The 72089-nt window shown below is 31.2% G+C and overlaps 1 long non-coding RNA gene across 1 annotated transcript; it reads left to right on the forward strand.

The window, feature by feature from the left end:
- The first annotated feature begins 25223 nt into the window (after positions 1 to 25223).
- Positions 25224 to 50785, forward strand: LOC147816076 (uncharacterized). Its single transcript, XR_015431664.1, has 4 exons — positions 25224 to 25591; positions 29453 to 29514; positions 43562 to 43621; positions 49182 to 50785. It is a non-coding gene; the product is annotated as an uncharacterized LOC147816076 (long non-coding RNA).
- Positions 50786 to 72089: the final 21304 nt, after the last annotated feature.

The raw sequence follows: 72089 nt of genomic DNA on the forward strand, positions 1-72089 counted from the left end.
ATGATCAGTTGAAAGAAAATACAGGCATGAATTATTTAAAATACCCATATTCTTGGAAAGTATAAGTAATATTCTAAGATTCGAAAAATATTTTTTTGGAAGTACAATCCTACAATTTCAAGCTATTGTCTTTCTCATCTCTTCCTTATTACTTCTCTTAATCTTTTCATCCATTAACAACTTGTCTTTTATTTTAATACTTTTTTAACTATGAACTTTAAATTTAAAATAGCATTAACATGCGCGCGTTAAGGTCAATTTATATTGAATTTATATTGTCTAAATATTTTTTTTAAAAGTAGTTGTTTCGATCGAGTAACTCCATCTCGTCATTTAAGGGGAAATGGAATTTTTCGGGGAAAGAATTAAAACAATATTCTTAACCCCTTCTGATTAGATAATTAATGTAGTGATGGATAAAGCGATGCGTACTTAACTAAAACGAACAACAAAAAAAATAATAATGAAATAATTTTACGAAACACATTTAAATGCTGTATGACTTAAATATTTTTGTCTTTGTGTTTTCTTTCAAGGTGTTAAAACTGTTTTAAAAAGCCCTTTCTTAACAAGTTTTATAGTAGGTACTACTTGCAAGTATTTTTTTTAATGAGAACAGAGTTAGTTGTACTACCAGAATTGTAGGGTTTTTTCTAAGATAAAAATAACTATTTTCCTGCATTTAAAACCATCGTGAATTCCTAATTTTTATGAAAATATTCCTTTTTTTTATGAAATTCTTTTTTTTATGAAAATATAACAGGAGACTTATTACTTATGATTGTTTTAAAGAAGGGTTCTAAAAATTAATTATAAGCGGTCTAGAGCAAAATTTTTTTTAAAAACCTTTTTCGAGCATCAAGTTAAGCTTAAAACAGGGTATCTGCGCATCTGGAAAGGCATGAAAAATCATGGAAAGTCTTGGATTTAGGTCTCCGAAAAATCTAATTTTTAAAATGGAATCCCCCGCCCCCCAATTTCCCGGTGTTCCGAATATCTGATTAATTTGTAACAAAAACACCACTCACAATCATATTTAATTAAAATATAAGATGTTTTTATGCTGTTCTTTAAAAATTTTGGCGTTCTTTCAAAAAATGAAAGAAAAAACATTTCTAGAACGAATTATCTCTTAGACTTCTGTGATTTAAGATTTTTTATTTTATCAATTTAAATTCTAGCTGAGGCAAACCAGTCATTGGCGAATTTTTTAAATTCCGAAATGAGAACATAAAAATCGGGAGTATTTTTCTTTCCGATAAACAAGAAAAGTATCTTAACACTTTACCGACCGGCCGTCGATTAATCGACGTTTTGTTCTCAGCGCTTACCGACCGGTCGTCGATTAATCGACGTTTTGTTCTCATCGTATACCGACCGGCCGTCGATTATTCGACGTTTGCTCCCCAGCGCTTACCGACCGGTCGTCGATTAATCGACGTTTTGTTCTCATCGTATACCGACCGGCCGTAGATTATTCAGCGTTTGCTCCCCAGCGCTTACCGACCGGTCGTCGATTAATCGACTTTTGACCGATCTGTGGTGACTACGTTTTCCACCAATTCAGCATGCTCTGAAAAAAATTCAGCTGTCGTTTTCTCGAGTGCAGCTGGGTGCGACCAGATTTTCCTGCGAAAAGAGTCGGGATTTTTCATCGTGCAGCTGGGTGCGACTAGATTTTCCTGCGAGGAAAGTCGGGATTTTTTCATCGATATGAAGGCAGGGATGCCAACTGCTCCGCTTTCTGGAAAAGTTCTAATAAAGTGGTAGCAAAATATTTTGTAAGATTAGTTAAAGAAAGATAGTTACGCCTACTTTTTAATACAGTAACCAGTATATTGATGATTTAACGTTGCATTTTATATCATATTTGTAATTTTTGATATTTAGTGGTGAAGTTCGCGCGTCAGTCTAGGCCGAAACCGAGCCGGTGTCTCGGACGATCTGCAGCTGAACGGGCGGTGAAAGGGCATAGTATGTTCGAACCGCAACCGGTCGGTAAAGTGTTAAGAATATAATTCTGCAGAAAAAAAAGAAAAATTGTTTTTGCTTTTGTATTTTTTTCAGCTATTTTATTGTTTCAACTCTTTCTTTACTCTGTTTTTTAAATTTAAAATCTATAAATATGAAGATGCAGAGTATAACAGTTTTGGTTATACCTATCATTTCAATTAATGTTATTATAATGCTTTTTTTAATTTATTGTTGTGTTTTTGTCGAAGAAAATAGCAACTTCGTTAAGTCATGAAAAATTCTTAGTATTAGTCATGGAAAGTCATAGATTTGAAAATATAAAATGTAGCAGATACCCTGTTAAAACCAGAGTCTATACTTCCTAAAATAGGTGTTAATTTATTAAATATTAATTATTTACGTTCATCTTCGAAAAAGACAGTTAATACTCTTAAAATATCTTTTTTCCTCTTGGTGTCTCATATAATTTTACATTTTAATTATTTGAGGCGAACATGCCTGCAGGTTTTCCGTATTTTCAAAAAATTCAATCGAGATTTTTGAAAGCTATTATCATATTGATTTCACGACTTTTAATGAAAGAAACATTGTTGAAAAAAGTTGTGAATGAGTAAATAATACGCATAGCTTTATGCAATAAACATAAAAAAATTCAAATCTGATCATATTTTTTGCTAATGAATGGGATTCAGTATTCTAATAATGAAATATTAAATTGAATAAATATGAAGTCAATGCAGCCTTCATTTAAGAGTGCTTGATTATTTGTTCACATTTTCATTTTTTTTTTTAAACTTAACTGTATTTATTTTCCAATTTCCGATCCCAACACTTTTCATTTTACACCTTAATGTCTCAAGATCTAAGAAATTTTGTATTTCCATAATAAGTGCGGTTTCAAAAACAAACTCCTTTATGAAAGGTGCTAAAATGGTAACTGATTTTTGGAAGCAAGGAAGGGATAAAAAGGAAGATAGGGGTTAAGAATCATTTGTTAGAAACCCTAAGAATGTAAGGGGTTATTGTTAAAGACAAGCCACAAAGAAAAAGTTAGAGAAAATATAAAAGAAACTATATACCGAAAAAAGAAAGATAAAAAACTTACTTAGAATTTCCAATCACAGGGATGAGATTCTTCCGCGGATTCGCGAATTTCCGCTTTTTTTCAGATTTTTCCATTTTTCCCGCTAATTTCCGCTGAAATTTTTTTTTGCCCAAGTTAAAATGTTTTATGAGGAATTTAATTTTCCGCGGAGGGAAATTGTTGAAGTCCCTTTTCCTCCCTCTAAAGTTTCTCTAAAAATCATTTCCTTGGGATAAAACTGGTTGACCTTTATACAGGGATGAGATTTTTTTTGTCTCTCGAATTTCAGCCTTTTTATCAAAAACTCCGATTCTCTAAAAGTTTCGTTTTTTTAAATAAATATCCCGTTTTTTTTAAATTCAGTCATTGAAGTAAAATAATTATATTTATTTACGATTTTCAAAGATAAACAGAAAATTCAATCTACGCCCTAGCTGCTAACCCTTCCGCATTTTTACTTATTTTAGCTATTTTCTCCGATTTCACACACAGAAAATAAGATTTTCCGTATTTGTATTTTTTATCCATCGGCTGGATAGCTCGTATTTTCGTAATTCAGATCTCGATTTTTATTCACGCGATTTTAATATCAATCATCGATTTTCGTATTTACCTGATTTAAAAGTTGCACATTGCGATTCTTATTTACGCTATTTAAATATCGTATATTATGATTCTTATTTACGACATTTAAAAATCCAATATCGTGTTTTGTATTTATGCATTTTTAAAATCTCGATTTTATTATCAAATCTCGATTTTCGTATTTACCTGATTTAAAAGTTGAACGTTGCGATTCTTATTCAGGCGATTTAAATATTGCACAGTGCGATTCTTACTTACGAGATTTAAAAAATCAATATCGTGATTTGTATTTACGAGCTTTTAAAGCCCCATGTAGCAATTCGTATTCACGTGAGCTTAAAATCCAATATCGTGATTCGTTTTTGTGGTTGTAATATCGCGCGAATTAAAAATTATGCATCGTGATCAAAAAATTAAAAAATCATGATTTCTATTTTCGCATTTTTTAAATTCGATGTAGAGTTTCATATTTACGTGATTTAAAAGTCTCATATCGGGATTTATATTCACATGGTTTACAAGTTTAAAAACCGCACTTTTTTGTCAAATTTTTGTTTATATATATATATATATATATATATATATTTATTTTTTTTTACTTATTTTTTTTTTTTTTTTTTTGGATTTCCTCTTTTTTACTTTCTGACTACTCTCATCCCTGTAATATGTAACTGATACGTTATTTGTTCTTTCCTTTCTCACCTTTTTTTAATCTTTATTTTTAATGTTTTTTTTTCTTTCTTTTTACTAATAACCACCTTGTTGCCTGCAATGCTGTTGTCTGGGGAAGACACTGGAATGTGCACTGGGCGTTGTAGGATGATGATGTCCCACCTCGTTGGAGGTAGGGAGGCCCAGTAACACTTTCAAAGTATCAGGCAGTACAAAACTCTCTTTTGTTATTATTTAAGCTCTAACGTTTCTTCATATTTTTTAAATATTTTTTTTCTAATATGTAACTGATACGTTATTTGTTCTTTCCTTTCTCACCTCTTTTTTAATCTTTATTTTCAATGTTTTTTTCCCTTCCTTTTTACTAATAACCACCTCGTTGCCTGCAATGCTGTTGTCTGGGAAAGACACTGGAATGTGCACTGGGCGATGTAGGATGATGATGTCCCACCTCGTTAGAAGTAGGGAGGCCCAGTAACACTTTCAAAGTGTCAGGCAGTACAAAACTTTCTTCTGTTATTATTTAAGCTCTAACGTTTCCTCATATTTTTTAAATATTTTTTTTCTAATATGTAACTGATACGTTATTTGTTCTTTCCTTTCTCACCTTTTTTTAATCTTTATTTTTAATGTTTTTCTTCCTTCCTTTTTACTAATAACCACCTCGTTGCCTGCAATGCTGTTGTCTGGGGAAGACACTGGAATGTGCACTGGGCGTTGTAGGATGATGATGTCCCACCTCGTTGGAGGTAGGGAGGCCCAGTAACACTTTCAAAGTATCAGGCAGTACAAAACTCTCTTTTGTTATTATTTAAGCTCTAACGTTTCCTCATATTTTTTAAATATTTTTTTTCTAATATGTAACTGATACGTTATTTGTTCTTTCCTTTCTCACCTCTTTTTTAATCTTTATTTTCAATGTTTTTTTCCCTTCCTTTTTACTAATAACCACCTCGTTGCCTGCAATGCTGTTGTCTGGGAAAGACACTGGAATGTGCACTGGGCGATGTAGGATGATGATGTCCCACCTCGTTAGAAGTAGGGAGGCCCAGTAACACTTTCAAAGTGTCAGGCAGTACAAAACTTTCTTCTGTTATTATTTAAGCTCTAACGTTTCCTCATATTTTTTAAATATTTTTTTTCTAATATGTAACTGATACGTTATTTGTTCTTTCCTTTCTCACCTTTTTTTAATCTTTATTTTTAATGTTTTTCTTCCTTCCTTTTTACTAATAACCACCTCGTTGCCTGCAATGCTGTTGTCTGGGGAAGACACTGGAATGTGCACTGGGCGTTGTAGGATGATGATGTCCCACCTCGTTGGAGGTAGGGAGGCCCAGTAACACTTTCAAAGTATCAGGCAGTACAAAACTCTTTTCTGTTATTATTTAAGCTCTAACGTTTCCTCATATTTTTTAAATATTTTTTTTCTAATATGTAACTGATACGTTATTTGTTCTTTCCTTTCTCACCTTTTTTTAATCTTTATTTTTAATGTTTTTTTTTTCTTTCTTTTTACTAATAACCACCTTGTTGCCTGCAATGCTGTTGTCTGGGGAAGACACTGGAATGTGCACTGGGCGTTGTAGGATGATGATGTCCCACCTCGTTGGAGGTAGGGAGGCCCAGTAACACTTTCAAAGTATCAGGCAGTACAAAACTCTCTTCTGTTATTATTTAAGCTCTAACGTTTCCTCATATTTTTTAAATATTTTTTTTCTAATATGTAACTGATACGTTATTTGTTCTTTCCTTTCTCACCTTTTTTTAATCTTTATTTTTAATGTTTTTCTTCCTTCCTTTTTACTAATAACCACCTCGTTGCCTGCAATGCTGTTGTCTGGGGAAGACACTGGAATGTGCACTGGGCGTTGTAGGATGATGATGTCCCACCTCGTTGGAGGTAGGGAGGCCCAGTAACACTTTCAAAGTATCAGGCAGTACAAAACTCTCTTTTGTTATTATTTAAGCTCTAACGTTTCCTCATATTTTTTAAATATTTTTTTTCTAATATGTAACTGATACGTTATTTGTTCTTTCCTTTCTCACCTCTTTTTTAATCTTTATTTTCAATGTTTTTTTCCCTTCCTTTTTACTAATAACCACCTCGTTGCCTGCAATGCTGTTGTCTGGGAAAGACACTGGAATGTGCACTGGGCGATGTAGGATGATGATGTCCCACCTCGTTAGAAGTAGGGAGGCCCAGTAACACTTTCAAAGTGTCAGGCAGTACAAAACTTTCTTCTGTTATTATTTAAGCTCTAACGTTTCCTCATATTTTTTAAATATTTTTTTTCTAATATGTAACTGATACGTTATTTGTTCTTTCCTTTCTCACCTTTTTTTAATCTTTATTTTTAATGTTTTTCTTCCTTCCTTTTTACTAATAACCACCTCGTTGCCTGCAATGCTGTTGTCTGGGGAAGACACTGGAATGTGCACTGGGCGTTGTAGGATGATGATGTCCCACCTCGTTGGAGGTAGGGAGGCCCAGTAACACTTTCAAAGTATCAGGCAGTACAAAACTCTTTTCTGTTATTATTTAAGCTCTAACGTTTCCTCATATTTTTTAAATATTTTTTTTCTAATATGTAACTGATACGTTATTTGTTCTTTCCTTTCTCACCTTTTTTTAATCTTTATTTTTAATGTTTTTCTTCCTTCCTTTTTACTAATAACCACCTCGTTGCCTGCAATGCTGTTGTCTGGGGAAGACACTGGAATGTGCACTGGGCGTTGTAGGATGATGATGTCCCACCTCGTTGGAGGTAGGGAGGCCCAGTAACACTTTCAAAGTATCAGGCAGTACAAAACTCTCTTTTGTTATTATTTAAGCTCTAACGTTTCCTCATATTTTTTAAATATTTTTTTTCTAATATGTAACTGATACGTTATTTGTTCTTTCCTTTCTCACCTTTTTTTAATCTTTATTTTTAATGTTTTTTTTTCTTCCTTTTTACTAATAACCACCTCGTTGCCTGCAATGCTGTTGTCTGGGGAAGACACTGGAATGTGCACTGGGCGTTGTAGGATGATGATGTCCCACCTCGTTGGAGGTAGGGAGACCCAGTAACACTTTCAAAGTATCAGGCAGTACAAAACTCTCTTTTATTATTATTTAAGCTCTAACGTTTCCTCATATTTTTTAAATATTTTTTTTCTAATATGTAACTGATACGTTATTTGCTCTTTCCTTTCTCACCTTTTTTTAATCTTTATTTTCAATGTTTTTTTTTCCTTCCTTTTTACTAATAACCACCTCGTTGCCGGCAATGCTGTTGTCTGGGAAAGACACTGGAATGTGCACTGGGCGTTGTAGGATGATGATGTTCCACCTCGTTGGAAGTAGGGAGGCCCAGTAACACTTTCAAAGTGTCAGGCAGTACAAAACTTTCTTCTGTTATTATTTAAGCTCTAACGTTTCCTCATATTTTTTAAATATTTTTTTTCTAATATGTAACTGATACGTTATTTGTTCTTTCCTTTCTCACCTTTTTTTAATCTTTATTTTTAATGTTTTTCTTCCTTCCTTTTTACTAATAACCACCTCGTTGCCTGCAATGCTGTTGTCTGGGGAAGACACTGGAATGTGCACTGGGCGTTGTAGGATGATGATGTCCCACCTCGTTGGAGGTAGGGAGGCCCAGTAACACTTTCAAAGTATCAGGCAGTACAAAACTCTCTTCTGTTATTATTTAAGCTCTAACGTTTCCTCATATTTTTTAAATATTTTTTTTCTAATATGTAACTGATACGTTATTTGTTCTTTCCTTTCTCACCTTTTTTTAATCTTTATTTTTAATGTTTTTCTTCCTTCCTTTTTACTAATAACCACCTCGTTGCCTGCAATGCTGTTGTCTGGGGAAGACACTGGAATGTGCACTGGGCGTTGTAGGATGATGATGTCCCACCTCGTTGGAGGTAGGGAGGCCCAGTAACACTTTCAAAGTATCAGGCAGTACAAAACTCTCTTTTGTTATTATTTAAGCTCTAACGTTTCCTCATATTTTTTAAATATTTTTTTTCTAATATGTAACTGATACGTTATTTGTTCTTTCCTTTCTCACCTCTTTTTTAATCTTTATTTTCAATGTTTTTTTCCCTTCCTTTTTACTAATAACCACCTCGTTGCCTGCAATGCTGTTGTCTGGGAAATACACTGGAATGTGCACTGGGCGATGTAGGATGATGATGTCCCACCTCGTTAGAAGTAGGGAGGCCCAGTAACACTTTCAAAGTGTCAGGCAGTACAAAACTTTCTTCTGTTATTATTTAAGCTCTAACGTTTCCTCATATTTTTTAAATATTTTTTTTCTAATATGTAACTGATACGTTATTTGTTCTTTCCTTTCTCACCTTTTTTTAATCTTTATTTTTAATGTTTTTCTTCCTTCCTTTTTACTAATAACCACCTCGTTGCCTGCAATGCTGTTGTCTGGGGAAGACACTGGAATGTGCACTGGGCGTTGTAGGATGATGATGTCCCACCTCGTTGGAGGTAGGGAGGCCCAGTAACACTTTCAAAGTATCAGGCAGTACAAAACTCTCTTTTGTTATTATTTAAGCTCTAACGTTTCCTCATATTTTTTAAATATTTTTTTTCTAATATGTAACTGATACGTTATTTGTTCTTTCCTTTCTCACCTCTTTTTTAATCTTTATTTTCAATGTTTTTTTCCCTTCCTTTTTACTAATAACCACCTCGTTGCCTGCAATGCTGTTGTCTGGGAAAGACACTGGAATGTGCACTGGGCGATGTAGGATGATGATGTCCCACCTCGTTAGAAGTAGGGAGGCCCAGTAACACTTTCAAAGTGTCAGGCAGTACAAAACTTTCTTCTGTTATTATTTAAGCTCTAACGTTTCCTCATATTTTTTAAATATTTTTTTTCTAATATGTAACTGATACGTTATTTGTTCTTTCCTTTCTCACCTTTTTTTAATCTTTATTTTTAATGTTTTTCTTCCTTCCTTTTTACTAATAACCACCTCGTTGCCTGCAATGCTGTTGTCTGGGGAAGACACTGGAATGTGCACTGGGCGTTGTAGGATGATGATGTCCCACCTCGTTGGAGGTAGGGAGGCCCAGTAACACTTTCAAAGTATCAGGCAGTACAAAACTCTTTTCTGTTATTATTTAAGCTCTAACGTTTCCTCATATTTTTTAAATATTTTTTTTCTAATATGTAACTGATACGTTATTTGTTCTTTCCTTTCTCACCTTTTTTTAATCTTTATTTTTAATGTTTTTCTTCCTTCCTTTTTACTAATAACCACCTCGTTGCCTGCAATGCTGTTGTCTGGGGAAGACACTGGAATGTGCACTGGGCGTTGTAGGATGATGATGTCCCACCTCGTTGGAGGTAGGGAGGCCCAGTAACACTTTCAAAGTATCAGGCAGTACAAAACTCTCTTTTGTTATTATTTAAGCTCTAACGTTTCCTCATATTTTTTAAATATTTTTTTTCTAATATGTAACTGATACGTTATTTGTTCTTTCCTTTCTCACCTTTTTTTAATCTTTATTTTTAATGTTTTTTTTTCTTCCTTTTTACTAATAACCACCTCGTTGCCTGCAATGCTGTTGTCTGGGGAAGACACTGGAATGTGCACTGGGCGTTGTAGGATGATGATGTCCCACCTCGTTGGAGGTAGGGAGACCCAGTAACACTTTCAAAGTATCAGGCAGTACAAAACTCTCTTTTATTATTATTTAAGCTCTAACGTTTCCTCATATTTTTTAAATATTTTTTTTCTAATATGTAACTGATACGTTATTTGTTCTTTCCTTTCTCACCTTTTTTTAATCTTTATTTTCAATGTTTTTTTTTCCTTCCTTTTTACTAATAACCACCTCGTTGCCGGCAATGCTGTTGTCTGGGAAAGACACTGGAATGTGCACTGGGCGTTGTAGGATGATGATGTTCCACCTCGTTGGAAGTAGGGAGGCCCAGTAACACTTTCAAAGTGTCAGGCAGTACAAAACTTTCTTCTGTTATTATTTAAGCTCTAACGTTTCCTCATATTTTTTAAATATTTTTTTTCTAATATGTAACTGATACGTTATTTGTTCTTTCCTTTCTCACCTTTTTTTAATCTTTATTTTTAATGTTTTTCTTCCTTCCTTTTTACTAATAACCACCTCGTTGCCTGCAATGCTGTTGTCTGGGGAAGACACTGGAATGTGCACTGGGCGTTGTAGGATGATGATGTCCCACCTCGTTGGAGGTAGGGAGGCCCAGTAACACTTTCAAAGTATCAGGCAGTACAAAACTCTCTTCTGTTATTATTTAAGCTCTAACGTTTCCTCATATTTTTTAAATATTTTTTTTCTAATATGTAACTGATACGTTATTTGTTCTTTCCTTTCTCACCTTTTTTTAATCTTTATTTTTAATGTTTTTCTTCCTTCCTTTTTACTAATAACCACCTCGTTGCCTGCAATGCTGTTGTCTGGGGAAGACACTGGAATGTGCACTGGGCGTTGTAGGATGATGATGTCCCACCTCGTTGGAGGTAGGGAGGCCCAGTAACACTTTCAAAGTATCAGGCAGTACAAAACTCTCTTTTGTTATTATTTAAGCTCTAACGTTTCCTCATATTTTTTAAATATTTTTTTTCTAATATGTAACTGATACGTTATTTGTTCTTTCCTTTCTCACCTCTTTTTTAATCTTTATTTTCAATGTTTTTTTCCCTTCCTTTTTACTAATAACCACCTCGTTGCCTGCAATGCTGTTGTCTGGGAAATACACTGGAATGTGCACTGGGCGATGTAGGATGATGATGTCCCACCTCGTTAGAAGTAGGGAGGCCCAGTAACACTTTCAAAGTGTCAGGCAGTACAAAACTTTCTTCTGTTATTATTTAAGCTCTAACGTTTCCTCATATTTTTTAAATATTTTTTTTCTAATATGTAACTGATACGTTATTTGTTCTTTCCTTTCTCACCTTTTTTTAATCTTTATTTTTAATGTTTTTCTTCCTTCCTTTTTACTAATAACCACCTCGTTGCCTGCAATGCTGTTGTCTGGGGAAGACACTGGAATGTGCACTGGGCGTTGTAGGATGATGATGTCCCACCTCGTTGGAGGTAGGGAGGCCCAGTAACACTTTCAAAGTATCAGGCAGTACAAAACTCTTTTCTGTTATTATTTAAGCTCTAACGTTTCCTCATATTTTTTAAATATTTTTTTTCTAATATGTAACTGATACGTTATTTGTTCTTTCCTTTCTCACCTTTTTTTAATCTTTATTTTTAATGTTTTTCTTCCTTCCTTTTTACTAATAACCACCTCGTTGCCTGCAATGCTGTTGTCTGGGGAAGACACTGGAATGTGCACTGGGCGTTGTAGGATGATGATGTCCCACCTCGTTGGAGGTAGGGAGGCCCAGTAACACTTTCAAAGTATCAGGCAGTACAAAACTCTCTTTTGTTATTATTTAAGCTCTAACGTTTCCTCATATTTTTTAAATATTTTTTTTCTAATATGTAACTGATACGTTATTTGTTCTTTCCTTTCTCACCTTTTTTTAATCTTTATTTTTAATGTTTTTTTTTCTTCCTTTTTACTAATAACCACCTCGTTGCCTGCAATGCTGTTGTCTGGGGAAGACACTGGAATGTGCACTGGGCGTTGTAGGATGATGATGTCCCACCTCGTTGGAGGTAGGGAGGCCCAGTAACACTTTCAAAGTATCAGGCAGTACAAAACTCTCTTCTGTTATTATTTAAGCTCTAACGTTTCCTCATATTTTTTAAATATTTTTTTCTAATATGTAACTGATACATTATTTGTACTTTCCTTTCTCACCTTTTTTTAATCTTTATTTTTAATGTTTTTCTTCCTTCCTTTTTACTAATAACCACCTCGTTGCCTGCAATGCTGTTGTCTGGGGAAGACACTGGAATGTGCACTGGGCGTTGTAGGATGATGATGTCCCACCTCGTTGGAGGTAGGGAGGCCCAGTAACACTTTCAAAGTATCAGGCAGTACAAAACTTTCTTCTGTTATTATTTAAGCTCTAACGTTTCCTCATATTTTTTAAATATTTTTTTTCTAATATGTAACTGATACGTTATTTGTTCTTTCCTTTCTCACCTTTTTTTAATCTTTATTTTTAATGTTTTTTTTCATCCTTTTTACTAATAACCACCTCGTTGCCTGCAATGCTGTTGTCTGGGGAAGACACTGGATTGTGCACTGGGCGTTGTAGGATGATGATGTCCCACCTCGTTGGAGATAGGGAGGCCCAGTAACACTTTCAAAGTATCAGGCAGAACAAAACTCTCTTCTGTTATTATTGAAGCTCTAACGTTTCCTCATATTTTTTAAATATTTTTTTTCTAATATGTAACTGATACGTTATTTGTTCTTTCCTTTCTCAGCTTTTTTTAATCTTTATTTTTAATGTTTTTTTTTCTTCCTTTTTACTAATAACCACCTCGTTGCCTACAATGCTGTTGTCTGGGGAAGACACTGGAATGTGCACTGGGCGTTGTAGGATGATGATGTCCCACCTCGTTGGAGGTAGGGAGGCCCAGTAACACTTTCAAAGTATCAGGCAGTACAAAACTCTCTTCTGTTATTATTTAAGCTCTAACGTTTCCTCATATTTTTTAAATATTTTTTTCTAATATGTAACTGATACGTTATTTGTACTTTCCTTTCTCACCTTTTTTTAATCTTTATTTTTAATGTTTTTCTTCCTTCCTTTTTACTAATAACCACCTCGTTGCCTGCAATGCTGTTGTCTGGGGAAGACACTGGAATGTGCACTGGGCGTTGTAGGATGATGATGTCCCACCTCGTTGGAGGTAGGGAGGCCCAGTAACACTTTCAAAGTATCAGGCAGTACAAAACTTTCTTCTGTTATTATTTAAGCTCTAACGTTTCCTCATATTTTTTAAATATTTTTTTTCTAATATGTAACTGATACGTTATTTGTTCTTTCCTTTCTCACCTTTTTTTAGTCTTTATTTTTAATGTTTTTTTTTCTTCCTTTTTACTAATAACCACCTCGTTGCCTGCAATGCTGTTGTCTGGGGAAGACACTGGAATGTGCACTGGGCGTTGTAGGATGATGATGTCCCACCTCGTTGGAGGTAGGGAGGCCCAGTAACACTTTCAAAGTATCAGGCAGTACAAAACTCTCTTCTGTTATTATTTAAGCTCTAACGTTTCCTCATATTTTTTAAATATTTTTTTCTAATATGTAACTGATACGTTATTTGTACTTTCCTTTCTCACCTTTTTTTAATCTTTATTTTTAATGTTTTTCTTCCTTCCTTTTTACTAATAACCACCTCGTTGCCTGCAATGCTGTTGTCTGGGGAAGACACTGGAATGTGCACTGGGCGTTGTAGGATGATGATGTCCCACCTCGTTGGAGGTAGGGAGGCCCAGTAACACTTTCAAAGTATCAGGCAGTACAAAACTTTCTTCTGTTATTATTTAAGCTCTAACGTTTCCTCATATTTTTTAAATATTTTTTTTCTAATATGTAACTGATACGTTATTTGTTCTTTCCTTTCTCACCTTTTTTTAATCTTTATTTTCAATGTTTTTTTTTCCTTCCTTTTTACTAATAACCACCTCGTTGCCGGCAATGCTGTTGTCTGGGAAAGACACTGGAATGTGCACTGGGCGTTGTAGGATGATGATGTTCCACCTCGTTGGAAGTAGGGAGGCCCAGTAACACTTTCAAAGTGTCAGGCAGTACAAAACTTTCTTCTGTTATTATTTAAGCTCTAACGTTTCCTCATATTTTTTAAATATTTTTTTTCTAATATGTAACTGATACGTTATTTGTTCTTTCCTTTCTCACCTTTTTTTAATCTTTATTTTTAATGTTTTTCTTCCTTCCTTTTTACTAATAACCACCTCGTTGCCTGCAATGCTGTTGTCTGGGGAAGACACTGGAATGTGCACTGGGCGTTGTAGGATGATGATGTCCCACCTCGTTGGAGGTAGGGAGGCCCAGTAACACTTTCAAAGTATCAGGCAGTACAAAACTCTCTTCTGTTATTATTTAAGCTCTAACGTTTCCTCATATTTTTTAAATATTTTTTTTCTAATATGTAACTGATACGTTATTTGTTCTTTCCTTTCTCACCTTTTTTTAATCTTTATTTTTAATGTTTTTCTTCCTTCCTTTTTACTAATAACCACCTCGTTGCCTGCAATGCTGTTGTCTGGGGAAGACACTGGAATGTGCACTGGGCGTTGTAGGATGATGATGTCCCACCTCGTTGGAGGTAGGGAGGCCCAGTAACACTTTCAAAGTATCAGGCAGTACAAAACTCTCTTTTGTTATTATTTAAGCTCTAACGTTTCCTCATATTTTTTAAATATTTTTTTTCTAATATGTAACTGATACGTTATTTGTTCTTTCCTTTCTCACCTCTTTTTTAATCTTTATTTTCAATGTTTTTTTCCCTTCCTTTTTACTAATAACCACCTCGTTGCCTGCAATGCTGTTGTCTGGGAAATACACTGGAATGTGCACTGGGCGATGTAGGATGATGATGTCCCACCTCGTTAGAAGTAGGGAGGCCCAGTAACACTTTCAAAGTGTCAGGCAGTACAAAACTTTCTTCTGTTATTATTTAAGCTCTAACGTTTCCTCATATTTTTTAAATATTTTTTTTCTAATATGTAACTGATACGTTATTTGTTCTTTCCTTTCTCACCTTTTTTTAATCTTTATTTTTAATGTTTTTCTTCCTTCCTTTTTACTAATAACCACCTCGTTGCCTGCAATGCTGTTGTCTGGGGAAGACACTGGAATGTGCACTGGGCGTTGTAGGATGATGATGTCCCACCTCGTTGGAGGTAGGGAGGCCCAGTAACACTTTCAAAGTATCAGGCAGTACAAAACTCTTTTCTGTTATTATTTAAGCTCTAACGTTTCCTCATATTTTTTAAATATTTTTTTTCTAATATGTAACTGATACGTTATTTGTTCTTTCCTTTCTCACCTTTTTTTAATCTTTATTTTTAATGTTTTTCTTCCTTCCTTTTTACTAATAACCACCTCGTTGCCTGCAATGCTGTTGTCTGGGGAAGACACTGGAATGTGCACTGGGCGTTGTAGGATGATGATGTCCCACCTCGTTGGAGGTAGGGAGGCCCAGTAACACTTTCAAAGTATCAGGCAGTACAAAACTCTCTTCTGTTATTATTTAAGCTCTAACGTTTCCTCATATTTTTTAAATATTTTTTTCTAATATGTAACTGATACATTATTTGTACTTTCCTTTCTCACCTTTTTTTAATCTTTATTTTTAATGTTTTTCTTCCTTCCTTTTTACTAATAACCACCTCGTTGCCTGCAATGCTGTTGTCTGGGGAAGACACTGGAATGTGCACTGGGCGTTGTAGGATGATGATGTCCCACCTCGTTGGAGGTAGGGAGGCCCAGTAACACTTTCAAAGTATCAGGCAGTACAAAACTTTCTTCTGTTATTATTTAAGCTCTAACGTTTCCTCATATTTTTTAAATATTTTTTTTCTAATATGTAACTGATACGTTATTTGTTCTTTCCTTTCTCACCTTTTTTTAATCTTTATTTTTAATGTTTTTTTTCATCCTTTTTACTAATAACCACCTCGTTGCCTGCAATGCTGTTGTCTGGGGAAGACACTGGATTGTGCACTGGGCGTTGTAGGATGATGATGTCCCACCTCGTTGGAGATAGGGAGGCCCAGTAACACTTTCAAAGTATCAGGCAGAACAAAACTCTCTTCTGTTATTATTGAAGCTCTAACGTTTCCTCATATTTTTTAAATATTTTTTTTCTAATATGTAACTGATACGTTATTTGTTCTTTCCTTTCTCAGCTTTTTTTAATCTTTATTTTTAATGTTTTTTTTTCTTCCTTTTTACTAATAACCACCTCGTTGCCTACAATGCTGTTGTCTGGGGAAGACACTGGAATGTGCACTGGGCGTTGTAGGATGATGATGTCCCACCTCGTTGGAGGTAGGGAGGCCCAGTAACACTTTCAAAGTATCAGGCAGTACAAAACTCTCTTCTGTTATTATTTAAGCTCTAACGTTTCCTCATATTTTTTAAATATTTTTTTCTAATATGTAACTGATACGTTATTTGTACTTTCCTTTCTCACCTTTTTTTAATCTTTATTTTTAATGTTTTTCTTCCTTCCTTTTTACTAATAACCACCTCGTTGCCTGCAATGCTGTTGTCTGGGGAAGACACTGGAATGTGCACTGGGCGTTGTAGGATGATGATGTCCCACCTCGTTGGAGGTAGGGAGGCCCAGTAACACTTTCAAAGTATCAGGCAGTACAAAACTTTCTTCTGTTATTATTTAAGCTCTAACGTTTCCTCATATTTTTTAAATATTTTTTTTCTAATATGTAACTGATACGTTATTTGTTCTTTCCTTTCTCACCTTTTTTTAGTCTTTATTTTTAATGTTTTTTTTTCTTCCTTTTTACTAATAACCACCTCGTTGCCTGCAATGCTGTTGTCTGGGGAAGACACTGGAATGTGCACTGGGCGTTGTAGGATGATGATGTCCCACCTCGTTGGAGGTAGGGAGGCCCAGTAACACTTTCAAAGTATCAGGCAGTACAAAACTCTCTTCTGTTATTATTTAAGCTCTAACGTTTCCTCATATTTTTTAAATATTTTTTTCTAATATGTAACTGATACGTTATTTGTACTTTCCTTTCTCACCTTTTTTTAATCTTTATTTTTAATGTTTTTCTTCCTTCCTTTTTACTAATAACCACCTCGTTGCCTGCAATGCTGTTGTCTGGGGAAGACACTGGAATGTGCACTGGGCGTTGTAGGATGATGATGTCCCACCTCGTTGGAGGTAGGGAGGCCCAGTAACACTTTCAAAGTATCAGGCAGTACAAAACTTTCTTCTGTTATTATTTAAGCTCTAACGTTTCCTCATATTTTTTAAATATTTTTTTTCTAATATGTAACTGATACGTTATTTGTTCTTTCCTTTCTCACCTTTTTTTAATCTTTATTTTTAATGTTTTTTTTCTTCCTTTTTACTAATAACCACCTCGTTGCCTGCAATGCTGTTGTCTGGGGAAGACACTGGAATGTGCACTGGGCGTTGTAGGATGATGATGTCCCACCTCGTTGGAGGTAGGGAGGCCCAGTAACACTTTCAAAGTATCAGGCAGTACAAAACTCTCTTCTGTTATTATTTAAGCTCTAACGTTTCCTCATATTTTTTAAATATTTTTTTCTAATATGTAACTGATACGTTATTTGTACTTTCCTTTCTCACCTTTTTTTAATCTTTATTTTTAATGTTTTTCTTCCTTCCTTTTTACTAATAACCACCTCGTTGCCTGCTATGCTGTTGTCTGGGGAAGACACTGGAATGTGCACTGGGCGTTGTAGGATGATGATGTCCCACCTCGTTGGAGGTAGGGAGGCCCAGTAACACTTTCAAAGTATCAGGCAGTACAAAACTTTCTTCTGTTATTATTTAAGCTCTAACGTTTCCTCATATTTTTTAAATATTTTTTTTCTAATATGTAACTGATACGTTATTTGTTTTTTCCTTTCTCACCTTTTTTTAATCTTTATTTTTAATGTTTTTTTTCTTCCTTTTTACTAATAACCACCTCGTTGCCTGCAATGCTGTTGTCTGGGGAAGACACTGGAATGTGCACTGGGCGTTGTAGGATGATGATGTCCCACCTCGTTGGAGGTAGGGAGGCCCAGTAACACTTTCAAAGTATCAGGCAGTACAAAACTCTCTTCTGTTATTATTTAAGCTCTAACGTTTCCTCATACTTTTTAAATATTTTTTTCTAATATGTAACTGATACGTTATTTGTACTTTCCTTTCTCGCCTTTTTTTAATCTTTATTTTTAATGTTTTTCTTCCTTCCTTTTTACTAATAACCACCTCGTTGCCTGCAATGCTGTTGTCTGGGGAAGACACTGGAATGTGCACTGGGCGTTGTAGGATGATGATGTCCCACCTCGTTGGAGGTAGGGAGGCCCAGTAACACTTTCAAAGTATCAGGCAGTACAAAACTTTCTTCTGTTATTATTTAAGCTCTAACGTTTCCTCATATTTTTTAAATATTTTTTTTCTAATATGTAACTGATACGTTATTTGTACTTTCCTTTCTCACCTTTTTTTAATCTTTATTTTTAATGTTTTTCTTCCTTCCTTTTTACTAATAACCACCTCGTTGCCTGCAATGCTGTTGTCTGGGGAAGACACTGGAATGTGCACTGGGCGTTGTAGGATGATGATGTCCCACCTCGTTGGAGGTAGGGAGGCCCAGTAACACTTTCAAAGTATCAGGCAGTACAAAACTCTCTTCTGTTATTATTTAAGCTCTAACGTTTCCTCATACTTTTTAAATATTTTTTTCTAATATGTAACTGATACGTTATTTGTACTTTCCTTTCTCACCTTTTTTTAATCTTTATTTTTAATGTTTTTCTTCCTTCCTTTTTACTAATGACCACCTCGTTGCCTGCAATGCTGTTGTCTGGGGAAGACACTGGAATGTGCACTGGGCGTTGTAGGATGATGATGTCCCACCTCGTTGGAGGTAGGGAGGCCCAGTAACACTTTCAAAGTATCAGGCAGTACAAAACTTTCTTCTGTTATTATTTAAGCTCTAACGTTTCCTCATATTTTTTAAATATTTTTTTTCTAATATGTAACTGATACGTTATTTGTTCTTTCCTTTCTCAGCTTTTTTTAATCTTTATTTTTAATGTTTTTTTCCTTCCTTTTTACTAATAACCACCTCGTTGCCTGCAATGCTGTTGTCTGGGGAAGACACTGGAATGTGCACTGGGCGTTGTAGGATGATGATGTCCCTCCTCGTTGGAGGTAGGGAGGCCCAGTAACACTTTCAATGTATCAGGCAGTACAAAACTCTCTTCTGTTATTATTTAAGCTCTAACGTTTCCTCATATTTTTTAAATATTTTTTTTCTAATATGTAACTGATACGTTATTTGTTCTTTCCTTTCTCAGCTTTTTTTAATCTTTATTTTTAATGTTTTTTTTTCTTCCTTTTTACTAATAACCACCTCGTTGCCTGCAATGCTGTTGTCTGGGGAAGACACTGGAATGTGCACTGGGCGTTGTAGGATGATGATGTCCCACCTCGTTGGAGGTAGGGAGGCCCAGTAACACTTTCAAAGTATCAGGCAGAACAAAACTCTCTTCTGTTATTATTTAAGCTCTAACGTTTCCTCATATTTTTTAAATATTTTTTTTCTAATATGTAACTGATACGTTATTTGTTCTTTCCTTTCTCAGCTTTTTTTAATCTTTATTTTTAATGTTTTTTTTTCTTCCTTTTTACTAATAACCACCTCGTTGCCTGCAATGCTGTTGTCTGGGGAAGACACTGGAATGTGCACTGGGCGTTGTAGGATGATGATGTCCCACGTCGTTGGAGGTAGGGAGGCCCAGTAACACTTTCAAAGTATCAGGCAGAACAAAACTCTCTTCTGTTATTATTTAAGCTCTAACGTTTCCTCATATTTTTTAAATATTTTTTTTCTAATATGTAACTGATACGTTATTTGTTCTTTCCTTTCTCAGCTTTTTTTAATCTTTATTTTTAATGTTTTTTTTTCTTCCTTTTTACTAATAACCACCTCGTTGCCTGCAATGCTGTTGTCTGGGGAAGACACTGGAATGTGCACTGGGCGTTGTAGGATGATGATGTCCCACCTCGTTGGAGGTAGGGAGGCCCAGTAACACTTTCAAAGTATCAGGCAGTACAAAACTCTCTTCTGTTATTATTTAAGCTCTAACGTTTCCTCATATTTTTTAAATATTTTTTTTCTAATATGTAACTGATACGTTATTTGTACTTTCCTTTCTCACCTTTTTTTAATCTTTATTTTTAATGTTTTTCTTCCTTCCTTTTTACTAATAACCACCTCGTTGCCTGCAATGCTGTTGTCTGGGGAAGACACTGGAATGTGCACTGGGCGTTGTAGGATGATGATGTCCCACCTCGTTGGAGGTAGGGAGGCCCAGTAACACTTTCAAAGTATCAGGCAGTACAAAACTTTCTTCTGTTATTATTTAAGCTCTAACGTTTCCTCATATTTTTTAGATATTTTTTTTCTAATATGTAACTGATACGTTATTTGTTCTTTCCTTTCTCACCTTTTTTTAATCTTTATTTTTAATGTTTTTCTTCCTTCCTTTTTACTAATAACCACCTCGTTGCCTGCAATGCTGTTGTCTGGGGAAGACACTGGAATGTGCACTGGGCGTTGTAGGATGATGATGTCCCACCTCGTTGGAGATAGGGAGGCCCAGTAACACTTTCAAAGTATCAGGCAGTACGAAACTTTCTTCTGTTATTATTTAAGCTCTAACGTTTCCTCATATTTTTTAAATATTTTTTTTCTAATATGTAACTGATACGTTATTTGTTCTTTCCTTTCTTAGCTTTTTTTAATCTTTATTTTTAATGTTTTTTTTTCTTCCTTTTTACTAATAACCACCTCGTTGCCTGCAATGCTGTTGTCTGGGGAAGACACTGGAATGTGCACTGGGCGTTGTAGGATGATGATGTCCCACCTCGTTGGAGGTAGGGAGGCCCAATAACACTTTCAATGTATCAGGCAGTACAAAACTCTCTTCTGTTATTATTTAAGCTCTAACGTTTCCTCATATTTTTTAAATATTTTTTTTCTAATATGTAACTGATACGTTATTTGTTCTTTCCTTTCTCACCTTTTTTTAATCTTTATTTTTAATGTTTTTCTTCCTTCCTTTTTACTAATAACCACCTCGTTGCCTGCAATGCTGTTGTCTGGGGAAGACACTGGAATGTGCACTGGGCGTTGTAGGATGATGATGTCCCACCTCGTTGGAGGTAGGGAGGCCCAGTAACACTTTCAAAGTATCAGGCAGTACAAAACTTTCTTTTGTTATTATTTAAGCTCTAACGTTTCCTCATATTTTTTAGATATTTTTTTTCTAATATGTAAGTGATACGTTATTTGTTCTTTCCTTTCTCACCTTTTTTTAATCTTTATTTTTAATGTTTTTCTTCCTTCCTTTTTACTAATAACCACCTCGTTGCCTGCAATGCTGTTTTCTGGGGAAGACACGGGAATGTGCACTGGGCGTTGTAGGATGATGATGTCCCACCTTGTTGGAGGTAGGGAGGCCCAGTAACACTTTCAAAGTATCAGGCAGTACAAAACTCCCTTCTGTTATTATTTAAGCTCTAACGTTTCCTCATATTTTTTAAATATTTTTTTTCTAATATGTAACTGATAGGTTATTTGTTCTTTCCTTTCTCAGCTTTTTTTAATCTTTATTTTTAATGTTTTTTTTTCTTCCTTTTTACTAATAACCACCTTGTTGCCTGCAATGCTGTTGTCTGGGGAAGACACTAGAATGTGCAATGGGCGTTGTAGGATGATGATTTATGCATTTTTAAAATCTCGATTTTATTATCAAATCTCGATTTTCGTATTTACCTGATTTAAAAGTTGAACGTTGCGATTCTTATTCAGGCGATTTAAATATTGTACAGTGCCATTCTTACTTACGAGATTTAAAAAATCAATATCGCGATTTGTATTTACTATCTTTTAATGCCCTATGTAGCAATTCGTATTCACGTGTGCTTAAAATCCAATATCATGATTCGTGTTTGTGGTTGTAATATCGCGCGATTTAAAAATTATGCATCGCGATTAAAAAATTAAAAAATCATGATTTCTATTATCGCATTTTTTAAATTCGATGTAGAGTTTCATATTTACGTGATTTAAAAGTCTCATATCGGGATTTATATTCACATGGTTTACAAGTTTAAAAATCGCACTTTTTTGTCAAATTTTTGTTTATATATATATATATATATATATATATATATATATATATATATATATATATATATATATATATATATATATATATATATATATATATATATATTCTTTTTTTTTCTTTCTTTTTTTTTGTTTTTTGGATTTCCTCTTTTTTACTTTCTGACTACTCTCATCCCTGCAATCAATACCTTCTATTATGGAATATGGTTTCAGAAAATATTTTTCCATTTGCGAAGATTCTGTATGATTCTAACTTTAAAATTAAAAGAAATGTCCACTATATTATTTGTACGTAATACTGTATAATTGTACGTACTGGTATATAAATAATTTGAACATACGTCAGCTTGACAAGTGTTCGTGCTCATAATTTCGAAAGAAATTTTTTTTAAATTTGATTTGTTTTAAATATTTTGGTATTAGTTCTTTTCCTCAGGAAATATCTCTTAAACTTCGCATCAACACCCTTAATGAATATTTAATTCAATAATTTTACTCTTTTGTGGTTGTATTCATCAGCCTACAAAAAAAAATCTTCCGAAACTTTTTAAGTGTGTTTTTTGTTATAATATTACTATCAAAATAAATCTCTATATTGAAGAGAAAAAAAATGTCTAAAGTCATCTTACAGAATTTCACAATAAGCCTTTTTCATAGGACGATTGATGGTGAAACGATTCTAAAATTTATTTTTGATGTTCAAAACTTTTAGAGGTTTGAAATCTATTCAATGGCGAAGCATACTTGGACCCTTTAATACTCAAAATCGCATTCATCAAATGATTTTGAGGTGTCTAATTAGTACATTACTTAAGTTTGAGGTATGTCACTTAAGAGTGCGATACCTTATTTTTTCTATTTTCGAAGCAAGCTTTAACTTATGAACTTCAAGGGGACAGAAACCTGAGTAGTGTTTTTTTTTTTATTTATTAATTTTAATTTTATTTATTTATTTTTTGGTAATTTTATATCTCAATAGCAAATATGTGCCTTCTAAAAGGTCACCCTTCTAAAATTTAGAAATACAGCAAAAGTTCATTATAATGACACTTTATAATAGAAGATGACATTGTCGTTAATGATCAAATACACGTATCTAATATTAAAATGGGAATAAAAATGACTTAATAGTGTACTCGACATGTTAACCTCTTTTTTTTTATCTATTGTGTACACTTTTTTTAATTCAATTTATTTAGAGTAGACTGGTTTTCATAGAGTTTGTACACTGAATTGACTCTGCACTTTATAACAACTCGAAATGTCTACAACAAGAATGTTTGAATAAAATGTTTTCACGTTTTTGCAAGAAGAAAATGAAATGAAGGCAATGCCTTTTGACGCCCTTGATAACGGTGAATTTTGATTTTAGTTGTAATTAGTTTAAAAGGAAAATAAAGAAATATGGTAGATATGTGGTGATAAGAAGGCACATTTCTTGAAGTGCGTTTTCTAAAAATAGAACTTGCTTTTTATTATGAGGAATGTAACTTAGCTTGTGGTTGCTCATACATTTATAAAAATAAAAGATTTAAATTGTAAAAATAAAATGATATTTGTTTTTGGCTCTTCTGCATTGATATACTAAAAATAAATAACTTATCCTATTTTAGCTTTTTTGTAAAGCATTATTCACTGAAACAGCGGCAAAATGTATTTCTTTAAAAACAAAATGATTGTAATAGAAGTATAGTAATCTTTAACATTAGGATTTTAAGGGTGATTTGGAAATTCGTTCTAATAGTGGGGTAATCTTAGTAATACATCGAAATCGTTATATGGAGCTTTTACTGTATCATATTTTTTAGTTTTCTAAAGTGGATTTAAGTTGCAAGAGGCGGAGCAACTGAGATAAATCATCGAGCAACTTAGGTGAAATAAAAATTTTAGAATTTTTTTTTTTTTACCTAAAAGTATTTTAATAATACTGAAGGTGAATTTTGTATTTAAAGTAGTTGTTATAGTGATGATTGCAGCCTGACGGATGACGCAAATTGGGGCGAAATGGTTCAACTACAAGTCCCAATATAATTATGATAACAGGGTGCGTAGCGTTTTAAAAAAGTGCTTAAAGGTGCTTTTTTTATTCGGGGTTTGTTAAAAGTGCTTAATTTTCTATCTTAAAAAAAAAGAAGAAAGAAAAAGATTTTTTCTTTGCCGTGTCGATTGTCGTTCTAAATTACAAATAATGCGTGATTTTCACAAATTTCTCTTCAATATTTATCAGAAACTAGTTATTTTATCATGATTATGTAAAGATTTTGAAAATGTTTATGGATTTTATAGATTTTATGTTTATAAATTAAGAACTTTAAACGATAGAAAAATAATTTTTATTTCTTCACAGATCCAAATTATGATTTTTTTATTCGAAAGTGATTGAAAATATTTTTTGAGTGCTTAAAAAGCATCTATTTTTTGTTGAAAAATTTGGCTACGCACCCAGGATAATCTGGATAAATAACTTTTACAATTCTAGATCTATTTAACGGCCTTTTTCATTGAACAAAATTATTGTTAAATATAAAGACTTTAATATTAAATATTATTTAAATATAAAGAATATTAACTAAACACTTAACCCTTTCCTTTTACAAATAGAAATTGAAGCTTCTAAACATTTCATCCTTTTCTTTTTGACAACCACCACTCTTAAAGCAACAGAAAACTGAAGTATAATTATTTAGTTTCTACGATTACAATTACTTATGTGATGTTTGACTTAAATACCAAATGCCTGAAACGGTTGAAGTTATAATTTTTTAACTGGTGAATGACTATTAAATCTATCAAATAATAAAAAACCTCTCAATAAAAGCTTGCCAATTAAAGTAGAAAGTCGGAGTTTTCTTGGAATACTTATTAATAACATACAGTTTCAAGACAACTTTGAATGTTTAAAGAAGCATTTAATAATGTATACTTATTAGAAAGTTATGAACAGTTAATGTTTGCACGTTGGTGATTTGTTTTTCGCTTTTTCCTTTTGTCTTGTTTTATCATTTGATCACGTCAGGCTTTTTTTCCACAACTTTTCATTTTTTTCGTTTGTAATGGTGGTTTTTTTTAAAGTTTTCATTGAGCTTCTTAAGTTATGTTTTATTGATTATTCCCGTTTTTACTATACTATTTTTCTTTTCTTTTTCTTCCTATCATTTGTTTTCACATGCTTCTTATACTTTATTTTAATTTTAAAGCATTTAATTATTCCAAGTTTGCTTTCGATCTCTTGCGAAACTAATGATTTTTAACCAGCTGTGCTATTCTTTTTAATATAACATGTTTTAGATTTTTAGGATTATTTTGCATAGGACTATTATAGATAAGGAACCTTTTGGATGATTGAAACATAGTTTATTGAATGTAGAACTGTCGAACTTATTTGGATGCTGATCTGTCAAATTCGAACAATTCCGGAGATTTGATGACTTTTGTAAGTATAGCATATTTATTTCTTCTAATTTTTTTATAAAGCTACAGATTATATATATTATCAGGGTTGCAACGGCATTGAAAAAATAAAGCAGTGGTAGCTAAAGTTTTTCTAGGCTAATGAAAAAAACTTTAATTTATCTTTCATTTTAGAAATTCGATATGCGTATTTCTTTCAAATTAAAAATTTATTGGAAGTTTAAATCATCTAGTTCTCTCTAAGTTTTGTCACCACTTCAAAAAGTGTTGAAAAGTTAGCTCTTCAATAAAAGAAGAAAAAAATTTAATTTGGAAATAGATATGTACCATAAAAGTTTACAACTATGGATGTGGTCGTTTTTTTCTTCTTTATATATATATATATATATATATATATATATATATATATATATATATATATATATATATATATATATATATATATATATATATATATATATATATAAACACAAATTAACATGAAAAACATGAATAAAATAAAAATAAAAAACTAAATGGTAGAGAAACAAGAATGGTATAAGCAAATAGTCGTTGTCAAGACACATCTAATTGCCATAAATAATGCGATATTTCTGAATAAAGAATAATTATCCTAAGATAAAAATTATTCTTTATATGTGTCGATATCGCAAAAAACCTTATTTTGAAAAAAATCATGAAATAAAAGAAAAATGTAATAGGAAATCAAACTTACCGGCGTGAATTAAAACGCGGTTTAGGTTTAAAAGTACAATAATAAAACAGTTAACAAAAATCGCGAAGATGTAAAAAATTGCTTATAGCTTGAATCGAATATAATAAAATTTAAAAAAAAAAACATTTGATCGAAGAAGAAGAAAAAAATGTTTAGGTAAAATATTAGTGCTGCCATCTATGAGAAACAATTAGTAAAAAGGTAATAAAATTGAAATAATAATAAAAATGTTTAACGGATTGAATAAATTAGCAGTCTTAAAAAAACAAAAAATAAATAAATAAAAAAATAAAAAAAAATATAAATAAATAAATAAATAAATAAAAAAATAAAAATAAAAAAATCATTAATAGGGAAATTAATTTAAAAGTCAGTCTGTCAGGATAGAAAGCCGTTTATAGACCCATCCTTCATTCATAATTTTACAGAATACACATATCCATCTTTCATAGGGTGACTTATTTAAAAATCAGAGCCTGCATACAGGAATAGAAAACCGTTTATAGGTTTTATTCTTCATTCATACAACCTTACATAATTTTAAAGTATACACGTATCACCTGCATTTATCTGGGGTGGTTCTTTACGAACCAGAGCCCATTCCACTTATACAAAAATAAAAAATAATTAAATAAATAAATAAATAAATAAATAAACTGTTTATTATACTGGACAATTAAAATTAAATTAATTTTAAGAGGCTACAAATATTAAAAAGTAACTAAAAAATATTTAACTAATCCAGTATAAAAGGTCATACATCCAAACTATTCCGTCCAGTGGCTTTAGGAATAGTTTATCATAGTTAGTTCCTACCTTGAAAAAATCAGAGCTTATTCTTAAAACAGAAAAATTAAATAAAAATTAAAAATTAATGTACCAAGTTTTTTAAGATTTTTTTAAAATAGAAATTAAGAAATGAACTAGGAAAATGGCTATTAATTAAATCGTTTTTATATATATCAGTATCTAATAAAAACTCGTTATAGTTAGAATTATTCCTGTAAAATCTATGAATTTGATTGGCAATAATATTAGAAAAAACCTTATTGGCTAAGTTAGAGTTGAAATCTATGCATTTTTAACTGGAAATTTAAATTCATTTCTTTTGTCAAAAAGTTTAAATGTAATATTATTATCTGCATTAATATTAAGAGTCAAATCTAAAAAATTTGCTGAAGAATTACTATTATTTGTTTTATTAAGAATTAATTCATTTGGATAAATATGTTTTGCTAGAATATCGAAATCATTAAAATTAATAACTAATAGATCATCAATGAATCTGAGAAAGAGAGAATCAATTGGAAAATTAACATGTGATTTTACAAATCTATATTCTTGTAGAAAAAGAAAAATATTGCAGATGTTAGTACTAAAATTATTTCCCATGGGAATACCATTAATTTGTTGAAAAAGGTGGTCATTGAAAAGAATATAATTGTTGTTAAGGTTAATATGTACTAGAAAGTTCCAGTTATCTTCATTAATAATATCACTGAGATTAAACATGCTATGAATTTGAAGAAGGTCATCATGAATTTTATTAGTTGGAAGGGAAGTATAGAGGTTTTCGAAATCAAAACAGTGAATTGAATCTACATTTTTTAAAGTTTTTAGTGTATTTAAAACCTGAATGCTATTTTTAATATTCCAATTTAAATAGTTATTATTTTTAGTAAGTTTATTAATTTTGTTATAAACTTTTTTAAGAATGTTCTCAAAGTAAATACCGATTTTTTTCATGTTACTATTAACGCCACTTGCAATAAACCTGAATTTGGTTGGAGTCTTATGGAATTTTGGATTGGCAAAAAGAAAAGGAAAATTGTTAATATTATTTGGTTTAATTTTAAGTCTTTTATAGATAGCATTAATTTTATTAATAATAATATCACTGTTGGTGTTAAGTTTTTTGTAGGTAATATTGCTATTAAGTTCATTGGAAAGAAGTTGTTTGTAAAAAAATTTTCAAATAATTGCAAAATTATTACTAGCTTTATCAACAGTGGTTATACAAAATTTATTTTGAATATTTTTAATATCTTGTCTATATATATATATATATATATATATATATATGTATATATATTGAGAAATTGAGCAATAAATTTAAGTTTTATAACTTTTAAATAAAGTAGCTAAAAGTTGAAACTTCTAATTTTTTTCAAAGCGCGTCGGTCCAAAAAATATTGAGCAACCTAAAATATGAATTGCGTGATCGCAATATCATACTGTTCAATGTGATGCAAAGTCACCAAGTCAGCAAATAAGGTAAATTAATTTAAAACTCTTTAATTACTTTAAATAGACCCTTTTTTATATCTGAAAGTAGTTAGGACACAAACCGCGTGCAGAAACCATTAAAACATTACTAAAGTTAATAATATTGGAAAAACAATTATTGCAAAATAAACTTATTACTTGCTATCTTTTCTAGCGTTAAAATTTTTGAGTCTGTTTCTTACCATTAAGATTTAACTTTCCACATTTATGAACGAATTTAAATTAATTATGAATTTTTAATTTTGATAATTCATCAAAATTCCTAAAGTTAAAAATTAATTATGCATTTCTAAATTTACTGATAATACTTGATTTTTTTTAGATCTCTTCATAATGAACTACTAATAACTTAAATATTTTAAACCTGAGATATTTCTATTTACATGAGGACGTTCAAATAAAGCTTGTTTTTCTGAAGTAATCTAATTTTAGAATTTAATTTAAATAAATCATATAACTTTTCAAGGAAAAAAACAATAGGAGATATTTAATTTTATAAAATTTTACGAAGAATATTCTTTAGGAATCTTCTGTGTTTTTCTGAAATGGTTAAAATTCGAGAAAAAAGCAATTTTTGTCCAAATTTTTTTCTTTCTCCAAAATGTTATTTCAAGTGTAATGTAAATTGTTTCAAGTGTAATTTTTCCCAAATTACAAATTTTTTTTGTTCTTTTCCTTTTCACAAAAAACTTGAAATTATCATATGATTTAAATGACATACCTAGGTGTTGCTTGCGTTCGTCCAGCCCCTTGTCTTCAAATAAAAGCAAATTATACCAATCCCCATCCCCGCTATGACCTTAAGTAATGTTTGAAAGGCCCCTATAATTGCGTTGCATAAATATTTATATAATTTTAATCAGTCTGTGGTATTTTTTTCAGCTTTCGAAATGTTTAGGAAATCTACATTTAACCAAGACCCGACATCATAGTTTTTTTTAAAGGTAAGTCATTTAAACACTTAAAGAATTTAATAATCTTCGTGTTAAATAAAAATGCATTCAAAAATTAACCAAAACATTATATTTGTCAAAACCTCAAACAATGAAACAATAATTTTCTTTTAGAATGGTTTAACACCTTCTAATTAGGTTAAAACCACTTTATTTTAAAGGTTTTTATTACGGGGAAAAAATTCACGATGCAATTAAATTGAAAAGATTAATTTTTCTTCTGCAATCGTTCAGAATATCGTGCGCCTGCTGATCTGGACTCGGTGAGATTCTTGCACTCTCATGTGCAATTCTGCTGTATTTTGTAAGATATTCTCATTTTCAGGCTTCATTTTTCACCGTCTGATATTGAACTGGAAAACATCGCGATCGTAATGGCTAATATAATCAAGAAAAGAGTTCCTTGTCAGAAACTAGTTATTTTATCAAGATCTTTAAAATTATCTTATTTTGCATTTTGAAAATTATTTGCAAATTATTTTGTCTTTGAAAATTATTTTGCATTTTGTTAACGTACATTGTGCTTCAAAATATTTTTGAGTGCTTAAAAAAAACTAAAAAGGTGCTTATTTTTTGTTGACCGATTTGGCTACGCACTCTGACCGGCTTTCACTTATTCACTTGTACAAACAATTTGTTTTGTTTTTTTACGCGAGATCAGTAGATGTACTAATTCAGTAATTTATGACATTCTTTTTATTCATAAATATGAACGTGGAAACATAAGTATGCTATCCAATTTGAGTTGAAACGAATAGTGGGCCACTTATTCTGTATTCGGCAGATTTAACAAAGAATACTCTAAAATTGTGTTGTTGTTTTTCGATACATTATTGGAAATACTTTTTACATATAGGGGAGAGTCGGGTAGCCCCGCCCACTGTCAATTTCATATGTATAGAATGTCAATGGGCCATCGGACATTAATTGTTATATTAAAAAAAGATTATTTTCAAAGTTTCAAGTATTTATGCAGCTGTTAACATGGTAAACAATAGTTTTGAAAATATGTTGAATACAGTAGTCATGAAATTAAGAAAAATTGGTTGAATGTTTCGATTAAACTTCATTTTAGTACTAAAAAAATAATTTTTTCTATACATATAGCATTAAAGTATGTTGTCTTAAGTTTAATTTGCACAAAGAAGGAAGTTTATATGGGAAAAATTGTTCGAGTAATTACAAATTTACAAAAAAATTGGATTTCGGGTAGCACCGCTCACATGAATGTCGGGTATCACCGCCCAATTTAATTTCGTCGATAAATCTACGGTTGCAAAGATTATTATTTTATTGCTTCAAATTTGAATGTTATATGCATATTTAACAACAAATATTGTTGTTATTGAATGATAGAATTCACTAAAAGTATATAAATATGTAATAAATAAAATAATTTTGTGATAAAAATGATAAATAAGGTTAATCTATTGTCAATACATTGGTCATTTTCATTTACACCTGAATACTAATCAAAATCAAGTCAAAAAACATAATTTTTGTAACTGGACAAACATACAAAAATATTGGAAAAATACTGGAAACATACAAAAATATTGATTATTACTCAATATTATACAGAAATATAAGCAATACTCCTTAAGTGGGCGGGGCTACCCGACTCTCCCCTATTTGTTAAGCTCAAAAACTTGTTCATTTAATTACTGAAATGCAAATGGAAAGGCGAAATTTGAAGTATTTAAACTAAATCAATTTATATAGAACCATGAGATTTGTACTGCTGATTTTGTTAAACTTTTCGTCTTTTCAACACTTTTTGTTTAAGAATTCAGAACCTTTTTTATATACTATTTTTGTTGTTTTTTCTGTGTTAATTATAGCACAGCATTTTTTTGCTAATTTATTTCCCTGCACGATAAAACAGATAGCCAGTAACAATGCACGATAAAACAGATAGCCAGTAACAAAGGAAATTGTGATTCTCAACGTTAAAGTTATATTTCAGAACTAAAAACAATTTTTTTCTCTCTCTTACTTCCTGTAACTTTTCTTTTTGTCAGCGTTTCTTATAGAACGTTCCTTATGAACATTATTCTTTTTCATTCATTTGTTCTTAAAAAACGGGTAATGTGAAAAATGAGTGAGATTTTCAGCGTTAAATATTTTGTATAAAACTTACGAACGATTTTTGTTTTGGTTCCTTTCTCGCTTTTACGATTTTAAACATTGTGAGTAACGTTTTTATAAAGTGCTTATTTTTGATTTTCGTTTTTTTTAAAAGCCCTTAAAGGTGCTTTTTTTTATTGCGTGTTTTTAGCAAGTGCTTAATTTTCCAAAATGAGACATTTTATCTTTACCATGTAAATTTTCGCCACGAATTATGCAAAATGCTTGGTTTTCTCATTTTATTTTTTAACTGTCGTTCAACACCCGACCCAATTTTTTGGGTTTACGACTACTAATGTTCAACTCAGTACCTGCAATATAACATTTAACGTTTACACAATTCATTAAACTACGATCCATTCCGACTTACCATCGGTCTGCCAATCATTTTACACGTTTGATTAAATATTTGCATGTCCGCATATGCGTAAGCTGAGCTGGATTCGGTGGGAAGGATTCTTGCATTCTCATGTGTAGCCAGGGTTTCCGCTACGGTAGCTTTTTTCGCAAAATGCGAGAAGACCCCTCAAAAATGCTAAAATTCAACAAAGCATTTTCGCATTTTTGCTAAAGGATTTTACTAAATTCCATTAAAAAAAAAGCTTAATGCAACGATGTAAAAACATGTCATTTAATGAATTACTTTTATTTTTATATACCAATGATGTGTCTGAACAGTACCCATTAATAACTTCTGTTATAGAGTATTGTGCAACAATACCAATGCACACTGTTGACTGTGAAAGGGGCTTTAGCTGCCTTAATTTGATTAAAACTAATATTCGAAACAGGTTGTTAATCAACCATGTAAACAATTTGTTAATGATTAATATTGAGGGCTCTGAAAGTGCATTTAACTTTCAAGAAGCATTTGTAAAATGGGCAAACATGAAAGAAAGGAAGATTGTTAATTATAAACCTAAATGTTTTAATAAATAATAAATGTGTTTCTTTTTTTGTTATAGGTATTCTTTTCGATATTCTTGTACATTAAGCTATTCTTTGTCAGATAACTTACAGTACTTGTTTGATATAAAGTAATTTTAATAAGCCTAATGGCATTTTAGCATTTTGCTAAAACTTTTTTTCAGATTTTAGCTTTTTTGCTAATGAATTTTTAGACTCAGCTTAAACCCTGTGTGTAGCACACATTTTTAATTGCAAGAGATTCTAAATTTCAGGCTTCATTTTCCGATCTCTGAAATTGAATCGAAAAATCTCTCTCATTTTTGCTGATCACGGGGATCAACTTGACATAGCCAATTTTTTTTCTTCTAATAGTAATTTTTTCTACTTCTTTAAATAATTTTTTTTCTTCTTGTTGTTGAAGCGTCTTCTTCAATGGTAAGCTAAATGGCCTTCTCGCGCTCATTATATATAGATCGGTACCATAATCCTTGAATTTGAAATGGGGATCATTCACTAATTATGTATTTTCATATTTGTCCCCAGAGCAATCAAGAATTACAAAGCTTTATTATCTCTAAATTTCCATCTTCCATTTATTCCTTAATTTAATAAATATAAAAATTGATTGAGATTCTTAGTTGCAATATTTTTATCTGAGGGACCATCAATCTAATGCATAATTATTTGTAAAAAATTTTTATTGTACTTTTATAATTTTTTTTATTAACTTTTATTGTTGTATTATTACTTTTAAAATTTTCAGTGCACTTATCTAGTTTTTTCATAAAATGAATTAATATTTAGAGGCAAGATTTTAAAAAAGTATGATTCAATATTTTAAATGCGGCAAAAAATCTTACATTATTCTAAAAAACTTTAAATTCGTTTCTTCATGATTTGATTTAAAAACAATTCAAATCATCAAATTCAATCATATCAGGTTTGTTAAATATTATAAATTTAGGGGCCATATAATAATTGACTGCTGACAAAAATGCTTTGTTTCAAAACTCGTATTTACATTTCAAAATTATTTAAATTTTATTAATCATTTTATGAGAGAAATGCTAAAACCAAGTAACACATTTTAATAAAAATTTATTAGGGGTCACTCACTAATTTGCATTTTTAATACCAATTTATAAATTTTTTTTCAATTTGCTAAATTCTTTACATATCTCTATAAATTCGATTATAATCAATAGCATAATCTTGTCAATGCTTTGTTGAATATGCTTTTATAAATAATTTTTATTTAAATCTAAAAAATATAGTTGAGAACCTTTTTGAACTATAAGTTAAATTGATTATAATTTTGAATTTTTTTTACCTTATTAAATGATGTAATTATTAATTTAAAAAATATGAGTTTCTCAATATCACAAATATATTTAAAATTGCGTATAAATTGATTTTATGGTGGCAAATGAAATCAAGAAACGAGTTCTTTGTTAGAAACTAGCTATTTTATTATGATCACCCGAAGTCCTTGAAAATTATATTCCATTTTGTTAATTAGGAACTTTCCAACAGTAGGAAGAGAAAATTTTGATTAGTAAGTGCTTACAAATATTTTTTGAGTACTTAAAAGGTGCTTATTTTTTTGTTGAATTAGGCTATGCACCCTGGTTTTAGCGCATGAAAATCGGTGATTAGATCAAAATTTATTAAGGGTGGACTCTTTTTAATTTTGCGCTCTCTACATGCCATGTACACTTTATTTTATACATTTTTTTAATTGAAAAAATGAGCACTTTTTATGAACGTTTTCTTCAAAATTATGAGGTCATTAATGTTAAATTTCACTCTTTGCGTATTTCGTCATATTTCAAAAGTATTTTAAATCCAACAAAAATTTAACCCATATTAAAGGGTTTAGGTTCAAAACCCATTTTAGCTGGCAAGGAAAACACAAGACCACAGACGTAGGTATAATGTATGAAATCGTTAGACCACACGAAAAAAAGTTCTGTCAAAAACATGCGTTAACAGATTTATGATCTAAAACAGGGTTTCCAACTTACATGAGGCCGGGGGCCACAATTAAAAACAAAAATCAAATGGCGGGCCGCAACTTTATCACAATTTTATGTAGGACTCTTTTATGTTTGTAGGAACATTAAATATTACTGTCAGATTTTTTGATTTTTACCAAGTTGTACAAAACAAAAGTATTGAATTACAAATTAAAATAAGAAGTAGATTTTAAAAATATTTAATTGAATATTTAAAAATTCGGGCCACAATAACTTGCGGGTCCTTATGTACATCTACTGGGTCAAGGTTCCCACGGTCCTTAAAAACTGCTTAGTTTTTATTTTTGAAAATTAAGGGCCCTTAAAAGTACTTAATTTTGATTCAAGGTTCTTAAAAGTCCTTAATTTCTAGTATCACTAGTTAGTTGGAACAATTTTTTAATCTTGTGAAAATATCCAGAATTAAAAAGTACGTCTTTATTTCGCCTAGAATGAGACCCTGCATCGAGGGTAGAACATTTTGAATGCGTGTGAGGGTAGGGGTTACAAGCAAGTGGAAGAAAACACGCCCTTATTGTTCGCTATTATTTTATTATTAATTTTTTTCAGTAAAATATTCTTTCTGGATCATTCTGAAAGAAAAAAATTTAGTGTGGGGAGAGGGGAGCGTGGGTAGAGTTATTGACTCTTCTGATAGCACACGTGGTAGCTTTGATACTTCATTCAAATGTGAAATTGTCAGAAATGCCGGGAAAGTGTGTTTTTAATAATTTATGGACACTTGATGAAAAATATAAGGAATGGCTAACAGCATCTAGTGATCGTCACAAGGCAGATTGGATTTTTTCATTTTATCATATTTTCTTCTGAAATTGAATTTTATAAATGACTCCATTTTTTAATATTAGGGATATTACGAAAATTCGGCAAAGTATAATTTTAATCAGGAAAGTCATTTTCGTCGTTTTATCATCGACACTTTTTGTTTTAAAAAGAGTTTTTTTTTTCACTTTTGCTGTTTTTGTTTATATATATCGTGCGGTATATTAACATTTTGACAGTGTTTCTGATATATTTTATCTCTACTTTTTCTTTTAAAGTTATACAGATAATTAGAAAATTGATAAAATAGAAAATTGAAGGGGAAAAAAATGGAAAATAGTAAAATAAAATAAAAATTAATAAAAAAAAATAGAAAATTGTAATACAGAAAATTGATTTTCTACGTTGCAAGTTTTGTTTTAAGAATTAGGAAAATTTTCTGTTTCTCTTTTGCTTTTTTGATTAATTGTTTTTTTATTTTTTATTTTGATAGCATATTTTAAAGAGCATTCTTTTTCGTCAATTTTTCTAAAAATCCGGCGATGGGAAACATTTAAAGTGTAATTTTCAACGTTAAATTTTTCTTATAAACATTAGGAACGATTTTTTGTTTTTATTTTTGTTTGGCTTTCTCATTTTTTTAAAAAATAAACGAGAACTTTTGTTATGATGCGGCAATTTTAACGAGCACTACTCTTAGAAATTTTTAAATCGATGTATCGCGAATTATCGACTTAACGCTCATATCGGCAGGCTGATACGAGTATAATTACCATGGACCTAGGTCCATTACCTAGTTCCATGATAATTACTTTCATTTTAAGCGACGCATTAGGAATCTGATTTAAGACGACGCTCGCGGTTTAACTTGCGAGGATTCTTGCCTATGCTATTGCCGTGTTGACGAAGACTATTTTGATTTCGTTTAGCTGCGAAGATGATAGTTAAATTTTTTGCTACGAAGATGATGTTCGTGATGTTGAATAACGACGAGCCAGGATCAGCGTTGAAATATAGAACGCAATGCATAATTTCTTTATGCACCATTTTTGACCTTGGGATTTTACGTTTCTTGAAGATTATTTTCCGCTGGACTTATTGTGCGATCACTGTGCGTTTCATTTCGACAGGATATAACATTTCAAGTAAGTTATTTTCAGTGAGACTTTTGCTACTTAGCGATCGTTGAGTCGGTGATACCTGATTGCGCTAATGGTTTTCTGAAATATGGTGGACTGCGCTGCTAACATCTTATCCCCCTTTAATAAAGGTTGGTGGACTGCGCTTAAGGCAACCCTTATGACCATCCCTCCTACTTCATTCATGCAGTAAAACAATTTCTGATAAAGCATCGTCTCGCCAAAAGCTAGTGTGCTGAGGGTGGAGGGGGATTTGTCAATCAGTTTTCCTCCATCTTTTAGTAATTTTTATATAAAAGGAATTTTTTATATGTTTGTAAATTTTAATACTTCTGTAATTTTAAAATACAAACAGTATTTAAGCTATGAAAAAAAAATTTCTAGTTCATTTTAAGGGGACATATGGCTTTCAAAGTTTCGAAAATCGGTCAAAATTTTAATTAGACCTATGCAATTGTTTCAAGAATATTAGTTAAAAAGTTAACAAATATATACATTTGTTGCTCACTTTTCGTCTTAAGTTGGTTAAAAAATAAGAGTTCAGGGTGCAGTATCAAGTTTTAATTAAGTTTAAAAAACCTTACTTTAATAATTTGAATTTATTTAATATATTTCATAATTTAAAATTTTTTTATGCATGCAATTTTTGAATATATTTAATAATTTGAATTTTAAACCAGTTTTAACCAATCTATCTTAATCAAACTTCTGCATATTATTTTTAAAAAAATATTTGAACATAAAATGACTCTGACCAGAAGCCATGGTTGGCAATCATTATTTTTTTTACTCCAAAATCGCACATATTTGATTTAAAATGGATTTTTTTTTATTCGAATAAAATTAATTGGATTTTTTAAAATTTACCATCCAAAGCATCTGATACAATATTTTAATAATACTATTTTTTAAAAATAGAAGTAAAATAGTTAATATTTCTTACAAAAAATGAATAAAATTATTATTATATTATTACATACTAATCACTGCGTTAAGAAAAAAAAATCGTAGTTATAATTCTCAGATTCAACTTGGTGATAATTGCTAAAATTGTCAACTAGACATGATGACAATTTGTCAACTAGACGTCAAATGAAAAGTAAATTAGTTTAGATAAGAAAACATTACTGAAAAAAAAATTACGTCATTCTGGTTTGAGGAAGTCTTGATACACTCTAACTCTATATTCAATAAGATATAAAAGCTTTGCATTTTAATTAGCAAAAAACTAAATGGATATAATTGAAATATGTTTTTTGAAAATTATTTTAAACATATTAAGAGGAAAATTACTATTTAAAGGTTTCATATCACTCTTATTTAAGTGTAGTCTATTTTGAAACATAATAATTACATGAATATCCCTTTTGATATTTCTTAGTAAAAAAATCTTTCAATTCAAATCAAATTTCTTAGTAAAAAAATATTTTAAAATATATATTTTTTCAATTAATATTTTTTAATAATTTTGTTGAAATTACTGATTTATTTTTTTTAAAAAAATAATCACTATTTACATCAATGCATTTTATAATGAAAGGGATAACATAGTGATTTCAATGCATATGCATTTTATTATTCCGAAGTAAAAAAAATAGCTTCCTTAATAAACATACATTATAAATTAAATCAGACTTTTTAAAAATTCACACATTTAAGAATGTATTTATTAATTATACTGTATGAAAATATGTAAAACTTAAATTAATAATTTTTTTAAAAATTAATTCATTATTAATGTTATAAAAATTATGTCTGTTTGAGTTAATGTTTTTTTTTAAATTAAACTGATTTAAATTAGTGATTTATTTTTAAAAAATTTAATCAGGATTTAATTCATGACTAAAATGAAGTGTTTTATGCCAACCCTGACAGAAGCAATCAGAAACTTAAATTAATTATTTATTTAATTTTAATTAAATACAGATTATTTGTGTTAAACATTTCTTTATGTAGTTTTTTTTTTTTTTTAATTTTTAAAGGATGCCTGAGTTGAAGAAAAGCTATTCCATTTTTTTAATCTATTATTATTAATTTATGATGTTTTATTTGATGATAAATAATCATTATGCCATTTCCTTAATTTCCTGGTCCTTAATTTCTAGAAAAAAAGTCCTTAATTTTTTTGATAAAAGTCCTTTAAAGTGCTTAATTTTTGCTTTGATAAAAGAGTGGGAACCCTGTAATCACATTTTTTTAAAAAAATAAGAACTTTCATTGCGGAAAAAAATCCTCGATATAAGTAAATTAAAATAATTTTTTTGCTGAAAGCATTTAAAATCTTCACGTAGACTTACCAAAAATAGGTTGAAAAATTTTAATAAATGAATTGTAAATAATAATGTAAACTTTAACGTCCTGATAGGAAATGATATTTTCTAATAATGATAATAAAACCATTTCGAGATTAATCCCCTGTAGTATTAAATAAATAAACGTTATATTGAAATGACTGGATAATAAATAGTATATTATCCTTTTAAAATAAAACAGTTACTAAATAAATCTCAATGTAGCGAAAATTTAAATGTATTGAACAGCGCAGTGGTGCGCAAACTAGGGGTCGCCAAATTTTTATGAAATGCATTTTCCCTGCATACCATACAGTGTACACATAAAGAGTGAAACGCCGTCACTCACTGTTTAATTGCAATTTCATGCTGTCCACTCTTTCTTTGACCGTAATGCGTAATGTATGTAAAGTGTGAAGACGCAAGTTTTTCACTCCGGTAGATAGCGCCCTCTTCGCGGTAATTCGCCAGTTTTACTGAAAAGCGCCTATTTGACTAGTTGTTAACCGCAGGGAAAGGGCAAAAATTCGCTTCCGTGATCAGCCAATCAGATGGCGAGGCACGCGGTGTATCTGATAGTCAGAGTGAAGACGTGAAGTGTTCGCAATAAGTTGTAGCATGTAGCAGTTGGCTTGCAATTGTTTTAGTTTATCCTCGAGTTTTATCATGTGACGTTGTGGCATCAGCCAGATTAACTGTGACTGTGTATTAACTGCTTAGTTTTAGTTTCAGTTTGCATTTATGTTTAGTTTCAGTTTGTGTATCTCGTTATGTTGTCATTAAATGTGTTTGCGACATGCTAGGTTTAATAAGTAGTGAAGTAATACTTAACCAACCAGTGTAATTTTGATTTTTTATATTTTTATCGGGCTTTGCTACTCTTTGTTATCAGGTATGTACTATCATTAGAGATAGATCTCTGTTAATTTTATTGAATTTCTCGAAAAAAAAATTATAAAATTTTATATATTACTTGTTTTAATTTAAATAATTTAACCCTTATCTTCATAATGGATAAATGGGTAATACGTACACCAGGTACATGTTCAGCTAACAAACAAACAAACAAATACTGATGGGGAGTCGCAAAATACTGAACTAAATGCCCGATCTAAAAAAATAAGAAAATACAATGAGGAATTTATTAAGTATGGTTTGATATTTTGTGTTGTTGATGATGAAGAACGCCCGATATGTGTCATTTGCAAAGAAAAATTAGCATATGAGAGCATGAAACCAGCTAAATTAAAAAGGCACCTGGAAACTAAACATAAAGAACTTCCAAATAAACATGCCGATTTTTTTCAAAGACGAGCTGAAAATCTGAAAATTCAAAGTGCACATTTAAAGAAATTTACAACAATACCTCAGAAAGCATTACAAGCTTCTTTAGAAGTTTCTTATCTAATAGGAAAAACAATGAAACCCCATACAATTGGAGAATCCCTTATCCTTCCTGCAGCAACTAAGATGACATCAATTATGCATGGCGATAAATATGAAAAAGAACTAAAAGCAATACCATTATCAAGAGATACCGTGTCTCGGCGGATTTCCGAAATGTCACGAAATATCGAGTCAGAAGTCATAAAACGCATACAAAATTCATCTCTATATGCTTTACAACTGGACGAGACTACCGATATTACTAAAATGTCACAACTAATTATTTACGTTAGGTTTATTTTTAATGAAGATATAACAGAAACGTTTTTATGTTGCAAAAGTTTGGAAGGAAAAACAACTGGAGAAAAAATATTCGAAGTAATAAATGAATATTTTGAAACAAAGTCCCTTACCTGGGCAAACTGTGTTGCGGTTTGTACTGATGGTGCTGCAGCATTAACAGGTTCGAATAAAGGACTCAGATGCTTAATTCAGACGGTGGTGCCTCATATGGTATTTAATCACTGTATGATTCATCGGCAAGCTCTTGTTGCAAAAGATATGGATGAAGAGTTGCACAACGTATTACAAGACGCTGTTAGTTCAATTAACTACATTAAATGAAACAGCCGTCTCTTTTCAATACTTTGCAATGAGATGGGCTCAACGTATGAGAGATTACTGTTACACACCGATGTCGGATGGCTTTCACGTGGGAAAATACTACGACGGATATTTGATTTGAGAAATGAAGTGTACATGTTTTTAATCGAAAAGAAACATAGATTGGCAAGTTATTATATCAATGAAGTTTGGCTAGGGAAGCTGAGCTATTTAGTTGATATTTTCGAAAAACTTAACGACTTAAATTTGAGCTTGCAGGGTGAGAATTCAACTATCATAACTGCAGCCAGTAAAATTCAAACTTTTAAGAATAAGCTTAGTCTCTGGCAAACTAAACTGAATAAAAACAACACCGACATGTTCCCTTGCTTCAACGATTTTATCAAGGAAAATAATATAGATATATTTACATTTAAAAACATCATTTCCAATCACATTGAAAAGTTAAAGAAAAATTTTTCGAGAAGATTCGAGGATTTTCCTGAAAACGATCTTGGTTAGATTCGTGATCCATTTTCCTTTGACATATGCAGTTCAACTCTTCAAATTAGTGAGAAAGAGCAATTGATAGATCTAATTAGTGATTATACTCTTCGAAATCAATTTAAGACTCAGCCTTGCCAAAAATTTTGACTATCCGTGGAAAAACAATATCCCGTTTTATGCAAAAATGCCATCAGAGTGTTAATACAATTTGCATCAACGTATGTATGTGAAACTGGATTTAGCAAACTAGTTTCAATAAAAACTAAATACCGCTCGCGTTTAAACCCTGAAGATGATATGCGAATTGCAATTAGCAACATACATCCAAACATCGATGAGATAATTAGAAACTTGCAGTCACATACATCTCATTAAAGGGCAATTTATTGATTTTTGTGTTATACAAAAAGTATTTTCTTAAAATTATAAATAAAATTAATATGAGTCAAATATGATGATGTTTTTATTCGATGAAACGAAAGAAATGGGCGAAATATACATCGTATTTGTGAACATTTATCTCTAGGGGTCGCCAAAAATTTTCTCTCTACAAAAGGGGTCGCAGTCGAAAAAAGTTTGCGCACCACTGGAACAGCGGATAAACCTTGCCCAAAATGCAGCAAAAAAAATAAACTAAATGTTTCTGATTTGTTTATAAATAGTTCAGTAGAATTTTTTGTCGTATCTTCGAATATGATTTAATTTTGCGTGAAAAAAGATGAAATTAGTGAATTATTGATACAAATGTTATATTGAAGCGTCTAAGTAATAAGTGATTCGCAATCAAAATAAGTTGAGCAAATAAAAATATGTAAGTGCAAAGTAAAGTAAAACGTAAAAATAAAAATTGCGCACAGTAATGCATAAAGTGAAGCGAAAATATAAGGTGTAAAAAGTAAAATATTTAATGAAGTAGAATATGAGTTTAGTACAATGAAGTAAAAAAAAGTAAAATGAAACGAAACATAGAATATTAAGCAGAAATTATAGCAGAGAATAAAGAGTAGTAAAATGTGAACTATCAGGAAAAGTTAAAGCGTTTAAAATATGAATTATAATGTAAAGTGGTACGTAAAAAGTGAGGTAAAGTGAAGCAAAAAGTAAATTTTTTTTAAAAAAGAGCGTAAGTAAAAAATACGGAGTTAAATAAACATGAAGTAAAAATCGGAAAGTACAAAAAGGGAAGTATATAAAAAAAAATCAAGCATAGTAGAAAGCATAGCTTAATAAAATGGGTAAAATATTAAGAAACGTGTAAAGCAAATAAAGGTAAATTCAAGGGAAGAGTATGTACAGTAAAGTGTAAAATAAAGCATCAACTATAAAATTGAATATCGAATAATATAAAGCAAAAAATATAAAAAAACTATCATGTAGAGAATAAAATAAAGCTTGAAGTATAAAACAATGCTTAAAGTAAAAATTATATTAAAATTTAAAATATAGTAAAGTAAAGAAGACTCTAAAATATAATGTAGTAAAAAATATAGCATAGTTTAAAGTAAAGTATGAAATCGAAGCGTCAAGTAAACAAAGCATAGATCAAAGTATGAAGTAAAATAGATTGTGAAGTATAAATTAAATTATAAAATGCAAAGTAAACAACTAGTAAAGTAATGCGTAAAGTAAAAAGTGGAAAGCATAATGTAAAAATTGTATAAACTAAAAAGTAAGCGTAGAATTAAATGTAAAATAAAATGCGTGTCTACTGGAAATTAGAAGGTTAAGTAAAACGTGAAGTATAAATTACAGCGTAAGATAAAAAGTAAAGCATAAAACATAAAGTGAAGCGTAATGTAAAATAACCAAATCTCATCTTATACTTAAGTAAGAAAGTAACAACGCACTATCTTGCTCTAATTTTGGCTCTTACTGAAGTAATCTAATTTTAGAATTCAAATAAACAAGGTAACTTTTCAAAAATTAAAATTAGTAGATATTTCAATTCATTTTAGTGAAGAGTATTCATTATTTCTGTTTTTCTGTTAAAAATCTTGATCTATGAAACACGTAACAGCAATTGTTGTCCAACTTTTATTTTAAATTTGTTAATTAAGTTATTTTAATTGCTATTTTTTAAAAGAAAATTTTTTAAAAAAATGATGTGATTTAAATGTCTTACGCAGGCGTGGCTCATATTCCATCTGCCACTTGTCAGAAAAAGAAAAAAAAATCACAAACCCCTACCTCCTTTATGTCCTTGCATAATGCTTGAAAGATCCCTATAATGTTGCATAAGTATTAATGTAATAATAATAAACATGTAATGTTTTTTCAGCTTTCGAAAACTTCATGAAGTACAAATTCAACGATGATTCGACATCTTAGCTTTTTAGAGGTAAGTAATATAAAAGAAGAGTTTAATAATTTTCATGTTCATATGAACCAACATTTATATAAATTTTCAAGAAAACAAAGAGCTATATAAATGAAGACATCAAACCTCATTTCGTATACTAAAAAGAATTTGCGTCCAAAACTTAGCCTAGACAACTTATATGTCAAAAACTCAAGCAATAAAACAATTGTTTTCGCTCAGAAAATTTTTGTAGACCTTCCAATCAAGTTAAATCAATTTAAAAAAAGGGAAGGGCTACGCAAAAAAAAAAACCGCGATTCATGCAAATTACAGGGTGGCTGCGAAATAGTGTTACAAATATCGAATCATTTTGTTTTATAGATATTAAATTGAAAATGATAGATACACAAATATAATGAACACTATAAATGGAAGTTTACCTTAAAATTTTTTTTTTAATTCGAACAGACCTCCATCTTTATCGATTACTAAAGATAATCTCTTGCGCCATTGTCCGATGGCGGCCCGAATAATTTTAAGAGGTAATTGGTCCCATTTACGTTGATAGTTTATATCTTATATTATTTTGATTTATTAATTTTAATTTAATTGCATTTAAACATTCCTTCAAAATAAAAGACATTTACACCAAAAAATAAATATAAAGAGATTTAACATTTTAACGTACTAGAACGTTAAATCAATGAGAACCCTGAGCTTGTTTCTTTGCAATGAGACGGTTCCATCTGCGGGTAATCGGAGACAATGATACATTACAAGCATTAAAAAATTTATGTCACTACCTTCGGGGGTCCCTTTTTTTTGAAATAAATAAAATTTTAAGGGAGCGAAGATATTTTTAATTTGGTGTATAAACCTAGGAATTTAAATTCAGTTTCAATGAAATGGGCGGCCGGTACCATCTGATCCGGGGGTTGGGGAACACTGGTCTAGAGGATTAAGATCTAGTGAAGAAGAGGGACAATCTTCTTGCTTAATAAATTTGAGACAATTGACATGGAACCAAGCCTATGTTGCTTTGGCTCGGTGTGACGGTGCAGAATCTTGCTAAAATATCCATACCTTTTTGGTATACAATCTGTCAGCATGTGTAGCCAATACTTCCTTTTTGTAATATTTAGCATTGACTTTCGATGTTACCCCGTTATCGATGAATTTCAGAGAAAAAAATTCCGTTATTTGACACTGCAACCCAAGCCATTACAGAATTCTTGTGCTGAAAGCGTTGAACAGTTCTTAAACTTTCAGGTATAGCATCGAAGGTAACTGAATATACAACATTAACTTTATTGTGTGCAAAATATTTACACATCAGAAAAGACTATTCTGTTAAAAATTTGTTACTGTGCCGGTCAAGCGATTTCTTGCCCCATCGTAACTTTTTTAATTTTTGAGCAGTTGTCAAACTTTGAACTCTTCTTTTGAGATAAGGGCGGAAACCCAGGTCTATATTTAACAGAACTTGCTTAGACTCTCGCTCACTTCTATAACCATTTTATTACTAGGGCTCTGTGGATTTTTTTGTGTCTTTTCAATAGTTTTAAAATGCTCATTTTTGTGAGAAATAAGCGTGGACTACCTGACCTGGGTCGATCTTTACAGCTTTTAGTATCCAATAATCGATTTATAGTTCTATATATAAATGCTCTATTATACCCAAGAGATTTTAATTGCTTGAAGATTTCTACCTGCAGAAAATCCGTGATCGGAAAGCTTTTTAAACCTCAGTCCTTTCGATTCCATCCTTAAATTTATTCTAAATGCCTTGCTTTAAGCAAGAATCGTCTGCACTTATAGAAAGCGCCAATCACAGGAATAGTGAGAGAGAAATTGTTTTGCCAATTGATTAAAATTAATTATAACTGTATTTTGTAGCTACCCTGTAAAATGATTAAATTTCCTGCTGGAAATGTTCAAAATTTTGACGAGGACTGAAGAAAAATTAAAATTTTTTAATCAATGAATTATAGGTGAACTAGTTAATTGTAGCAAGTCCTGTTAGGGAACTGTGCTTGCTAATAAAGAGAATAAAACCATCTCGAGAATAATCACCTGTAGTATTAACACGTTGAATGCCCGTCTGACCAGAATGATTTTCTCAGTATATATTACATTAATTTCTTCAAACCATTTTAGTAGCGATAATAATACGAGACGCATCCAGAAAGTAAGTTTCCCGATGTTTTCTCCTTAAAGTAAACGTAATTAGCCGTGTCAATTGCGCATGCGTAATAGATCCTTGACGTATGAATCATATGCCGGCCGAAGAGGTCCCTCCTCGTTCCAGCAGCGTGGTAGCAGTGGTCCGAAATGGAAGCTTTTATTCCTTCTGCCACCTGCGAGGTTCGGTCAGTGATAAAGTTCTTGAATGCGCAAAGCATTGCGAAAATTGAAATTCATCGTCAGGTCTATGGGCCGAACATCTTGAGTAAGTAGATGGTGCGTCGCTGGTGTAAGCAGTTTTCCAATGCTCGTCCACATACGGCTCGACGCACAGATGTTTTGACAGAATTTGGCTGGGAGTTGTTTGATCATCCACCCTACAGCCCTGATCTTGCTCCCAGCGATTTTCACATTTTCTTGCACATCAAGTAATTCCTATCCTCCGGTGAGAGTTTTGGCAACAACGTAAAGTTGAAGACGTCAGTCACATGCTGGTTCCATTCACTGGCGACAGAGGGATACAAAAGTTGATTCCACGATACGACAAGTGTCCCAATTCTGGTGGTGGCTATGTAGAAAAGTAGCTGAAACATTGCTGTACTTGTTGCCAATAAATATGTTCCTGAAAGTATGATTTCTTCTTTGAAAAAAATAGGGAAACTTACTTTCTTTAGGCCCCTCGTATAAAAAAATTAAAAGTATTAAAAATTTACTCGAATTATGTGTTTCTTATAATCTTGGCTTCACCGGTGACCCCCGTGGCTCTACAATCAAACTCAGGGCCGGTCACCGGTGACCCCCATGGCATTCAACGTGGTAAATTATTAAACGTTTTATTGAAAAGTCTTGATAAGGAATGGTAACATTATCCAAGTAAAATAAACGTTTTAAATTAAATCTCAAAGTAGCAAAGTATTATATTTATTGAAATGCGGTTAAACCTTGTTCATTTTGACATAGTCCTAAAATGAGGTAAAAAAAATGAAATTAAGAAGCTTAAAATAAATGAATTTTTTAGTCTTAAATAACTAAGAATTACTAAGTAGAGTTTTCTTTGTGGTATCTTCGATTATGATCTTATTTTTCATTAAAAAAACAAATTAGTAAATTAGAAGCATTAATTACATAATGTTTTACTGAATCATCCCGATATTAAATCATGCCAAAACCAAATTAAAGTAAATTTAAGCATGAAATAAAGTGCAAAAATTAATATAAATAGTAAAATAGGAATTGTACATAGTAGTAATGTATAAAATACTTGTATAAAGTAAAGCTTAAAATATAAGGAACGCATACTTTTTACTTCACTAAACATTTTACTCTTTAAAGTAAAAATAAAAGTAGAAATTATTGAAAGAATAAAGATGAGTAAAGAGTAAAGTACCGGGTAAACTAAAAGCGCAAAATATGAAGTATAAAGTAAAGTGTAAAGCATAAAAAATTACTTAAAAAGCGAAAAGTATAAAATGCAAAGTATAGAAAAAAGTTAAACATAAAGTATATCATAAGTAACGCATAAAATATAGAGAAAAGTGTAAAGTATAATGAAAAGCGCGAAGCAAATAAAGGATAAGATAGCGTGAAATATATAGGAAAGTATAAACCAAAGCTTTAAATGTTAAGTAAAATATAAAATAACGTAAAGCAATTTAAAATAATTTAACCAAAATGTAAAACGCGCAAAGCAATGTAAAATAATAATGTAATAAGCAATAATAATAATAAGCAATATAAATAATAATAGCATAATATAAAATAATGGAAGGCGTAAAATATAAACAAAATATAGTAAAAAGATTAAGTAAAGTATGCAGTAAAAATATATATATAAAATGCAATATCATAAAGTAAAGCGTCTAGTTTAAAGTAAATTTTGAAAAAGAAGCGTCATGTAAACGAAGCGTAAAGTGTGAAGTAAAACATAATGTGAAATGTAAGTTAAATTTACATTTAATCTAAATTTAATATTTTCCAGATAAAAACGTATAAAGTAAAGAGTAACGAATAGTAAAATATGTGTAAAGTAAATAATAAAATGAAATATAATCGAATATGAATAATAGTGTCAATTAAAGTACAAAGTAAATAAGTTAAGTAAACTAAATTGAAAGCGTATAAAAATTAGAAGTTGAATATGATATTAAGATTTTTAAAAAAATAATAAGTGTAAAAAATACTGCTAAATAAAAAATACTACTAAAATATAACGTGAAAAGTAAATGTATTGAGTAAAAGTAACGCAATGAGAAAAATGACGCGTAAAATGTATTGTAAGGAGCAGCATGAAGTTTAAGGTAAATAATAGTATAGAATAACGCATTAAAAAAAATAACACGTAAAAAGTAACGCATGAGAAAAGGAACGCATAAAAATGTCGAAGTCATATATAAGAAGAAAAAATACACTTTGAGGTAAGGTGTAGAAGCAACATGCAAAATACAATAAAGCTTATCAGTTAAACATAAAATTTTTATGCGTAAGAAAAATTAACACGTTAAGAAAGGCGCCGAAATAATAACGCATAAGAAAAATAGAAGTAACGTATAAAAGAGTTATGCATTAAGAAAAATGACAGATAAAGTACAGTAAGACCCCGCTCAACGCGTAGGATATGTTCTATCAAAATAGAGCGTAATGCGAAACAGCGCTAAACGAGGCTGTCTTAACATGTAAATAATGAGGTTAGGGAAGATGGATAGAAAATTGGCTAAGTATTAAATTTAATAATTATGTTTTTTTAATAAAAATAAAACCAAACATTTATTTCTTACAGAAATAAAATAAATATAAACGAATATACGTACTTATAAAAAAACAAATAAAATTCACTTCAAGGTATTATGAAAAAATATATTGAATTAAATTTAATGAATAATTAGTTAAACATAAAAAAATTGTTAGTCTTTTGAACAAGCGTAATAATGCCATATTAACAATCACTACATTTAATCAGACAAAAAAAAAACAATAAATTACGAGTTCACATCTCTTTAAAAAATAATTGTATTAGTTAAAAAAAAAAAACATTTGAAACTGATGGTTTAACGGTAAAAGTTTTGCCATAATAATTTGGTCATCATTTCATGTATATGTTTAATTGTTCTGATATAATTTATTAAATGGTTTTCAAAGAGATCATTATTATACTAATGTTACAGGTAAAGATAAAAATGATTTTTCGAGTCGAGGACGAGATTAATGGTATAATTAAAAGTACCCTTATTCAATTACGGTAGAGGGAAAGCAGTTGGCCTTGGACCACACAATATGGTGGTCTCGAGAGGGTATGGCAGTCACTTTTCTGAAGTTGTCTTTTTTTCTCTACTCTATGAATGAGAAACAAGAGTTTTGCAAGCATTATGAATTGTAAAGGCATGTTATAAAGAGGTAATATAGTGTTCTTTCATTACAGGATCTTAAGAGACTTGGAAAAGTGAGTGTTAAAATCGACAAGTCGCAAAACTGTTTAGAAGATGATGGTATGTTATAATTGAACGTACGCCACCCCTATCATGTTCGTTACAGTCTCCAACGTACACTAAATATACTCCTACATATTCAAGAATAATATTATTTAAAATCTTCTATAAACTGAAAGGGTCGCCGCATGTTATGATGTTCAACAATTCACGTCACTGGAGAGGTTTGAGTGAGAAAGTTCCATTGAAAGAAGATTATTTTCGATGAAGTAAACGAGAACTGTAAAGTCGGCCAAGTTAACTTACTAAAATGTTTATTTATAGTCATATTTTATTTATACTTATAATTTTACTTATACTTACAATTTTATTATTATTATTTATACTTTATATTTAATCTTCTTATTCTTGTGAATCTAATTAAAATGTATTGCGTGTGTGTCTCTTACTTTACCCCTAAAACATGAAATAAGGTATTGAAAAAAGAATATCTTTTTAAACTAAATTTCTCTTGAAATATAAAAAATAAACAGAAAGTTTAATTTTATCGAAATAATAGTTAAAATGCTATTGGTACAAAAAATAAATCCCTTTTTTAACAAGTTAAGTGAGATAGAAATAAATTGGAATTCACTTTCTCATTTTGTAGCTCTATTACAAGTAGTCATGCTTAGTTAGATATGATGTATATTATATCAGATATCAATAATTCTGAACATAAACTACAAATTGATTAATTGCAATATAAAGAGAGACTTACTCTCTAAATAAACGATCAGTTCGGTAAATACAAAGTAGCAAACAACTGCTTCTGGCAAACTATGTAGTAAATATTTGAAAATTATGGTATCTGTAAACGAGAAAATTATAATAGTAAACGCGAAGTTATAAGACATACAGAAAAAAGCAGAGGTTAAATGCTTTAAAGCAGCGCATAAAGATAAGGATTAATCGTTAAACACTAAAATTACAATATTATATTTTAAAAAAAGATTCTTGCAGGCTTAAATAATGTTTTAAAAGAACTAAGACAACTGCTTTTATAATGTTAATAGAAGGCACATGTTTACACTTTAAATGGGAATTCATTCTTTAGTCATCTCGGTAGCCATCGAAGCATACGCTGCTACATTTCAAACATTCCAAGAAAATGAGACAATTTAAAGTTTTTATTTTACTTCAGTTAGAGGAATTTCAGAAGTATTTATGCACTTTATGTATTGCAGTTTTCTATAAGGTTTTGGAATACATACAAAAAAAGCGTTGTGTTAATACATTTTTTCTTTTAATTAAATCTTTGTTTGAATTATCCAGGGTTGATTGTGCTCCGGAAAAAATCTGGAATTTTCGCTAACAGTGATCCGGAAGTTTCAAATAATCATTCATCACAGAAGTTTCCGGAAATCAAATTTTCAAAGGTTGAACTTAAAATCACAGTTTATTTTATTTGTTTGTAAGGGAGAGCCAGAGAGATACTTTATAAGCTTATATTCATGATTAATATTAATTTTTTATCAGTAAATAGTTGTTATAATCATAAACTAAAGAAAGAAAGACATATTTGTAAATTTTAATTACTTCGCCACGTCATCATAGATATGCGTAGAATTTTAAATATGATCTAAGTAAACTAAGAAATATTGAGGAAAAGGCAAAAAAAACCTTGTTTAAATTTTTTTCAATTTAAACTTTTTTTTTAACTCGAGTAATTTTCCGGAATAATGACTTGGGCTCACAATCACCCCTGATTATTAAATGTAACCTATAAAAATGAAATTTAAAACTACACAAATTCAGAATAAAAGAAATTCAAATTGGAAAAACAAAACTCAATTGGAAATAAATTTAATGTTAAATTAACTATTTTTTTTCTACATTAGTAAATCAGTACGTTTAAATAATCAAATTCCACCTGAAGGAAAGTTGTAAATATTACATATACCTAGATATGTTAACAAATTCAAATAACTAAAATGTGAAAGTGAAAAATTATTCCTTGCAAATGAATTAAAAGGAGGAATTTATACTCTTACTGATGTCATCTGACGTCCACGTAACATGCGTCTATATCAATTTATATAAATATTAGCATCAAGTCCTCTAATTAAAATAAATCTTCAAATAGAGGATTGGTTTTGGTTCACCAAATAAATTTAAAAAAATCGTATTACTTAACTTTTCGGGATAGTATAAAAATTGCGCTAGAAAAGGTCAATTTTTAAATTTGAAAATTAAATTACTGATTTTTTACTGAATTACTGCAAAAAATTTTAATTTTACTGCTATTGGTTTTCACTGAGAAATCCAAAATACAACCGATGTGACCTATTTAATAACTCTAAAACTAATTCGAAATACAAACAGAGACCAGTTATTCTTTTTTTCTAACATTAGTAGCATTTGAATTTAAAACAATCACAATTCTTTTATTAACAGTTTTCACCAAACTGAATTACGCGACGCAAAACAGCGATTTTATCTTTGACGTATAGCAACTCAACTAATCCAACATTTTGATAAAAGATTTTTTTAATATTTTTCTGTAAGTGTGTAAAATTTTATTTAATAGGTTTTGAGTTATGACAGAAAAAACGATACCGAAAAAACTTTCTGAAACGATAGTGGTGGCATCAATAGTTTTATTTAATAAAGAGACATAACTTATTTTCCTGATGAAACACAAGCACCTTCAGAATTCAAAACTTAAATGAGCGTATCGTATATACCAGATAAAGTTTCCGAGCAAAACGATAAAAGTAGACTAAGGTAGAAAAATAATCCATCTGAGTTCTGTAAGCCATGGCGTACTAATATTAATCTGTAATAATAATATTTGTTTCATCCATGAGCGTTTAGGGGTACGCGCACGGTACATTTTAGACGAATTCCAGGTTGCAATCTTGAGCAGGAGCATTTAATCAACTGTAATTTAAATAAATTATAATAACTGATGCATTGAACAATAATGAAGAACACTGTTTAAAAAAAATTACATTTTTTACTTGAATTTCATAGCTTTTCTTTGCCAAGATTTTTATTCAAGCATGTAGAGTCTAATTTATATCAGAAAATAATTTTCTATTTAAAATATTTTAAGAGTTTCGAATAGATAGCAAACCACTTACTTCATCAGCAAAACATAAATAATTTTCACTTTGAGAGTCGTAAAACTATCATTTAAAAACGCTTGTGTTTTAACTTTCAAGACAAAGCGGTCAAATAGGCAGGTACAAGCTAATTGTTTCGTATGAGCCAATCTATAATTTATACAAAATGCTATAATAATATTAAAATGGCTATCATATTATGACTTGACCTCTGGAATGACAGTCATACCTGGGTGAAAGCCCTTATATAGCAAGACGGAAAAGAGAAAAACCTGCTACGCAAAACATTTCATTCCAGCATTTTTTTCGAAAAAAATGAAATATCTGTAACTATCAAGATTTCTTTTATAATTATGGCATATATATAAAACTGCTTCTTTTCCAAGATAAAGTAGATATTGTTGAAAAATTTAAAAAGATAATAAGTAAACTCCTCCCCAAAACTAGCTATAACTGAAATGGTTTTACTACCAGCCTTTCCTCTTTTCCGTCTCGCTTTCACCCCTGCAGTCATAAACTCTTCATGAATTAGACTAGCATATATTTGTTCTGAAATGGGATATTTTTTGCAACATGAAGTCTAAAGGCAAAATAGAACTCAATAGTTTTATAATGTATTATCAGGGCCTGATTATCGCCTAGGCACGGGCCTAGGGCCCACAATTTCTGGGGGGCCTCAAAAGTTAGTAAAAAGACCGCAATATTACATTTAAAATAATACTGAAAAAAAAACAATTTATCTCAAGAAAGACATTCTTTATTTCAAATTATCTTTATATTGTGATAAACCAAACTCGTGTAATCATTACACTAATCAATTTCGAAAGTACAACTGAATTTTAATTGGTGAAATTTTTACTCCAAAGGCTTAAGCAAATGCAAGGAGAATGCATATTCCCAAAGTCTTTTATAAATGATTAGTGTCAACAAGAGCTTAACAAATATGCAAAGCTGTAAATGGAAGGCTGCTATCTTTAAAATAAATAAGCTAATCAGGGACTTTAGGGAAAATCATTGATTTCAATTGTTTGTGGTCACCAAACTATTTTTTATTTTCATTCAACATTGTTTTGTTGTTTTATATTTTGCTTTAATTACATGTGTAAACTTTATCTTAGAAAAATAATCTTCTATTATCTACTTTCAAAATTTTTTAGAATGTTTCTCTTGAATCATGCAGTTCAATAGATTCTTTTTATAGTTGGGACTACTCTTCAGAAATTTAATTTCAAAATACTTTGTTTGGGGCCCCGAAAATTTTGTGGGCCTTGGGCCTGAATTTGTCTTGATCGGTCCTTGTGCATTATAAATATTTTAGTTAAGTTGCTCTAATTAAAAGTTAGGAGAAGCTGATAATTTTAAATTTCTTCTAAACACATAAATCTTTGACCTTTCATTAAAAAAAATCGAGTGATATTGTTATAAGAAAGTTTTGACAGAATTTCTTTAATTATATAAAAAAAACTATTACAATTCAACTTTTATTTATAACACAACGTTAAATAATTAATGCTTACATAAATTGCGAGATTTGATATTTTAAAGAAAAATATTAGTTTCACTTACCCCCTAAAAGAGACTAAATGGCTTGAAGAGTATTTTTAGAATAAGTAACTCTTATTACTAAACGACCAAGAAATATGGTTATCCTGCGGTAAACTCATTTGAAGTCTAAAGTTGTGCTTCTGCGTGATTCCCTATTTTAATTTATGTCCGTCACTGAACAGATGACGCAATTTTGGTTTTATGTTCAATTCCGTTGCCTTGTAATTTTTAACACAATCCTGGAGACAAGGCAACTCCTTTATCAAATATTTGGAGAAATTTGCCTTCGTGGAAGACTCTGATGAAACTAGCCCGCATTTGCGTTACATAGAGGGGAAAACCTCGCAATGTGGCACACTATAAGTACGTCTGAATACATTTGTAAGTGTATATATATAATAGCGTTAAAATGGAGAGAGTGTTGTTATATATATATAAATTCCATCACGTGATCCAGCAAGGAATGTGCTAATCTGTATTTTACGGTAATTATTTTATGCTTACATAATATCTTTCGTTGCTTACATTCTCTCAGGGCTAAAGAGAATAGAAGGTCTAGTTCACTCCGCTCTTAGAGTTGAAGCTACGATTTCCCTCCTCATGACGTCTCTGTGTCCACAGATCTCGGAGGTCATAAGTTAGACTTTTTCTGGTTATTAGTTTTCAAACTACGAAATTAACACATTATTTCCGTTCATAAACATAGTTCAAAAAAAACTTTCTTGGCCATTATATTAAAAAAAAAATACCATTTTAAACTTATTAAAATGTTTTACTAGTTGGCGAAAATGACACTATAAATACTTTATTTTAAAAAGTTCAGTTTTAACTTCAATTATTAAGAAAAATGAAAGCATATATCGACACTTTTTTTATCTACATATTCTTGTATAACAATAAGTTGAGTTAAATTTAAAATTCCTCATTGCCGTTAATAGCAATTTGTTCATACTTAATCATTAGGAAACATCAACCTTAAACGCTAATTACTGAAACAAAATAATAATTTAGGTTCATAATGATATTAGAAATTTTACAATTGTGTATAGATATTTAAACGTACGATGATATAATTTATAGATATTTAAATTTAAGAGAATATAATTTTTTAAAAACAATCATAAATATTTAGAATAACTACATTAAAAAATATGTTATGAAATTAGGAGAATTTCAACTATATATTTTATTTACACTTTAATTTTCATTGACTTCATCTATTTTTTTTAATTTTTATTCACCTGCCTTTCTTTTTGAAGTAACGAGGCGGTTTCTAAGATAATGAATTTTTATAAAAGTTCTTAACGACAGAATAAACGTATTGCTGTTTTATATTAATTGTGTCATTTCGGAATCCATTCTTTAGGGAACACGTGGAAAATTATATTTTTTCCTTTTGTTTTTCCATCAGAATTTTTGCAAGTTGAATCGCGCAAACTGGCATTTCGATAATAGTTTTAAATTCACTGCAAAAACTGAGGAAAGTCATTATAGAAAATAACAAATGTCTAATATCTCGCAAAAAGAAATGCTCCAAAATTAGTTAGAGCTACTGAGGCCGAACGCTCCGTTCCTGAAGTAAAAGTGCGAGCTTTGCGCCAAAGTGACGTCACTAGAGAAAATCGGAGGATTAGCGCGGCGAAAGTTTCTTCAAAGGAGTGAACCAGCCCTTCTATTATTCTCTTTAACCTACATGCTATTTTAAATTTATGAACTTAGAGTTACAAAAATCACTTAAAGATAAAATTTATAATGTGGCAATCTTAAAAATATATCAATTTTAACTCAGTTTTAAAATTCACTCAATATCATTAAATTTCAAACTGAAGGTTAAACTAAGGCTTTCGTGTTCCTGGCATAAGGGGGAGAAATACACTGCTCAAAAAAATTAGGGGAGCCATGTGCTCCCCTAATTTTTTTGAGCAGTGTATATCTATGCATATATATATGTATATACACTGCTCAAAAAAATTAGGGGAGCACATGGCTCCCCTAATTTTTTTGAGCAGTGTACGAATAAAATCATTCTGACAATTATAACAAAAACTTTAAAATGTGATAAATATATAAAAAATAATCTACATTAGAAAAATGCATAAATTAAACATTCTGTTAAATTTCATGAATTTATCTATAAATCAAACCACATTTAAACTTTCCGAAACTTATTTCATGTATAACGAGGCGTCAATAAACTACTATAAAAATATCTTTATAGTTAAGGTTATTTTCTCTCCTGATTTTATAATGGTAATTGTATTCTCCCTAATAACCTGTATTGTTACGTAATTAATCATAAATGGTAGATGGATCATGAGTTAAAGTCCTCTTGCCGCCATTCTAACTTGGAGAAATTTTCCTCTGCATGTAACGCAAATGCGGGTTAGTTGCATCAAAAAGTCCTCGAAACCAAATTCTCGATCCAGAAGTTTCCTTGTCTTCTAGGTTGTGCTCTAAATTTCAAATTACGAAATTGAAAATTGGTAGCCGTAAACGGCTACCAATCTTCGGATCGGCTGTTCACCAACGGCTATAAAGTAAAATAACATGCAATAAGCTCAGGGAATAGAGCGTTCACCTTCCAATGAATTCCGCACCTTGTTCGCACCGACCATAGTGCTGACAATAGACAGTGGTAGACGGATCCTAGGTTAGAGTCCCCTTACTGTCAGGCTAACCGTGGGAGATTTTTCTCATCGTGTAACGCAAATGCGGGTTGGTTTCATCAAAAAGTCCTCCACGAAGGCAAATTTCTCCAAATATTTGATCGAAGAGTTCCCTTGTCTTCCGGATTAGAATCAAAATTTCAAGGCAGCGAAGTTGAACATTAGTAGTCGTAAACCTAAAAATTGTGTCGGCTGTTCAACAACGGTTATAAAATTAAAATAATCTGTAGTTAGAGCAATGGTGGCTAAGGGAATAGAACACTCGCCTCCCAAAGAGATGCTCGGGATAAAATTATAAGGCTACGGAGTTGAACACGGTAGTCGTAAAGACAAAAATTGGGTCGACAGTTCAACAATGGGCTATAATATAAAATAACCTATAATTGTCTTCGTTAGTATTAATTCATTTTCGTGTCTGTGAGGATAGAATTTTGCATTCAAACTATTTAGGACTAGCTAAGAGACATAAATCTTTACAAGAAATCCTTTCCTGTTGATAACGCTAGCAAGCAGAATTTATCATCGTTTTTACTTTAAAACAATTTATTGCAGACCGAGTTGTTTTTTAAAAAAGGGGGGTGTCTATTCCTTCTTAAGAAACCAAATGAATCATGCGGTGACAAAAAGTTTACAATTTGTCCAGCAGATCATAAAAATTGAACAACCTCGGTGTTTTGTCTCTCGATAGCTCTCAATCTTTAAATACATCTCAAATTGTGAAACCACAGATGGACTGAATGTCTTTCACATTTTTATTTCACTCTCACCTCCACAATTAACACTCTCGGTCTCTCTTATTTTCTTTCTTGCGATTACAGCGCCGCTTTTACAGTGGCTAGGCACAACATGCCACCCGCCTTGACAATTTCACAAAAATAAACAATTTTCAACAGACAACAGTGCAATATATAATTCAAAATTCACTTAAAGTTGGTTAGAATTAAATGCACAATTTACAAGTCTTTTATCGATACCTTTGTTTGTTTTTGATGTCACCACTCTAATTATATTATCATCGCCTGGGTGAACCTTAATTCTTTTAGCAAGATTTCAATACCCTTGAATTATCCTCACCTTTCACTAAAACCACTTCATTATCTTCAAACTCTTCGCTTCCCTTATTCCATTTAGGTCTAGTCTGCAGACGATTTAAATAATCTGTTGAAGAAGTGAGTTGAATGTTTGACCCTTTTCTGATAATAGCTATCAAACTTTACTCTGCTAACAAATTATTTCTGTTCTAAAATATAATATTCATACATTTTCTGGGTATTCCTTATAGTTTTTTTTTAAATATTTTAAAGTTAGAATATCTCAACGGTTGCCGTCATCATTTTCAAATTTTAGTTTTCAACTTTTACTGTTAAATAAATGAAAGCATATAAGAAAACTTTTATAAGTATCATTTTGTCCGACATTAATCTGAACTATAAAAGTGTCCTTCTATTTTATTAATTGGAATGCCTAATTTTAATATAGTTTCTTATTTATAATTGTAATAGTAATTTTTTTTGTATATATTATCAATAGGAAACAAAAATCTTAAATGCTAATTACTAAAAAATTAATTTCGAGCATATAATAATGGAAATATTACACTCAATCATAAATACTTAAGGTTAAGGCGTTATAATTAAAACATAAATATTTTGAATAATGACATTAAAAAATATATTATTAAATTGGACGAACTTTTAAGCATTAATAACTTTTACTTTTAAAGTTCAGAACTTCATTTCTTTTTTTTTTTCGGCCTTGTACATTTTTTTTCTTTTCTGTTTAAAGTTACAAGGCGGTTTCAATTTCAATGGCGAAATTAAAAGTTCTTAAGCGTCTCAACAAAAAACACGAAACATAATGCTTTAATTCACCGCATTATAAACTCTTCCAGCACATTTTATTATTCTTTTGACGTCACGTTTATATTTTCTGAAATAAGACATGGAAAATCGCGTTTTCTCATTTTGTGTTTCATAAACAATTCTTACCGGTTGCTCATATTTGACTACTACTGTAAAGTTTCTGCAATCAGATGAGAAGAAAATCACCTCTAATTAAACGAAAACTGTAGAAAACAATGAATGCATTGAAATAAGTTTAAAAATAATGCTAGTTACATGGGAAGCAATTTATTTTTTAAAGCGAGATGCAGCGCGCCGTGACGTCACTGATTGAAATCAGAAGCTCGGAGCGGCATGAGTCTCTTCAAAGGAGTGACCTAGCCTTTCTATTGTCTCTTTAGCCCCGCTTGCTCTAGGCCAGAGGTCGCCAAAGTGGTCTGTATAGACCCCCAGGGGTCTATTTAACATAAGCGGGGGTCGATCCGAACCGAAAGGGTCGATTGGTCGAAGGATTATCAGAATTTTTTTTTCAGATATGTGACAATTAGAAATAAAAGAAGAAGACTTGGAAATATATACAGGTAATCTTCAAAAATTGAGCGACGATTTTAAACTGCGTTTTGTTGATTTGGAAAACATTGACATCCCTGATTGGATTATTGTGCCATTTTCTGCTCAAAGTGAAAACGTGGACATGAACCTGCAAGATGAGCTTGCTGAATTATTATGGGGATTTGAAGCAAAGACGCTTTTTAAAAATTTAACAATAAGCAAATTTTGGACAAATATAAATATAATGCAAAAATATGTAAGACTTTACGAAATAGCTCAGCCATTTATGATAGCATTTCCAAGTTCCTATAGGGTTGAAGCCGGTTTCAGTCACGTAAATTCAATCTTAACTAAGAACAGAAATAAATTAAATGTGGAGTTTCGAGGGGATTTAAGATTAAAATTGACCAAATTTGAACCCAATATAACGAACCTTGCAACAAAAAAAAAAACACCAGGCACACCCATGTCATTGATTAAGAAGCAATAAATCCGTAGTTACTTTACTTATTATTACTACTTACTTATAATTACCTATTATTTCATAAATATTAAGGTATTTATATTTTAACATTAATATATTTTTCATAAAACTATTGTTACACTATGTACTATTACTTTAATAAATGTTCAAAATCATGAAATAAATGTACAAACACAGTATCTAATAGAGTTTTATTTTAATTAACCGAAAATTACTTTTATGGGGATCGATGGAGATTTCGAAAAATTAAGTAGGGGTCGATGATCAAAAAAGTTTGACAACCCCTGCTCTAGGCAAATCTGCCATCACTTGGTTTTTACTTTTAAAAATTACCTTAAGACATTTAAGAATTTTTTTTTATGATTCTCTTAACAACTGATCGTCCGTTAATTATACAAAAACTGGCTCGAATGTTGGCTAAAGTAGCCTCAAATACCTGTATGCAAATAAAGAACATGATAAAGATTAACAATTGATTCCGAAATTTGATGATTGTTTGGAATTAAGATAGGATATTTTTGTTCTGAAGTTAAGTTCGAATGTTTAAGTCTGCCACCACCACGAATTATATGCATTTCATCTAAAAACGGAGATAAATTTAACAAATTGTAATAAGATGGTAAATCGCTGTCCTTTTTCAAAACGTTTAATTTCTTTCGTAAAATACACTGACAGAACATAATTCACTAAATAAATTCAAGTGCAGTTAAATTGCCATTTTTATGATATGGGCTTCTTGCATTTCCCTTGAAAAGCAAACACCATGCAATGATTCTTTGCAATTTCGAAAACGAACACTTATCAATGATAGGGAGTATCATTGATAACCAAAATGATCATTGATAACCAAAAAAAAAAAAAAAGCTAAATGATTACCAAAATGATGTTGTGTATTTTGTACTACAAAAAACACAACATCATTTTGGTGATCTTTTAGCTCTTTTTTTGTTGTATAATTCACTGTTCGACATAATGTTGAATTCACTAGGTATCTATGTTCTCGCTAATACAACTACTAGTGATCAACGTAGTAACCTCGCAATTTTGAGCTACTCTCAGAAGACGAGGAAACTCCTGGATTAAACATTGGGAACGACTAACCTTCGCGGTAGACTTTTTGATAGAATTAACCAGCCTTTGCGTAAATGAAGAATAAAACCACGTAAATCTCTCAAATCAATTTAATCTGATTTCCTTCACTTCTTTTCATCACATTTTAATATGTTTTACTGATATAGTAACAAAATCTTTTGTATGTATTTTACTTGAGTCATTTTACATTTAGTTAACAAGATGCACACATTTAGTCTATTCACTTTACAAACAAGTTCTGATTATAAAATATGAAGTAAATAACATTATGTATGAAATGAGTCCAGCTATATGTGTCTATAGCGAATGTACTTATTTAGTCTCTTTACTTTAAAAAGACGTTTTGATTATAAAATATGAGGTAAATAACATTATCTATGATATTAGTCCAGATTTATGTTTATAGCAAATGACTTTTAGACTATTCACTTTAGAAAGAGGTTTTGATTAAAAAATATGAAGTAAATAGCATTAAAAAAATTTTAAGTAAAAAAAAACAACTTTTTTCTTACTCGCTGAAATAATTTTAATCAATCCCTAATCTGTCCTTTATTTTTGCCTTTTTTAAAAAGATTCTGTTGTTGTTTTTCATTTACGATTCGATATTTCAACGTGAATGAAGTGTTCGATGTATAAAAATAATTATTCTTCTTTGGGAAACAGCGATTAATAGCAGAAAAATGGATAAATTTCGACTAAGGAGCTACGTACATGACTCACTCCATAACTCCCTTCAATATTAAGTTATAATTTTCCAACTCTGCCCGAAATTAGAGTTTAATATACCAAGCATTTGTACAAAAGGGAATTTTTATACACTAATTAGGGGGCACATAAAGGACCAAAATAGATTTTGTTAATTAGCCGGAAGGAAGTTCTTTAAGCTGTATATTAGCGGTAGTAACGTGTGAGTCGTGGTGTGGATGTTAGCGCTATGGGTAAGGAAGTTTCCAGACTCGGTGGTTAGGGGTTCGGTCCTGGTCACGGATTAATTTTAAATTTTCTTTTCTATTTACTTTATTTTATTTTTCAAAATTTATTTTTCGATATTTCAACGTGAATAAAGCGTTATATATATATCAATAATTATTTGTCTTTGGGAAAGAGGGATTAATAGCAGAAAAACGAATAAATTTCGACTCCGCAGCTACGCACACGACTCACTTCGTAACTCCCTTTAATATTAACTTATAATTTTCAAATTCTGCCAGAAATTAGAGTTTTATATACCAAGCATTTGTACAAAAGGGAATTTTTATACACTAATTAGGGGGCACATAAAGGACCAAAATAGATTTTGTTAATTAGCCGGAAGGAAGTTCTTTAAGCTGTATATTCCTGAAAGCAGCGTGTGAGTCGTGGTGTGGTTGTTAGCGCTATGGATAAAGAAGTTCGTAGACTCGGTGGTTAGGGGTTCGGTCCTGGTCTCGGGTTAATTTTTAATTTTTTTTTTCTATTTACCTTATTTTATTTTTTTAAAATTTATTTTTCGGTATTTCAATGTGAATAAAGTGTTATATATATAAAAATAATTATTTTTCTTTGGGAAAGAGGGATTAATAGCTGAAAAACGGATAAATTTCGACTCCGGAGCTACGCACACGACTCACACCGTAACTCCCTTTAATATTAACTTATAATTTTCAAACTCTGCCTGACATTAGAGTTTTATATACCAAGCATTTGTACAAAAGGGAATTTTTATACATTAGTTAGAGGGCACATAAAGGACCAAAACAGATTTTGTTAATTAACCGGAAGGAAGTTCTTTAAGCTGTATATTCGTGAAAGAAACGTGTGAGTCGTGGTGTGGTTGTTAGCGCTATGGGTAAAGAAGTTTGTAGACTCGGTGGTTATGGGTTCGGTCCTGGTTACGGATAAATTTTTAATTTTTTTTTCTTTTAACTTTATTTCATTTTTTAAAATTTATTTTTCGATATTTCCACGTGAATAAAGTGTTATATATATAACAATAATTATTTTTCTTTGGAAAAAGGGATTAAGAGCTGAAAAACGGATAAATTCCGACTCCGGAGCTACGCACACGACTCACTCCTTAACTCCCTTTAATATTAACTTATAATTTTAAAACTCTGCCGGAAATTAGAGTTTTATATACCAAGCATTTGTACAAAAGGGAATTTTTATACACTAATTAGGGGGCACATAAAGGGCCAAAATAGATTTTGTTAATTGACCGGAAGGACGTTGTTTAAGCTGTATATTCGTGTAAGCAACGTGTGAGTCGTGGTGTTGTTGTTAGTGCTATGGGTAAAGAAGTTTGTAGACTCGGTGGTTAGGGGTTCGGTCCTGGTCACGGTTTAATTTTTAGGTTTTTTTTCTATTTACTTTAATTTATTTTTTAAAATTTATTTTTCGATATTTCAACGTGAATAAAGTGTTATATATGCAAAAATAATTATTTTTCTTTGGGAAAGACGGATTAATAGCTGGAAAACGTATAAATTTTGACTCCGGAGCTACGCACACGACTCACTTCGTAACTCCCTTTAATATTAACTTATAATTTTCAAATTCTGCCAGAAATTAGAGTTTTATATACCAAGCATTTGTACAAAAGGGAATTTTTATACACTAATTAGGGGGCACATAAAGGACCAAAATAGATTTTGTTAATTAGCCGGAAGGAAGTTCTTTAAGCTGTATATTCCTGAAAGCAGCGTGTGAGTCGTGGTGTGGTTGTTAGCGCTATGGATAAAGAAGTTCGTAGACTCGGTGGTTAGGGGTTCGGTCCTGGTCTCGGGTTAATTTTTAATTTTTTTTTTCTATTTACCTTATTTTATTTTTTTAAAATTTATTTTTCGGTATTTCAATGTGAATAAAGTGTTATATATATAAAAATAATTATTTTTCTTTGGGAAAGAGGGATTAATAGCTGAAAAACGGATAAATTTCGACTCCGGAGCTACGCACACGACTCACACCGTAACTCCCTTTAATATTAACTTATAATTTTCAAACTCTGCCTGACATTAGAGTTTTATATACCAAGCATTTGTACAAAAGGGAATTTTTATACATTAGTTAGAGGGCACATAAAGGACCAAAACAGATTTTGTTAATTAACCGGAAGGAAGTTCTTTAAGCTGTATATTCGTGAAAGAAACGTGTGAGTCGTGGTGTGGTTGTTAGCGCTATGGGTAAAGAAGTTTGTAGACTCGGTGGTTATGGGTTCGGTCCTGGTTACGGATAAATTTTTAATTTTTTTTTCTTTTAACTTTATTTCATTTTTTAAAATTTATTTTTCGATATTTCCACGTGAATAAAGTGTTATATATATAACAATAATTATTTTTCTTTGGAAAAAGGGATTAAGAGCTGAAAAACGGATAAATTCCGACTCCGGAGCTACGCACACGACTCACTCCTTAACTCCCTTTAATATTAACTTATAATTTTAAAACTCTGCCGGAAATTAGAGTTTTATATACCAAGCATTTGTACAAAAGGGAATTTTTATACACTAATTAGGGGGCACATAAAGGGCCAAAATAGATTTTGTTAATTGACCGGAAGGACGTTGTTTAAGCTGTATATTCGTGTAAGCAACGTGTGAGTCGTGGTGTTGTTGTTAGTGCTATGGGTAAAGAAGTTTGTAGACTCGGTGGTTAGGGGTTCGGTCCTGGTCACGGTTTAATTTTTAGGTTTTTTTTCTATTTACTTTAATTTATTTTTTAAAATTTATTTTTCGATATTTCAACGTGAATAAAGTGTTATATATGCAAAAATAATTATTTTTCTTTGGGAAAGACGGATTAATAGCTGGAAAACGTATAAATTTTGACTCCGGAGCTACGCACACGACTCACTCCTTAACTCCCTTTAATATTAACTTATAATTTTCAAACTCTGCCAAAAATTAGAGTTTTATATACCAAGCAATCGTACCAAAGGGAATTTTTATGCACTAAGTAGGGGACACATAAAGAGCCAAAATAGATTGTGTTAATTAACCTGAAGGAAGTTCTTTATGCTGTATATTAGTGGTAGTAACGTGTGAGTCGTGGTGTGGTTGTTAGGGCTATGGGTAAAAAAGTTTCCAGACTCGGTGGTTAGGGGTTCGGTCCTGGTCACGGATTAATTTTAAATTTTTTTTTCTATTTACTTTATTTTATTTTTCAACATTTATTTTTCGATATTTCAACGTGAATAAAGTGTTATATATATATCAATAATTATTTGTCTTTGGGAAAGAGGGATTAATAACAGAAAAACGAATAAATTTCGACTCCGGAGCTACGCACACGACTCACTCCGTAACTCCCTTTAATATTAACTTATAATTTTCAAATTCTGCCAGAAATTAGAGTTTTATATACCAAGCATTTGTACAAAAGGGAATTTTTATACACTAATTAGGGGGCACATAAAGGACCAAAATAGATTTTGTTAATTAACCTGAAGGAAGTTCTTTAAACTGTATATTCATGAAAGCAGCGTGTGAGTCGTGGTGTGGTTGTTAGCGCTATGGGTAAAGAAGTTTGTAGACTCGGTGGTTAGGGGTTCGGTCCTGGTCTCGGGTTAATTTTTAATTTTTTTTTCTATTTACTTTATTTTATTTTTTAAAACTTATTTTTCGGTATTTCAATGTGAATAAAGTGTTATATATATAAAAATAATTATTTTTCTTTGGGAAAGAGGGATTAATAGCTGAAAAACGGATAAATTTCGACTCCGGAGCTACGCACACGACTCACACCGTAACTCCCTTTAATATTAACTTATAATTTTCAAACTCTGCCTGACATTAGAGTTTTATATACCAAGCATTTGTACAAAAGGGAATTTTTATACACTAGTTAGAGGGCACATAAAGGACCAAAACAGATTTTGTTAATTAACCGGAAGGAAGTTCTTTAAACTGTATATTCGTGAAAGAAACATGTGAGTCTTGGTGTGGTTGTTAGCGCTATGGGTAAAGAAGTTTGTAGACTCGGTGGTTATGGGTTCGGTCCTGGTTACGGATAACTTCTTAATTTTTTTTTCTTTTAACTTTATTTCATTTTTTAAAATTTATTTTTCGATATTTCCACGTGAATAAAGTGTTATATATATAAAAATAATTATTTTTCTTTGGGAAAGAGAGATTAATAGCTGAAAAACGGATAAATTTCGACTCCGGAGCTACGCACACGACTCACTCCGTAACTCCCTTTAATATTAACTTATAATTTTCAAACTCTGCCTGACATTAGAGTTTTATATACCAAGCATTTGTACAAAAGGGAATTTTTATACACTAGTTAGAGGGCACATAAAGGACCAAAACAGATTTTGTTAATTAACCGGAAGGAAGTTCTTTAAACTGTATATTCGTGAAAGAAACATGTGAGTCTTGGTGTGGTTGTTAGCGCTATGGGTAAAGAAGTTTGTAGACTCGGTGGTTATGGGTTCGGTCCTGGTTACGGATAACTTCTTAATTTTTTTTTCTTTTAACTTTATTTCATTTTTTAAAATTTATTTTTCGATATTTCCACGTGAATAAAGTGTTATATATATAAAAATAATTATTTTTCTTTGGGAAAGAGAGATTAATAGCTGAAAAACGGATAAATTTCGACTCCGGAGCTACGCACACGACTCACTCCGTAACTCCCTTTAATATTAACTTATAATTTTCAAATTCTGCCTGACATTAGAGTTTTATATACCAAGCATTTGTACAAAAGGGAATTTTTATACACTAGTTAGAGGGCACATAAAGGACCAAAACAGATTTTGTTAATTAACCGGAAGGAAGTTCTTTAAACTGTATATTCGTGAAAGAAACATGTGAGTCTTGGTGTGGTTGTTAGCGCTATCGGTAAAGAAGTTTGTTGACTCGGTGGTTAGGGGTTCGGTCCTGGTCACGGTTTAATTTTAAATTTTTTTTTCTATTTACTTTACTTTATTTTTTAAAATTTATTTTTCGATATTTCAACGTGAATAATGTGTTATATATATAAAAATAATTATTTTTCTTTGGAAAAGGGATTTAATAGCTGAAAAACAGATAAATTTCGACTCCGGAGCTACGCACCCGACTCACTCCTTAACTCCCTTTAATATTAACTTATAATTTTCAAACTCCGCCAGAAATTAGAGTTTTATATACCAAGCAATCCTACCAAAGGGAATTTTTATACACTAAGTAGGGGACACATAAAGGGCCAAAATAGATTGTGTTAATTAACCGGAAGGAAGTTCTTTAAACTGCATATTCGTGGTAGTAACGTGTGAGTCGTGGTGTGGTTGTTAGCGCTATGGGTAAAGAAGTTTGTAGACTCGGCGGTTAGGGGTTCGGTCCTGGTCACGGATTAATTGTAAATTTTTTTTCCTATTTTCTTTATTTTATTTTTTAAAATTTATTTTTCGATATTTCAACGTGAATAAAGTGTTATATATATAAAAATAATTATTTTTCTTTGGGAAAGAGAGATTAATAGCCGAAAAACGGATAAATTTCGACTCCGGAGCTACGCACACGACTCACTCCGTAACTCCCTTTAATATTAACTTATAATTTTCAAATTCTGCCAGAAATTAGAGTTTTATATACCAAGCATTTGCACTAAAGGGAATTTTTATACACTAATTAGGGGGCACGCAAAGGACCAAAATAGATTTTGTTAATTGACCGGAAGAAATTCTTTAAGCTGTATATTCGTGTAAGCAAAGTGTGAGTCGTGGTGTGCTTGTTAGCGCTATGGGTAAAGAAGTTTTTAGACTCGGTGGGATTATCGCAGTAGACGGTGAATCCCTTCTGCAGGGACCTAATAAGTTTGTGGGTGATTAAGAGATGTTATGGATTTTCGGAAAATTTGGAAGATTGATCTATTCTTTATCTTAATTAAATATATTATTTTTCAAATTTAGAAATTTGTTACTAGAAAACTATAAAGCATGCAAATATTTGTTTGTTTTTAACACTTTTTATAAAGAATTCTTGAATGTAATTGGTAAGATAGTTTATTTGTATAATTTATGTGTTTTTTTTTCTTTCTTTGTTTGATAATTCAAAGGAATGTTCTCAAATATACTTTACCTCACATTTTTTGTTAACTCATAAAGTATATGTGATTAGATTTTTAAAAATATTTCACTCATAGTAGTACTAATTAAAAAAATCAGGCGGTCGATTGCAGGTCTACCTAGTTACATTTATATTATATTGCCGGCTTTGAGCAGGAGACGCAATTCTGAATTTACGACTATCTATGTTCAACTACGTAGCCTTGTAATTTTGAACCCACCCCAGAAGACAAGAGAACTCATAGATCAAGCATTGGGACAAACTGGCTTTTGCGGAGGTCTTTTTGATGAAACGAATTCGCATTTGCGTTATAGTGAGAGGAAAACCATGAAAACATCTCACTGTTAGCCCGAAGGCTAAAGTAGACTAACCCTTGATCCATCTACCACTGAGGATATCCTACGAGTGCATTGTGTTCGGTGCGAGTCAGGACCGGAATTCGAATCTTCCAGCACCTCTTGGTTTCCAAACTTGAGCATGTCATTGAGAGGTGAACGCTCTATTTACCACAGCTCTGATAAAATTTGTCAAAAAAATTTTTAAGTAAAATATAAGAAAAATATTTAATTAAGTATTTAATGTAAATTTCAAAATGATTCCGCTGAATTTATTTTTACGCAAAAACACTAAAATTATTTACTTATGATAGAACTCTGATGTTAAGCATCACTGGCTGCTGTCAGTGTGAGAGTGGGTAACCACTTTGATCAGCCTGCGTAGGGACTGAGGATGCGCTGTATCGCGCCGCGTTAAGCTATTCTACCATATAGTGCTCGACTTCGTGCGCAGGTCGTCGGTCTACGAAAGCAGGGGAGCCATCCCCTCTGCATAGGATCAAAATTGCGATGGTATGTCTTCGGATCATCCTCAGGGATGTTTCCCAGACCGTCGCCAATAGCCCATGGTGTATCTCTAATGCGACGTCAATAAAGTACCTACCTACCTGCATATGAGTTATTTTTACTAAAATTAGCAACAAAAAAAAACGTTTATATTTTAAATGCATTAGAAAGGTTTTCTGAAGAGAATCAGAACAAAAATGTTAAACGACTTAATATGGGACTAAAATGTTCATAACTTCATATTCAAATATTTTTATTTTCTATTCGCGGGAGCTGAATAGTTTTTCACTCGTGAAGAGGACGGTGACCCCTCAATGATAAATCGCGATAAAATAATGTTAAGCACTCAAGAAATATTTTTAATCATTTTACAAAAAAAAAAAAAAAAATTCTTAACCAGAATCTGTGCAGTAATAAAAATAATTTTTTTCTATCGTTTAAAGTTCTTAATTTATAAACGTAAAATTTATAACCATTTTCAGAAACTTTACGCAATCATGATAAAATAAATAGTGTCTGATAAACATTGCAGAGAAAAGTGTGAAAACCATGAATTTTTTTATAATTTAGAACGACAATCGACAAGGAAAATAAAAAAAAATCGCTTTTTGAAAGATAGAAAATTAAGCACTTTTTACAATTCCCGAATGAAAAAGCAACTTTAAGGGCCTTTAAAAAATGTTAATCAAAAATAAGAAACTTTAAGCACTTTTTAAAAACGCTACGCACCTTGTCTACGATTAGGTATTAACGAGGTATCATAAATGCAAAATAAAAACTGGTTTATTTTTTCTATTTTCAATTGTTATCGCTTTAAACGCTCATGACTCATTATTCAAATTTCAGAACCAGAATCAATTAGAATTCGAGCGCTTTCTGCTATTGCGAATATTTATCTTTTATTAAACCTATTACAGTAGGTAAAATAACACTCTTAGCGTTTTGACTTAGATTTGTGGCGACGAAAGGCTGATGACACCATTCAGTGGCGTGGGGAGATAAAGAATAGAATTCATTCCCCCCTGCCAGATAGTGACTTACTTAGGACGAAATCAGCGGCTGATTTAAATTTTATTTCATCTGTAGACTCAATGTTTTTCATTTCTTTCGGGAAGTGATTTAATTTGTTGTGAGCTGTCCCACAAAAACAATATAAACACCTTTTTACATGCAATTAATGGATTTTTCCGTATCATGATCTGTCGCGCCAACTACACTCGCCAAGATGCCAAATAGGTTTCAAACTTACAAATTTAAAAAAAGAAAACAAGTAGATGTTTGCCCGGGGGTACTAGTTATACCTTTCAAATTGGTCCCCTTCTGTGATGTTTTTTTTTTTTTTAGTTTCTCGTGGGCAGCTGCCGAGAAGTTGCCAAGACTTGGCAATTATTCTGCCACAGATCACGATAAGGAAATCTTCCCTTTTATAGCATACATTTTTATCTTTAACCATGTCTATTCGCTCATACACTGAAAGTCTTCTAAATTTAGGACAAAAGTATAATGGACGTTTTTCATTACTCAGACACGTATCGCAATTATTATTTTTATCCTCATTTAAAAATACTCTATTCGCGGTTTTATATTTGTTGTTATATGCCCTTAGTTTATTTACGTCGCACTAGAACTGCACAATGGGCTATTGGCGACGGTCTGGGAAACATCCCTGAGGATGATCCGAAGACATGCCATCACAATTTTGATCCTCTGCAGAGGGGATGGCACCCCCGCTTCGGTAGCCCAACGACCTGCACGCGAAGTCGAGCACTTTACGGTAGCACAGTTTAACGAGGACCAATACCGCACACCCTCGGTCCCTACGCAGACTGATCCAAGTTGTCACCCACCCGCACACTGACCGCAGCCAGTGATGCTTGACTTCGGTGATCTGTTGGGAACCGTGTCTTAACGATCAATCCACTGCGGGACTTATGCCTTAGTTCAGTTCTCTTCTCAGCTATAATTTTTCCTCGAGACGTAAAATATAGGTCACATTCCTTTGCTAACTCAAGAGGTTTAAACAATTTTTTCCGCCTGCCATATGTGAGGCTATATCTCGATCTAGAGTCTGAAACAATCTATCTGAAACTATGAATCGCTTTCAGGGTTTCAAATACGGCTTGTTTACTCATTAGAAAATGCGGTTGTTCGATATAAAAACATTATATGCTGATCGTTTTGTCGTAGTAATCTTTCAGAGATTTCGGGAAACGAATCTGTTCATATATCAGAAATCAGTTTATTTATATTATATTATTTTTTCAAACTTGTTTTTCAATACTTTCACGATACTTTAGCATACCAAAGGTGTTCTATGTATAAAATCATGTTTTTCTATGTGAAAGAGAGCATGATGGAATAAAAAATAAAATAAAATAAAATGGCGGGAAAAAGGTTGAAATTTCAAAACCGACTAACTCCCTTTAATATTAAGCTATAATTTTCAAACTCGGACAAAAAGTAGGCCTCTATGAGCCGAATTACCCTACCAAAGGATATTTTTATACATAAATTAGGGGGCAGCTGTGGCTCCTTAAGTCTTTTGTTTAGCTAACAGCTAGAGGGTACTTGAAGCTATGTATTAGCACGATCCCAGTGTAAGCGTGGTTCAACGGTTAAGACCATGTGCTAGTGACTTTCGCCTGGAACTAAGGGAGTGGGTTCGAACCCCGGCAGTGTTCAATTTTTGAAATTTTTTATTTTTTCTTCTTTTGCTTACTTTACATTATTTTATTTATTTAATGTGTTTTTCGATATATAAAAGGATCCTATATATAAAAAGTAATTTCTTTTTGTTCAGGAAATTTCAAATAATGCTTGAGAACTAGAAAAATACCGAAAAATCAGTTTATTTATATTATATTATCTTTTTAAACTTGTTTTCAAATATTTTCACGATACTTTAGCATATCAAAGGTGTTCTTTGTATAAAATCATGTTTTTCTATGTGAAAGAGAGCATGATGGAATAAAAAATAAAATAAAATAAAATGGCGGGAAAAAGGTTGAAATTTCAAAACCGACTAACTCCCTTTAATATTAAGCTATATTTTTCAAACTCGGACAAAAAATAGGCCTCTATGAGCCGAATTACCCTACCAAAGGATATTTTTATACCTAAATTAGAGGAGCAGCTGTGGCTCCTTAAGTCTTTTGTTTAGCTAACAGCTAGAGGGTACTTGAAGCTATGTAGTAGCACGATCCCAGTGTAAGCGTGGTTCAGCGGTTAAAACCATGTGCTAGTGACTTACGCCTGCAACGAGGGGTTGAGTTCGAACCCCGGCTATGTTAAATTTTTTTATTTTTTTTATTTTTTCTTCGTTTGTTTATTTTACATTATATTACTTATTTAATGTGTTTTTCGATATATAAAAGAATCCTGTATATAAAAAGTAATTTTTTTTTTGTTCAGGAAATTTCAAATAATGCTTAAAAACAGGAAAAATCCTGAAAAATCAGTTTATTTATATTATATTAATTTTTTAAGCTTGTTTTCCAGTATTTTCACGATACTTTAGCATACCAAAGGTGCTCTTTGTATAAAATCATGTTTTTCTATGTGAAAGAGAGCATGATGGAATAAAAAATAAAATAAAATAAAATGGCGGGAAAAAGGTTGAAATTTCAAAACCGACTAACTCCCTTTAATATTAAGCTATAATTTTCAAACTCGGACAAAAAGTAGGCCTCTATGAGCCGAATTACCCTTCCAAAGGATATTCTTATACATAAATTAGGGG

Source organism: Parasteatoda tepidariorum, chromosome 2, assembly GCF_982258835.1.
Source record: "Parasteatoda tepidariorum strain Cologne lab strain chromosome 2, Ptep-v5.0, whole genome shotgun sequence".
NCBI classification, from domain to species: Eukaryota; Metazoa; Arthropoda; class Arachnida; order Araneae; family Theridiidae; genus Parasteatoda; species Parasteatoda tepidariorum.